The following is a 63799-nucleotide window of genomic DNA, read 5'->3' on the forward strand; positions in this document are numbered from 1 at the left end:
TCTACTATATCACTCAAGGCCCTTCGCGTTAGTGGGATCATCAAACACTTCGTTTAAATGGAATTGCAAGAACCAGAGATGTCAGATACAGTCTGAAGTTGGAATGGTGCAAATTGATACCGCCAGTGTCCCCGATACACATATTTTAGAAAACCTGTTTACAATCACATTAACTCTTTTTCTAATGAAAATTCAGCAGTGGCTCTCCAAGCCCACATTGGTAAACTGTATCACCACTGTGTCCATTTGATCTCACAAGAGTTCTGTCCCATTTAAAGATTTAACGTTTTAAACTCTGTGCAACTTTGCTGAAAGAGAATAATATGAAAAAAATGAGTTTTATGTAGTCTGTCAGAGATAAGTGAATAAAGAGTTAGTGACCCTTGAATGAAACTCTTTAATTTGAAGGTAGAAAAGGTGCTGTAATCGTAAACAAGGAACTGTCATGTCACATGAGATTGAATAAACAACTATCTTTTGATTTTCTATTTAACCCCATTATAAATGTTATCTTCAATTCGTAAACCTCACATGATGGCCTATTAGATTACGTCCCTTTATTTAAACACTGTTGTCAGGACACTGTCAGCATAATATATTTTTTATCGAACTGAGTTACTCAGTAAGTAAGTGTACTTCATATTTCTACTTTCAATTTCGGTATGCTGTTACATTTTTATTTGATTTCCTTGGCACTACCAAATAGTTCAACAGTAATGTAAACTTCCATATTGTGTTTCATATTATGGATACGATTATCCTTACTGTGTGTTCTATAATAAGCTGCAAGTGTAGACTGCCAGTATAGATGCAACAAATCTGGTGCTTATGGTTTATGGTTATAACCAGATGTGTGATCACTGAAAAACTGGGTGGTGCTCGGGCTGTATTACTGGTACTGCTATTATGATTATATTGAATAAAATAATGAAATACTCAATATGTTTGTTCTGTACCTTATCTCTTTTTAACTTCTTTCTTTCTCTTCAATTTCAGAATCTGTTTGAGCAGTCAACCAATGTCTTCCCTAGGTTACCTCCCCATTGTTCTAGTGCTTCTGTCGTTTGCTACATTTATTGTTACATATATTGTAGCAGTTGTAAGAGATGATGTTTCTGCAGCATTTCCTTATATCAGGTACTTGTATAACATATAACTGTCTACTTGTGACCTATTCCAGTGCTTCTGTGGGAGAGGATCCCTATTACACCTTATACCTGAGGACAACGGGAGAAACATGTTGAAATATTGCATAAAACTTAAACTAGTTATTGTTGTTCAAAAATACTATGTCTACATTATAATCTATGGTTAGATTAGGATTAGATAATACCTTTTTTGGAGATCAGTTTTAAAACTTGGCATTGTTGGAGATAATTTTCAATTATTTAAACCAGGTCTTTTAAGCTTTTAGGTGAAAGTGATAGTAATTGGTTCTATGTCTTAGAGCCTATTCATGTTAAGATCCCTCAATATATGGAAATCAAATTAGATTGCACAATTAGTTAATACCTTTGTATTTTTTTTACAGTTGATGCTTTATTTTGTTTTCAGTGACACTGGAGCTGAGATTCCAGAAAGTTGTATATTCGGACAGTTTCTGAACTTAGCAGCTTGTTTAGGTAAGTAAACAATTCTAGTTTTCTGTACATTTCTAGAAAGATATCAAACTTATTGCACATTTACCAAACTGTAATCTGAGTTAAAATGAGGCAAAGGAGGATCTGGGTGGACACTTCACAAGTTTGGTTGCAGTTTCATAAGTGAGGCATTTTCCACTATTACGCTATGGACTTGTGGACGCTGGCAATCAGCAACAACAATTTTCAAAAATCTGCATATCTGTTAAATCTGTAAAAAAGTGTTCGCTTTTGTACCCTTTAGTTTTACAAAGGTATATCATCTTAACTATCAATTTCAGCATTCTGCACTATGTATGTAAGATATAAGTCTATACAAGCTATAGCTGGTAATGAAGATATATGGCTAGGTAGAATGAATAAAGTATCTTTTATACTTGGAATTATTTCTGCTATTGGAACTTCCATGGTGGCCAACTTTCAGGTAAGGCTTTGAATGTTGGTCTCGCTGGAGGTGCTAAGTGCAAGGCCTATCATACTGCAATTTCCTTTTAATTTCCATTGTGAATAATCCACATGCAACTGCTCAACAATTTCAACAAAAAAAAATGTTCACAGAAGAACATCTTTTAGCATTGGTCCCCACCTGTCTTATATATTAATACCCCTGGAATCCCCATTGCTTACAACAAATTAGAAGGGATCAATAATTGAAATGATGTAAAAAATTATCCAATAGACTGCTCAGATACCTTATTTGGTGACTTCCAGTACCCCCCAGTACTTGGTTCTCCAGGTTGGAAGTAGTACATACATGCATTATTCAAACATGACTGGAAAATTATGAGAATTTGAGAGGGACAATTACTTTGTTGAAAGCAGATATCAAAAGAATTTGATTAACTTAAGTGTCAATATATCTTCTTAACCAACATTTTAGCCGCTGCATCTGCAGCCTTTGCTCATTATTCCTGGGCGAATCATCATCATACAGAATCTAAGTTTAAATGGAGGTCTGATGATCCAGTAAGTAGAGGTCTATTGGTCGTCCTTATTTGGTTGTCACATGATAAAGTCATTCTTTTTTCTCTATTTAGATAAGATTTACATTCATTAACTTACTTAGCACAGAATGTTTGAATACAAGTTACGATTGTATTACTTTCTACTTTTCTGATACTGATTTTGACTATGTAGCTTTTGCAATGAACGATCAGAGCATCATCTAAGAAATGATAAAAATACAAAATGTAAAGTAGGATTGTAAAAACAGGGTTTTGAAGATTTGAATTGTTATTGAAATTATATCATATAGGTCTTTTAATATTGCAGAATTCAGTACGCTTCCATTGTTAATTAAGATATAAATATCTTTCAGCTGTGCTCATATCTTTATATCTATTACAGGGTTATACAGCTCATGTGATATCAACTGCTGGTGAATGGATAACAGCAGCCACCTTTCTTTGTTTCTTTTTTACCTATGTTAGAGAGTTCTTTAAATTTGAACTAAATATAGCCATGAGGCCTTTAGTACGACATTTGGATGAGGAGCCATATTATCATGACCGTGAAACTAATGATGAAAGAACAAGACTTTTAGGATGAGTAGAAATCTAACTCAAGGTTTTTGGTTCTTGTCAGCATGTCATGCGCATTCTCATTTTTAGGCCTATTGCCTGCAGTGAAAATTTTAGTCATTTTGTCTGATTCGTTAAAAATTAAAGTTGTCATTGAATAAGAGCTTAAACTTTACTGCTCAAAAAAAAAGCTCATGTAGAATGGAATATCTCAAAATACATGTTCATTATTTAAGGCAGTCTAATAAGCTCATTTAGCTCAACAAGTGTTATTACATAATTATACCCAAAGAGGCAGAAAAGGAGCTCAAAGTAAAATTAGTTTTGTGCTTATTATTATATAGATTTTTATAGACAAATGTATCATGAAAGTTTATTATATTTTATCATGAAGGTTTCTTACATGTATCATGAAAGTTTATTACATGTATCATGAAAGTTTATTACATGTATCATGAAAGTTTATTACATGTATCATGAAAGTTTATTACATGTAAAGTGTACTATGAATGTGTATTACATGTATCATGGAAGTTTATTACATGTATCATGAAAGTTTATTACATGTATCATGAAAGTTTTATTACATGTATCATGAAAGTTTATTACATGTAAAATGTACTATGAATGTGTATTACATGTATCATGAAAGTTTATTACATGTATCATGAAAGTTTATTACATGTATCATGAAAGTTTATTACATGTAAAATGTACTATGAATGTGTATTACATGTATCATGGAAGTTTTTTACATGTATCATGAAAGTTTATTATATGAAAGTTTATTAGATATATCATGAAAGTTCATTACATGTAAGATTTACATGTATCATGAAAATTTCCTACATTTTTGTTCATTTATTGGTTTGGAATATTGATTTGGTGGAATTTGCTATAATATTATTCTGATAAAATTTTTGCCAAAGGCTATTACATTTTATTTTATTTAGTGTATTGTGCCTCTATATTTTGTTATTGAACTTCTTCATTAAGATTTATTAACTTTATATTAGATGATTCCTTTTCTTTTGTGTTTCAGAGCTTTTATTGAGCTTGAGAATATACACAATCTGGTTAAAATATAAGTAGTGATGTCTAGTTTTATTTGTTGTCTATGTTTTTTTGCACTCGCCATACATGATCTATATTGCCTTTAAACTTCACAATTGTAGTTGTACATAGCAAATTATTTTTGTGTTTTAAATGATATTTGATTGTGTAGTCAAGTGTAGAATGATAACCCTGGTGGGAAGGATTTTCAAATTAAGTCAAATTGAAGGCCAAATAATGTTTTCCCTGTATAAAGAAGGGCTTGTGCTTTATTGTTTATTATTATATATTTGCAATATTATTGAATAGACTAATTTGATTTTTGAGCTTCATAAAGTGCTTCATAATAGATTGTTTTTTTCATAAATTTATTATTTTTTTTTGTAAATTTGTGTATTGTTAATTGTTTTTTTCATAATAGATAATTTATTCCACCTTATTAACCCTGCCACTTGTATCTGTGATGATAATTTTACACTAAGATAATTTTTTTAACCCGTTCTACACTATTGGTTGCTCTACTGGATACATAACTATGAATATTTATTGTTAAAAAGGTTGAGTTGAACTGGATCAATATGAATGACTGGTCTGGAACATTCCATGAAATACTTTTCCTCATGTGGAAGTCAAAATTTCATATTTTAGTGTAATAAATTTTTTTTTTTATAAATATCCCCATTTTGTCAGTGTAAAGCATAATTTACGAAGGTTGATCCTCTGTTCTGATGAATAATATAAGTGATAGATTAATCAGTGCATTAAAAATAATTGTGCACATCTAGATTTGTGTCAAAACAAAAATTCAAGCAGTCCACTTTCTCTTTAGGTAGTTAAAGTAGTAATAAATACAATATATATCTGCCTTATATAGTTTTAATTACCATTTGTCTTGTATATAATATATAGTCTATTAACTCCAAGGAAGATTTGGTTATCAAATTGATTAAGTTATCATTATATATTTCACCTAAATTTTGATGTTTGCTTTGATTCAGATCAAGATGTGCACAAATATTTGCCCTCAACTATATATATTATATATGTTGTGATCATTTAGAGAAATTTATTCTGTACAGAAATAGTCCATGTTTTTTTTTTGAAAATAAATTTATATATGGATATTTTTTTCTTGAATTTGATGCCGCTGTCCTGGCAAAATTTCCCCACATGGTGCAGAAAAGTAGGACGTAAAAATCCATTCATTTCATTTAATTTCCAAAGAGATTGTAAAGAGGATTTCTGAACTTTTTATGCGTGTATCGGGGACATTGATAGCATCAATCGCAAAATCTGCTTCACAATTTCATTAACCACACCCAAAAATGCACTCAAATGAAAATTATGTTCCGTTTCTAAAAGATATCATACCAACTTTTCTACACATAATTGTAATATAAAGGACCTTTGAAGACACCCAAAAATTGAATAAAAACTCCAGATAGTTTAATGAATTGTATTTATGTGTATATAATAAATTATAATAAATTAAATAAACAATCAACAAAAATTAACATAAATATCAATTATATTGCAATAAATCAAAAAATCATGTTCATATAAAATAAGTGTGTTCCCTAACTTTGTTTATAAGTTTTAAGTTCTGAAATAGGTAGGCTAAGCCTTATTTCCAAGACAAGTGTAGGAATTATGAGATAAGCTCTTGTCAATCAGACATTATATTATTTAGTGAGTTGATAACACTATATAACATAACATGTTTTATAATTATATTATTATTTCCAAATAAAATGTAACATAAAAGTTTATTACATATAAATTATTAATATTTAAATCATTTCAATGAAATTCAGTTATTGTAGATACATGTTTATAAAATTTAAATCAAACATGACTGCATCTGTATTTGGTATATATCTTTAGAAGAAAGTCCTGAAAAAGAAAGACAATTTGTTTGTATAATATAGACAATATTTTCATCCTTACAATAAAGATATCTCAGCAGCAGAAATTTCAAATAATTCTTTCATTGTACAGAAAACCTGGTAAAAATTTGTGAAAAGGGATTGTAAAGCAGTTTTCTTAACTTTTTAAGTCCATACTTTTTATTTTTATCAGGACACTAATAGCATCGATTTACACCATTCCCATTTTCAATCAGATGTCAATGGTTCTTGTAATTCCACTGAAGCTTAGACCGAAATAACATGTACAAACATGGAACATCATAAAGAAAATAAACATGGAAGGGATATCATACAGATAAGAAAATAAACATGGAAGGGATATCATACAGATAAGAAAATAAACATGGAAGGGATATCATACAGATAAGAAAATAAACATGGAAGGGATATCATACAGATAAGAAAATACTTACACTGCATCTTCATCATTGATCATAAAACCTTTAGCTATAACTATCTTCACTGTTTCCTAGAAAAGTAATAAATAAAATGGAATAGACAGGAATTTTCATTTTAAGCTGTATCCTTCCTTCAGTTTTATACTGAAACATGGTGGCTCTCTCACTGTCTATACTATAATGCATCATTTAATATAGGACCTACAGAGGAGGAGCCAAGGAATATCTAGACTAACTAACATGCAAACAGATCATTGAAATCTTCCCCCTGCTCTAGGCCTTACCTGTGGTCTCCTATCAACATCAGATAAGATATTTCTGGCCTGATCAGCTGATAGATCTATTAAACTTTTACCATCCACCATTAATAACTGATCTCCTACTTGAATTTCACCTGCAAATAAGAAACATTTTTAACTATATCATATTTTAAAATTTTGATCAAAACACTGATCTTCCTTTTCAGTCTTCTGAATGTTTTAGTGAATATTTGTACTCCTTTATTTCAGTAAAAGTAACAAACAAAAGTCCAGCAGCTGGTCCTTGGTCAAAACTTCTAGCATTGATCTTTCTCAGAAATTTTCAGTTACCATTTACAGCTAGGTTGACTGAAATAATGAGGAAAGATGACTGAAAGGCAATGAAGCATCAAGATATAGACTACATACCATTATCAAATACACAGCCTTCAGCATAGATCTCTGCTACTTGTATTCTATCAGCTAATGGTGTACCTATTCCACCTTCTATTTCTACACCTAGAGGTTTGTTCTAGAAATAGATATAACATTGTTCAAAATATACACAAGAAACATGAATGTAGTCACTTCAAAATAGTTAATGCCAGTCATTATGAATAATACAGTAACATGTATCAGATTATCATGCTGTTCTAAGGATAAGATGCATGTCAGTCAACACAGGATGAACTTTAGTGAATTTGAACACAATCTTACCTTTAAAAGCTTAACTAATTCTAAATCTTTTCCCTTTATATCTGCTTCTCTAAACTAAAATAGAAATAATTATATTATATATTTTTAGTATTATAGTCAGTTAAAGGGATGTTGATTTGCAGGTTTTTACCAGTCACTTGGAGTTAATTCACTAAAATGACTTTCAATTGCCTTGTATATTACTTCAGATCAATTTTTACAATAGATCTATTTGAAAACATTCAAGGTAATATTTTAAGTATTTTCATCTGAATAACCAAAATCAGCATTGTGAACCTTAAAGTTGGAAAATCATTTTCTTTAAAAATCATAACGTGCTGTCTTGGGGTCTTGGTAAAAAGCTAATTTGGGGAAGTTGTGGATTCATTACACACAAAATGTCGGAGTAAGAATAAAATAATCAGATAGATATTTTGATATAAATATTTATGAATATTAAGGAAATATCAGAAGATGTTTTTTAAATAGTACAGAATATTTTTAACTCATAGTTTGTTAATACTTAATTTGTTAATCAGAAAAAGTGTATGAATATCAGAGAATATTAATAAATAAAAAATAATGTATATAAAAAAAATAAATAAATAGTACCAAAAAGACACACACTCAAAAAAAAGAAACAGTATATGTGAGAAACTTATTGTTAAGTTTAAGGTTGGATCGCCACACAATGGAAGATTATGAATTTATTTTGTCCATATTTTAGTGATAAAGATAGTGTTTTTTTCAGTCAGGAAACACACAGAATATAAGAAACAGAATACAGGAGAAATTGATTGTTTAGTTTAGGTTAGATCGCTACACAATGTCAGAGTATAAAGATATGTGTTGTCATTAGTTATATTGTGATTTACCATAGATTTGATCTGAGAGATATCATTTATATCAGTCCATACAGTATTCTGATTTGGGTGTGGTGCACCTAATAGAGTAGGTTTATTCTTTGATGAATGTCGTGCAGCTAGGATGGCTCCTTTTCCACCTAACACTTCTTTCTGAGGAGAAAATAAATTTCAGCTTAAAGAGATGCAGAAGAGACCTTTATTTTCTGTTCTACTTCAGTTTAAAGAATGTATATTTTAAGACGTAACATGCATTTTGTTTTTGTCATTCTAAGCAAAAATGAATCTCACCAGATTTCCCTTTCTCGGGGCATTATCAACATCATTCTTTACAGATATTACTTATCATGTCATAATATCAGAAATAACTGCAGTTTCAAGCTGAATAAAGCCCTGAACAGTAATGGCCCACTAAATTGGCATGATACCTTTATTTAAGTCATTACCTTTTGTTTCAATGACTCTAATTCTTCACGTAAAGAGTTATCCTGTCTTCGTTTATCACGGGGGATAACTGCTGTATATAAATCAGCTGACTGTTCACTCTGATTATCCAGTAAGAAATCTTCTCTATAGTTAGTAGAGTTACTGTCTGCATTTGACAAACTTTTCCTTGAATCTGCAAAAAACAAAAATATCTAAAAAAAAAATGTCTATTCTCTTGACCTTTGTCTTCCAATACTCTTGTCTGCTGGGCAATTAGGTGTCTTAGCCCTTCCATAAATTTCATGTGAAAACGACTCCCCATTTTGGACAGAAAATTCTCTTCTGTAAGTTCCATGTAAATTTATTTTTATCAGTTGACATAGTGATCAACCTAATAACAATATTGGAGTTGATATTTCAATTCGTGCAAAGATCAGCAAACCGTAAACATTGTGATCAGACAGTAGGCATGTTCTTCCAGAAAGGAGCACACTATGGCGTTAGAAATAAACCAACCTAAATGTTGCTGTATTAGATCCTCTTCATTAAAGGTAGGTGTAGAATCTTCTACTACATACTTTCTACTAGAAGTATTTCTACAATTTAAAATAATATAATCTAAATCTTTGATTTACAAGTTGAGCGACCTCAATTTCAAATATTTAAATTTCTTTTGATCTCTGTCTATGACACAGACCCATAGTTTGGTAATACCCTTTTAGGGTGAAACGCCTCAAATGTAACTTATCATTATTCAATTATGTATTATTTCAAAGATAATTTATTTATATAGCTAATATGATATTTGTTTTGATAGAGTTGTAAGGCAAAGAGAGAAAACATTATGAGACCTACCTAGCATGTACCTCTACTTCACTATGACTAGAGTTTGTTGACCTTCCACCACCACCTAAAATCTTTAATGGTTCTTGATTTCTATTCTCAAACAGTAATGTTCCCTGAAAACAGAAAAATATACTGGTTATTAAAAGGATTATAAATTGGTCTCTGCATGTACACTTACAGCTTCCCTTCTCACAGAATTTTGTTCAAAATTGGTTTTGATGTAACTTTATGTTCACAGCAGCAATTTGGATTCTTTGAATTAAGTTTGTTTCAATTTGCACCAAATTGAAGGCAAAATTAACTGTTACCTACCACTTTTTTTCTTATGACCATATCTAATTGTCTACTTCCCTTTAATGTTACAACAGCCTACAATAATAAACAACATTGTTATATTCAGTTGGAGTGTTACATCATACCGTCAGCTTGAATACAGGTAATGATGTACTTCCAAATGTGCTACGATGGTTTGTTGGTTGATGACAACTGTTAACTTCTGCTTTTATCTTTATTATGAAAAGCAACTCTAAATTTTAAATCATTAAGGATATCTATTGAAGAGTTATTATTGCTGTATGGTATTGGGTAAGCTTTTAGTAATGTATAAGTCAACTATGTTTATCACATGTACATTTTTTATATGTAGTTTCGCACAGTTCAAGTTTAATTGGTTTATAATATGTTTTATTTGTAGAATGTAAACTGGCTACTTAATAAATTATTAAAAAAAAAAAAAAAAAAAAAAAAAAAATAATGAAAACTTCTGCTTTTAATAAATTGATATAGCAAACTTAAAATTACAGACCATGCAATATTCTAATGCGAAGTCAGATCCATAGGCCATGCAGCTGTAAACATTGTATCTGGGAGTCATGCACAGTAGAAACAGAGAAACATTTACTTAACAATGGCATGAGTCTACCATATTGAAATGTATTAGATTTAGTATCATTTGATATTTACCTCTTTATGAGAAATGTGCTGAAATGTTGTACCATTGACCTCTACAATTTGATCTCCAACCTCTAACCCTGCTTCCTCAGCCAAACTTTCTGGCTTGACTTTTTCAATAAATATTCCAGGGAAATGATTTGGTCCACTTAATATTCTATAAGAAATTTTAAACATTTCAAGATTTCAGAACACCCTAAAAGTTCAACAGCAAATAAATTAAAATTGTTTTATTGCTTTTATGACAGGCAACAAAGAGGAAAATTTGTCAGGCAGTAGTATTAGTTTTCTCTTTCTCATTTTTTGCTTGAGGAAATCTGTGAAGTATACAGGGGAAGCACTACAAAAGACATAGCTAAGGAGAACAATCAAAAGAATATATTGATTATCATTATTTATAGGGGTGCAACCCTTTGCCAAAATAAAACATTTGACACATACTGAGGCTTTATGTAAAAAGAAGGGACTTTTTAATCATATTGAGCCAAAATAACCCTTTCACTTCCTAGCCAATTCATACATTACTTACATGAGTTCACAAATACAGTAACAATTCCTACTTACCCACAACCAATACTACTAGCTCCTGCAGTATTAATAAATATCTTTAATTCATTACCATGGAAACGGTTCCTGTTACCACCAGCCCCGTCTAATACTTCTTGCTGCAAAAGAATATAAAATTTTCATTAAAAGCATAGTAAATAATTGCATAATATACAATTTATCAGTCAAAAGAAAAATAAGGTATGTCCAACTTTATTTTACACAATGAGAAATTCTCCATGGGCAATGACAGCCAAATAATCTTGATCACTAGGCCTTTTTACAACAAAGAATGATTCCTGAACGATGGGTAAGGTGCTTTTTTTCTTAATGTGGCAACTTACCAGGGCCTTCGAAGAATCCATTTTCTCAACATATGACCAAGAAACATTATCATTAGGATCTTCTTTATTAGGTAACATTCCAATATGGGTGACTTTTAACATTATTATATCTCTTGATTTGATCAGGTTTAATACATCTTCATGTATAGCTTCTGATATAGTAAATCCATTCACTCTCACTATCTCATCTCCAACCTACAAGGAATATTGAATGAATGAATGAATGGTGAGTGAATGAATGAATTAATGAATGGATGGTGAGTGAATGACAATATATCATAAATACATAGACTTTTACCAGTAATGGTAATGAATGAATGTATGAATATATGAATATATGCATGAATGAATAATTGTTTCAAAATAGAGTTAATATTAAAGTTGGATTCCTACCTTCAAGCCTTTTTTATCAGCTTGTGAACCAGGTTTAACATCAGATACAAATACTCCAACACCATGTTCAAAACCTAAATTCAAATGAAAATAATTTTACATCCTACAAATATCTGCATTATGTAAAATCATATAAAAAGGCAACATCAATTGACCTTTTCAATTCCTGTTGAGGACCTGGTAAACATGAGACTTGCAGTGTTATAACAGATACAACCTAAATCAAGTGTTTGCTCTATGGGATTTACTAATTTGGGATTTTGATTTCGTCCAACAAATGTCAAGGTGTGATAGCTCTGATCTATTTCTATAGGGTAAAGCTTTGGTTAGAATGGCACACCAAAAAGACTTTGACTCTGAATTTCTAAGACCTTAAATCTCCATATGTGTTTATCATAAAAATCTAGCTTACCTCCCCTGACGGCAAATCCCAAGCTTTCACCATGTCCCCTGTGTAAGCGGATTATTCGTAGTTTAACACCAGGCATATTAGGTGTCTTACGACTATATTCTATCTGATGTTTTAATAGAATCAAAGGTCTGTAAACATATAAATAATTCTAGAAAACTTTCACAAAAAAGAGCTCAAGCTCATGCTCAAACAAATATCTTAGCATCTTCTCTTTAACACATCTAAAACTATAACATATTCCTAACATGTTTCACTTCCGTAAGAAATGAGATAATAAATATACATGATGTTTTTAAACCAGTCAATCAACATGCTTCTAACAACTTAGGTTCGATCCCATATAATGAGAACCCAAGACCATAATTAGATCAACGTAGCAAATGACATCAAGATTCCAACACACTAACCAAATCAACTACAGTATTGACTCGAAATTTATATATCAAAAATTAAAAGTTCACCTGATATGTTCATAAAGTTCTAGTTTGGTTGGATCATTGAACAATTTTCTTAAATCAGACAATAAACTCTCCAAATCCAATTGGCTGAAATATACAGGTTAGAATTAGAGTTGTCCTTTAGCAGAATTAAAATCTAAGCTTCAATCCCTCTAGTGTATAACAAAATCATATCATCGAAATAAAGATGGACCCAAAATTGCATTGGATATCAAATGAAATCTACCTGATTTCTTTTTTTGTTTCATACTGTCTGAAACTTGTTATTGTTCCATTCCAATATTTTGTACCGTTGCCTTTTTAACAATGATAATGAGGTCAGCAGTCCAACCCAGCATTCCGTCTCTTATATGTTTATTGTTTAGGGGTGAGCAGGGGCTCAAACCCTACAACCTCCAGCCCCCCTAGTTCAACATCTAATGCAATGAAGTCTAATAAAACTTACGATTGATATTTGCGAAGAGATTCAAATAGAGTCTCTCTTTCATCTTCTTCATTGATCAGTTCTTTTACCTATAAAATAAATGGATTTTCAGGCTTTAAAGATTGTGTTTATTCTGGCTCAAGCTCAAATGATCTGAATAAAAATCCTTGACCATTCAAGGTAAAGGGGTCTGAAGATGGGTTAGCATGTGACCTCAATCATTTTAGTGTAAATTTGTAACAAAAATTTGTGTCCAATCTGAAGGCAAAATGTAAGAGGTAGAAAGTTTTCTTTTATTATTCTTCACTGTGACCTCTTGTGACAACTTTTAAGTAAACTCACAGAGTGTATATGTATTTAACTAGTAACATTATAACAGGATAACCTCAGTTTACAAATCTTATATTTATAAAGTGTTCCTGTTTATATTATTTCTTATCTTTATAATACAATCTATTATACTATATAATACTCTTCAATCAATTGGTTTATTTCTCAAAATATTCAAGTCATAGATCTACTAACAGCCTAACTATTGGTTTAGTGGCATGATATATAATGAGATAACAGGCCTTAAGATACTAGGCATACTTGTTGTCATCCATCTTGATGTGTATCATATCCTAGCATAATTTGAAATACCTCATTTCTTACTAGTGCATTATTTATTGTCTTATCTATATTATACTATATACTTCACATCTTTATATGGTCAAACAGTAATAACACTGGACAAAAAATCAATGATTACAATAGAATAGCTAAACTGATTGATTCAGTCTTGTTCAGTGGACTGTATCCAACTTCCTAATGATTGATTAATTTCTCAGATTTGTTTTTGCTTGAATATTCTAATAAGATTCTAAGAAGAATATCCAACATCATTATGTCTTTTCCAACAAAACAATTTTACTTTTGTGATTGTGAAATCTAAGTTAATTTGATTATCTAATTAATTTTCATTATAAAACTTTTTATCAATTAAGAAATATATTTAACTCTCTAGGTCTCCTGTCAAGGCAAGAACCCATAGAATATTTCAAATTCCAATATAATTTCTAAAAGATTTCCCCATGTCCAATTACCCACATGAAATAAAGTTTTCATTAAACCTTAACGACCTTCTGTGCCAATTTTTGAACTGATATATCTTAAGATGACTTTACCATCTAGTTCTATTGTAATCATAAGGTGAAACATAACATTTTAAATTTCAAAAATAATTTCTCAAAGACTTGTTCCCATTCCCATTCTAAGATTTAATCAAACTTAAAATTTCATCTTTGATGTGTCAAATAAATAAGACCTAATAGAACATTTCTGAAGACTTGATCAAACCATAAATTGCAAATTCCAAACTTTAGACCAATAAATGTCATTATCAATTCTAAACTTTCATTTCTAAGATGAGAGAATTTGACCCACTTGGTTTACTGTTCTACTGTGTATAGAATACAAGATAACAACCTCTGATCAAACATTTTAAAACAAGCCACTGAAAAAATGTATGAAACAAACAAAAGTTTACCTTGATGTTAAAATTAGATCCGAAACCTGACACAGAACTCATCGCAATTTCAACATCAATATTCCCAGCGTGGAATCACTTCTCAACTTTATTAGAATGTCAAATTTGCAGTTTTTCAACGTATCTTATCAATACATGTCCGACTAACTTCGTGATTTTCTATTTAATCGTTCAACTTGAATCGTTTATCAGCCAATATTTACATTAAGATTATAGTCTGTTTCTAATTTCTTGATACATTGTTACATTTAGTGTCAACTTGTTGGTTGTATTCGCCACCATACAATCCAATCAAATCACTTCATTCATGGTACAAGAAGAAAAATGTTAGGAACATCACCATGATTGAACAAAGAATGGAAAGAAACAAACAACCATTTTTACAATGATAACCACTAAAGTTCGCTAGGATCCTGTCTACAAGCTGTTCTACAAAACTCTAGGCATTGATCTTTCCAGGATAATCCCCTCACAATCTGAATGAGAATCCACAAATGTACCACAAATGTACCACAAATGAACTCCTTAAAGACAACAATTTGATCAAAATACAGATCAAGACTATTTGTAAGAATTTCAAAATTATAGTGTGCAGTTTGTACAAGTTTTTTTCAATGTAGATCTGAGATCATGAGATGTATCTAAATGACGTCTGTATGCCTTGCCTCGTTAGTGTATGACAGACTAAATTAAATGTAATGAAATGATTGAGTGAATCAGTAAATATTGGTTGATCGGAATTCAATATCAATTATTGATCAGTTTAACCTTGATATCTATTGATATTGAAACTATCCATCATTTATAATTAGATATAAAATACACAGCTATTAATATAACTAATAGAAGCAATCAGTTTTAGGATGAGCAGGTTTCAGGATAATACTATAAACCTACAATAAGATCTCTTAATCTATTTGTGGATGTTAGAGGAGGATAGAGACTCTGTGAAAGATTTACATTGACATTCTTAAGAACATCCTGATATACAACCACACTGACAATCTGGAGTCACCAAGACATGGATACTTAAATATTGATCATGAAATGTCCCTGACTGATCTCAAATTAGACATGTTGCAGTCAATCTAACGTCCTGAGTTGACATGACTAAGAAACAATCAAGATAAACAATAGCTGTTTTAGATTGTTTAAAATAAAACAGACTATAGAGAGTGTCTGATAAGACAGAAGGTTAAAGTTTTGTGAAGGAAATGATTTACAAGGTAGACATTTTATTTGAATTGTTTCAAGAAATAAACAGAGACATTGGTTTGAAGAAACCAAATAACATTTTTTATTTAAATTTTAATGATGCAGACTGTTTCATTTTAACTTATAGCATGTATTAGGTGTTATATATAATAGTCTTCTATTGAAGCACTGGCAAATATCACAAGAAGAGAACATACAATTCTCTTTTATCATTGTGTGATACTTTGGAATTTCTTATATATTCCTACAATTTTATTCATCCACATTGTGTCTAGTTCAAAGGGATTGTAAAGAGGTTTTCTAAATTTTTTCTATCATTGGTTCCTGCAAATTAACTTTTATGATGTCACTATCGCAAAATCTGTTTATATCATATGACGTCATAAAACACTTGTTAAGTGGATTGCAGTGAAAATACTAGCTGAGTCTCTCTCCTGTATGTTAAGTCTATAGATTACTAAATGATTTACTACAAACATCATACTAGAAGAGTTTCTCTCCTGTATGTTTAATATAACTCTATAGATTACTAAATGATTTACTATAAACATCATGCTAGAAGAGTTTCTCTCCTGTATATTTAATACAATAGATTACTAAATGATTTACTATAAACATCATACTAGAAGAGTTTCTCTCCTGTATGTTAAGTCTATAGATTACTAAATGATTTACTACAAACATCATACTAGAAGAGTTTCTCTCCTGTATATTTAATATAACTCTATAGATTACTAAATGATTTACTATAAACATCATACTAGAAGAGTTTCTCTCCTGTATATTTTATACAATAGATTACTAAATGATTTACTATAAACATCATGCTAGAAGAGTTTCTCTCCTGTATGTTTTATATAACTCTATAGATTACTAAATGATTTACTATAAACATCATACTAGAAGAGTTTCTCTCCTGTACATTTTATACAATAGATTACTAAATGATTTACTATAAACATCATGCTAGAAGAGTTTCTCTCCTGTATGTTAAGTCTATAGATTACTAAATGATTTACTATAAACATCATACTAGAAGAGTTTCTCTCCTGTATGTTAAGTCTATAGATTACTAAATGATTTACTATAAACATCATACTAGAAGAGTTTCTCTCCTGTATATTTTATATAATAGATTATTAAATGATTTACTACAAACATCATAGTAGAAGAGTTTCTCTCCTGTATGTTTAATATAACTCTATAGATTACTAAATGATTTACTATAAACATCATGCTAGAAGAGTTTCTCTCCTGTATATTTAATATAACTCTATAGATTACTAAATGATTTACTACAAACATCATACTAGAAGAGTTTCTCTCCTGTATGTTTAATATAACTCTATAGATTACTAAATGATTTACTATAAACATCATGCTAGAAGAGTTTCTCTCCTGTATATTTTATATAATAGATTATTAAATGATTTACTACAAACATCATGCTAGAAGAGTTTCTCTCCTGTATATTTTATATAATAGATTACTAAATGATTTACTATAAACATCATACTAGTAATTCTAAATAACACCTTTTTAGTGCAGAAAGCAAAATCAAATTCATAAAGGCCTAAAAGAAATTTTGTCTGATAAAAAACTCAACACTATTGTGGTTTTTTTTTCAATCGTCCGAAAATCAGGCAAAGCCAAGTAGAGCTATTTCTACCCTAAAAAGGTCTTATATAATCTGATCTAAAGCAAATTGACTGTGAACCTACATTACAACACAGTGTGATAAGAATTGAATTTTCTCTGTCAATTCACAAATATCAAAATTGGCATTTAATATCTTGTCAAGCAATTGGGATTATAAAGTTTGAAAATTTTACATTTGAAATGAGAACACTGCACTTCTCTCACAGAAATGACCATGAAATTGGCCCACATTTTGGACTGAAAATGACCCACTTCCCCCAGTAAAATCATATCTCAAAATAATATATTTTTCATGGATTTTGAATTAGTATTTTCATCAACCCAAATTGAAATGCCTTTTTTAAGGCTTAACTCCCAAAAATATTTAGGCTAGAAGATATTTCAAAAATTATGTCAAAATCAGAGAGATGGTTCATATTGATTTATAGAGTAAACATATTGACAATAATGATATCCTCTGGCAGACCAGGTGTGAATTCCACTAAACAGGTATGAATATAAAGGGTAAGCCATCATCAAAGAAGCCGCAAAGACATTGAATCGAAAAGCAAACAAGACTGATAAAATTCAACTCACCTGAGAATGGAAGAACTTGGCAAATTTCCTCTCCATTGTTTGCAAAAAGATTGGAAAATCTTAGAAATAATTCGCCAGGTAGGTCAAGGAAATATGAATGAAGGGAGATAACTACATTGTTTACATTGGTTGCAAGTTGTCTCGATTGTCACACAATAAAATATATCTATTTGTCAAGACTGCATTAACGAATATAGTACTGAAAGTACCTGGTGCTTCCAATGGCAAACTGAAATGTTTCAGCTTAATGAATTACGTAAGTTTGTCAAGTAGCCTACAATCTGCTTGTCAGAACCGCGAATCAGCTACGACCTAATACAAGAGAGGGTCTGGGACCGACTATCCTGCCCCGAAGGCGAAAATTCTGTGATACAAATCCCTTGATTGTCAGTAAGTTGAACTTTGCAAGATCAGCTGCCTTGTCTGTCTGTAGGCCTAATTTACGTTCTTGTTTGTTGGACACGCTAATTTCAAGATCTATAGTTAAAACAAGCTTTTGGAAATCAATTTAAAAGTTTATTTAAGCAACATTAATTAAACAATATTAAAGTGTGTTAATATAAAAAAAAAGAAGAATTGAAGTCTATGAAATGGAGTTTTACGTCCTGTTTTTCTACATAAGATGATGAAATCTGAATGATGGACCTATATGACAGGGTTTATAAGCTGTGTCATAAAGGAAGAAAAAATTGTATAAATAAATACACGAAATAATGCAAATAAGAAACAAAACGTTATATTAAAAAAAGCAACAATAAAAATTTGTAATTGATTAAAACTATAAATATATATTATATTATAATTATTTTAATGAAAAGCGTCAAAGATCATAAAAAGCACAATAATATGCGCACAAAATGAAAAAGTTAAGAATTTATCATCAATATGATGAAACCAATTTACCAATATGATTTACAGGTTTTTTACTGGGACATTCCTTTCCATTGAAACTTCAATCTAGTACTGGAATAGGGACGAGATACCGGAATTCAAACTGTAGGACAGTTTATATCGTTCGCTTAAGAACGTTACAGGCGGATATCGTATTAAAAGAGTTTCTTTCAATTAAGAGGTCACGATTTTCAATATGAAATCTATAAGCCATCATCTTAAGATTCTGAATTTTGATTTCCAGCTATCATCTGAACAAAAATCTTGCGTTGCCTTTAAAAGAGACGAATATCACCCTTTTAATAGGACTGTGTAATGGTGTTGCATATGGTTGTAAGTATCTCAGAATGAAGTAAGTTATCTCATCCCTCAGTCCAGTTATTATCTTGAAGTTGTTGGTTCGGAATGTTTAATACGGCGTTCCCACTCCATCGCCGATGAAACCCAAAGGAAGTTGAGTAAAGCATCCGATTTTTACTTTCTCCCACATTGGTGTGTAGATATAAAAACCATCATTATCACAGCCAATACGTCGCTGAACCTTGGTGTATTTGTATAATGGGGCACATTCTAACAACAGAACCCCTCCTTCAATTTGAATTGGGGGTTTACCACAACTACATTCTGCTTCAACGAAACTTTTAGGAATTCGATTCTCGTCATGGTTCAGGATGTAGTATACTGGACAAATGTGTCCGTCATATCGGTTGACAATGTCTTCTATGGTTGGACACTGTTTTGGACCATGCATGTAACTGCGATGTGTAGCTATATAAGGAGATGCGGAGGTCGTGTTGACGATGTGGTCGTTCATGGATGGTAACTGGTAAAAACTATCATGAAGTTCGTCCACGTCCAGTTTGATCTTGGACATATCCGGGTCGACACACGTTTTATTATCAATGGGCATGCTCCTTCCTCCCGAACTTAACAATGATACCATTGCTACGAAAAATAACTGAAAAGAGAATTCATAAATGCATGTAAAATCTTGAAAAACATATTTTGTTTGTGTTATTAGAATCGAAAATTGGGGTGTTCTAGAGACAATTCCATTATTCTCATGGACTAACAGAAATGCCAACGCCGAAAAAAACGTAAATAAGCATAAAAGTTTTCTGTTCAGTCGTTTAGAAAATCATCAAGCCTGATCTGTAAATAAGCTTATCGTTTCTTGAAAGTTGTAATTTTGCATAGAGTTTCGAATTAAGTTCATTGATTTTTTTTTTGAAAACTCTTACCTTATAAGCCATGTTAGATTTTCAAGAAATGAGACCTATAGTAATATATGTCTAAGACTGAAATATGATATGTGAGCATTATTGAAGAGCAAGTATTTATACCAATTGGTGACAGGAATTAAACAGTTCCGTAAAGTAATAAAGTAGTAATATTTATAACGGTAATAGTACTATAGATATTGTTTTAATAGCCCTACCAGGTAATGAAGGTAATCTTCCCACCTTTTTAACCAATTATATTTACTTCCCATTTTGATCTTAACGCCCTGGGAAAAATAAAGACCTCGAATTCGTCACGAGTCGAATTAATAAAAACATTATCAGATTTAGAACTTCAAATTGATTATAAGATAATCAAACCTTACACCTTCTTGGGATCAAACTCCGCACCTTATGTTAGCGAGCATGTTTCTAAAGCTCAAAGCCAAATTGACAAATAAAGTTTGCATGAAACATCCGACAACTTAATGGTATGACCACTGCATATTCTAGAAGCCATAGCGGCGCCAGTGGGGATACAGGGGATCATGTTTTCACGTTTAGATGATCCAATTCAATTTTATTTTTCAATTCTCAGACGCTCCATTGGAGGCTTACGTCTGCGGAGGTCCAAAGAGCTGCAGCATTTTGAATTAAATCTACCCCAAAACTCACTCCAACCCTCCCACTCTCCCTCCCCCTCCCCCTCCCCATTTACCTTCTGCCTTCTATTTGTACGCCGCCACTTTCTATGAGAATTTCACACCACTTAGAAGTACAATATAAGTGACATCACCGCTAGCAACTATTTCAAATGCCAATAACTCAATAACAATAACATGCTGCTAAAACATGTTTCGGGTGCAAAATCTGCATCAAGAGAACTAGGACGACAGTGGGCGTGAAGGCGAGGGTGGGCGTGAGGGTGCGGGTGAGTGTCTGGACGTAGATGTGAGGGTTAGAGCGAGTGCGAGAGACTTAATATGAATGTAAAGATTATGATCTTATTCTACAGCCCCTTTAAAAAAGGCATTGCCTTTATATTTTAAACCATTACGACGGCATTGTTATCTTTTTCATTATTTCTTGTGGCTTTTGTTTCCCTTTTAAATCTAATTTTATTATTAATAAAACACTGAGAAGGGACCATAAAATCATCACTACATATATATACAATCAGAAATTTTCCATTGATGACTAATATTTCAATAGATAAGGACATCCTACTTTTGCAAAGTCATAAAAATTTACACAAATATTATAAACCTAATCTGTGTATATTTAGATGTCAGAACTTCCCAACTCTGTAAGTAAAATTGAGAGCCTTTGTCATAATGACAACGTAGTTTCGTTGTTTAAATATTTGCTTCATCAACTGACAACGTATATCGTCTCTTGAAATTTAAATACCACACAAGGGCGAGGCTTTTATGCAATTCAATGCAATCCTACAGTGGACCTTTGGACAGGCGTTTCCAGATCATTATTTGCAAGTATATTGTAATTGGGGGGGGGGGGGGGGGGATTTGTCTAGGAAGTCTTCGGAGTGGAATGTGTCGCAATGATTACGAAATTTATATTTATAGGCCCATGTGACCAGTTGTATTTTAAATTTTCCTATTGAATGTGTATTGTTTCTAAATTAAGAGTATCAAGTAGTCAAGGAGGAAGTGAAACTCAATCGTTAGATATCGATCTTTACCTTGATTGATTGATTAATTGATTAATTGATTGGTTAATATTTCTACAGGAAACACAGATTTACCTTATCCGTCATTGTATTTTTATTATTCACGAAATTTCTTCAATGTTAGTTTGTCATTCAAAACATTGGCTTCCTTTTTTAAATCAAACCTGGATTTTCTACTTCTTTATGCTTCGACATTTTAATGATGTGAATATACGAGGTGTGGTATGCATGAAGTTAAATTTGATAAGCATTTCTTAAAAATTCTGTAGTAATTCAAAATTTTCTAGTAGTAAACCTTCAATAGATCCAGTCAATGACGTTTGTTCCTTAAGGTTGAAGAGTTACCGTATATTACTCGATTTCGCAAAAAAGTTCACATGAAAAATATACAATTAAATTTGATACGTAGATCGTCGTTATAAATTTATAATTTGGCTAATCATAGGAAATATTGGATCGCAAAAATGCGTCATTTTAAGTCGCAAACTGCGATGCTATACCTCTAAAATTGAGCCCTGCATCTGCTAGGTGATAAGGTGCGGTGGATTCGAGTCATCCACAGGAAAAGAAAACATATTTTTCCACGGCCAGAGCTTCCGAAAGCCAGCTATACAATTCAACAGATATGAGTATTTAAATTTTAAATCTCGGCAGGATTCTTTTTTTTTTGGAAAATAACTAGATGTACAATTCGTCGTATACAATATAAGTTAAGTCAAAATGTTCTCATGGGGTTCATATGAAATGTGTCGAAACCTGCATTCGAAATAATATGCTATATATACAGTGTCATTATGTGATCGTGATAGTGATATAAATATAGCTTAGAAAGAGCCAGGGTATTTTATGAGTTGTTGAATGTTTCGGAATCAAAAGTTTTGGAATAAAGAAAATTCAATAGTCAATTGAAAAAAAGCCATGCGTTCTACTCCTGTGTAGGTCTTACTTTTAGGGGTGAGAAAATGTCTATTCATCTAATAAATAGGCTAGAAAATTCCACCATTAGAATACCATACCAAGTCGTGATAAGGATTACAAATTGGACTCAATATAGACCATCGACTTGATAAACAAATATTTCAGCATTCTTCTTTCTTGTCATTCATAAGTTTATAAAACTATTTATAATGGTTAGGAAATACACATGTTCTTTGGTGAAAGAAAACCTTTAAAGGGATTATAATCGGGTTGCACTGAATGTGTATCTATTTGCATTATTTCAATTTTCTGTCACACGTCCATTTATGTGACTAGATACCGTATAATTTCGAATATTACACGCACCCGTCCTTACCCTCCAGTAAAAAAAAGTTACCATAACGCAGACACCATAATATTGGAAGATCAAGCAATTACGAGTCAATTCTTTACCTAAGAACACTGCTGACTCAAACTTCAGCAAGATTTAGGTCAGAACATGGTCAGTTGGGGTTCTTATTCTTCATATAAGAGACATATAATTTCTGAGAAAACAAAACATATCGAGATCATAGAATTTATATAGTTTAATAATTCTGTACATCATAATTATATAACTTCTCCATATTGGAATGAATATAAATAATAATAATAATAATAATAATATATGACAATAACAATGGATGTATTTTCCAGTCACATCCTATGATGAAGATAAAATGCTGGGCTCTTTGCAATTGACATAAAAAATTGATCGAATATGCTCGGAGTATGTAAACTGGTGAACATTTCAAATTTGAATGCCATGGTTCACAATTTTAAGAGGTTGAATTGGGTTAGCTTGGAATATATGTTAATAGTCTTCAGAAGTAAAATGGTGAACTACGAACATTAAGAGCAAGTTGTCCACCAATGAAATATTTAAATGTACAGCACTGTTTCAAAGGTCGATTTAAACCTTAAATATATGCAAGTTATCTTCGGAAGTAAGATAGTGAACTATGGCCTTCAAGAGCTATTTGTCCAAAGATGTAATTTTTAAATCTGAAGCTCTGTTTTATTGGACTCTAATATTGAAGAGTTTATTCCCATTCCTGCTCTGCTGTTATCCATTCATCATCTTCTATAAAGGATTTATCTATACACCTATATCATAAAACATAATACAATATGATTATAGAGTCTATATTATAAACATACAGTTTTATTGAATCAGAGATTATTAACAAATATTGAGAAGCACAAAACAGAATATATGTGTCAATGAACTGAAAATTTGTTTAACTGCACAATCATATCAGGAAATTTAAAGAAAAGGGAAAATAAAACTCATACCTGATCATGAAGTCTCCACAGAAAATACATTCTGATGCTACCAGATTATCTAACTGGTTCTGAAAAATATCAAACACAATATCAAAATTATAAACATGATACAGGTTCTTTACTCTTTGAGCCTACCTTTGGTCATTAGGTCTATGACAAACTTATATACATTCTAGGGTATAGACACCACAATAGGAGTACCCAATATTCCATAATCAGCAGGTAATCCAGAATGGGATTATCTTCACAATATAGCTTCCCTTTAACATTTTATAAATGGGTTCCAGAAGGTGGTGAAAACATTTAACAGATCTATAAGGCTGGGAACCAAAAAGTCATAGATTAAAGATTTTATAAACTATTTATTTTCATTCGAAAATGCCGCGAATTGATGTTGAGGATCCGCCATTTTGTCTTCCTTCATTGCCATATTGTTATGTTTATAAGATCGTTTAGGAAGTTATAATAACTCATTAGACTTTAATGTATTTATAATTACCTTGGTTTCTAAATCTGATTGTTTTGTATTGGTGCTTGGTTTGCGTAATCTAGAATCATCTCTTTCAGCTAATTTACGTTGTAAAGCATCAACTTGACCTTTCTTAGAACTCGGTAAACTTGGCAGCACCTTTAATAGAGGTCATTCAATCCAAGGTTTAGCAATACACATTTCTTTGTTAGTAAAAAAACTTGAAAAAAACCCAACCATTTGTTTAACATTATAAATTTAGGTTCATGAAGATCCTTTCATCAGCTGGTCCTTGGCAAAGCAACTTGGCATTGATCTTTCCTGGATTATCCATATGCATAAAGTTGACTGGAATAATGAAGAAAGATGACCAGTTCATGGCACCAGACTTTCACACAGCAACTGAGAGTAAAACTAATGACCACTTTTGTTTGATTAAACCAATTAAATGACCTTATTCCAACTGTGCCTATCCTCAAAGAATTGTAAGAATAATTTGGCAATGGAATAAGATGTACCTGTACCCAATATCCTAAACCAGAGCCCAAATAAGAATACATACTCTCTGAATAACAATAACCTTACCTCAGCTATTAAACAATCCATATGGAATTTATGTTGGCATGGAAACAAATAAAAGGCTCGCACCATCAGAGGATAATTACAAGCTGAACATTTATCTTCTGCTTTTACAAATGCATATCTGAAATACAATGAAACAAGTTCCTTTACTTTTAACTTTTCTGCACCTTAATATGTAATTTATGCTGACTGAGCAGCTCCAGGACATCTGTTCATTATGTTTCTTTGGGATACTTCCCAACACTACCTCTCAGTTATGTAGTTTCCTCACCCTTCCTTTAATACTGAATTTACTTATCTGATTTAGTCTATTATATATTTTAAAAATTCGAGGATCTAAAAAAACATAACTTTTTTGTAATCAGAGTCGTAAGGCCTCTGACCCACCAGTCTGCCCGGTCACTAATTACTGTAGCAGTATAAACCAATCAGATTCCTTGAATTTATTTAGATGATTGACAGGGAAGAAAAAGGGAAATCTTACTTATTCCTAAAACTCTGTATTTCTTTTCTGATTTCTTCAGCACTTTGAGTGGCTTCTTCCATCTCCTCTTTTAGAGAGTCTATATGTTGATTATATTCTTGTAGTGAGGTGATAATGGCTTCCTAAAACATATAATTAAACTGTTGACATGACTGTTCTTCAAATATAAGTAAGTTCCACCTTTCAGCATCTACTTGGGCTAGTGATGGAAAAGTCATGCAATGTGCCTTTTAGGCAGCACTATGGCATTATTATACTCTGATTTCTAACATTAGAGAAATCTTTATAATGTTCATCGCTGACCCTTCCTAGACCTATCTTATCCGGGTGACTGTTATAAGATGCATCTTCATAGGCTCTCTTTATCTTCATTGCAGAGAGGCATTATGTCAACTTTAACTGAGGATTGAAATTAGTAAATGGAAGTATAATAATATCACATTACCTTAAAATGATCAATAGTAACAAAATCAGGGAAGAAAGGTAAAATATCTTCTATCTTTAGTAAATCACAATCATGCAGAAACTCCATAGCTCTTTTTACATCTTTTTCTTCTTCTACTACATGTCTTGCTATAAATGACAATGTACATCATGATAGTTGTACATTGTGATAGTTGTACATCATAATAGTTGTACATTATATAGTAGTTGTACATTATGATAGTTGTACATTTTGATAGTTGTACATGATAGTTGTACATGATAGTTGTACATGATGATAGTTGTACATGATGATAGTTGTACATGATGATAGTTGTACATGATGATATTTGTACATGATAGTTGTACATGATGATAGTTGTACATGATAGTTGTACATGATGACAGTTGTACATGATGATAGTTGTACATGATAGTTGTACATGATGACAGTTGTACATGATGATAGTTGTACATGATGACAGTTGTACATGATGATAGTTATCATTTGTAAAGCATTGTTAATGAAAATATCAAATTCAGACAAATTTTGTCAAGTTTTCTTTCATGTGATGATGTAAGTTTATGAAACACAAGTTACCTATTCTGAGCCATAGTTTTTTTCTGATTTCATAATCATCTTCATCAGGCTTGTCTGCCATTGATTTAGCTAATTCTACATCTACCTGTAATATAGAGGGTTTCTGATATTGACTGAATTTGCCGATCATGTCTGATATGATAGGTATTTTTTTTTATTCCATGCTCACAACCACAGACAAGAAAGAGGAAGATTGTTAACCAAGATTTACTCGGTTTTTATGTTTATTCTTTGCTATGATTTTATTAGTCCCTCATGTTCATATTGTTCGATCAAGGGCTATAACTCTTGTCCTACTTACTGAAAGAGCCATATCTACAGCTTCTTCATATAATCCCATTATAGAGTAGACATAAACACAGGCTTTAGTATGTTTAGATTCAGTACATAATCTTAGAGCATATTTTACATCATAACAAATCATGTCCGGATTCTAGAATATAGATTAAAAAAAAATAAACATGGAGGTTTGCAGAAAATGTAAGATGAAACAAGACCAATTTCATATAACACTGCATAGACAATGTGAACTATGTGATCTCTCAGGTATTTCAGAAAATTAGCTTTGACCTCACAACTGTCTTTTTCTGATGATTTCAGCTAATTCCCTCTTTTTCAAAACAACAACCAAACTTTTGTGCCCTTTTTTTAAATTATGTATCTAATATCCACCCAGATCACCTTAGCCTTATTCTAACTTGGATTGCGCTTCAGACTAGTTTATCTGTTCTAATAAGTCCTTTAATTATTAGACTCAATTCTAAATTACTTGTATTAAACTAATTCATTACTACATTTCCAAAAAATGTTGACATTATCATCATTATTATTATTATTATTATTCTCACCTCTCCCTGTAGTTGAAGATATAACATTAAATTATCAGGTTGTATTTTAGCGTACAGGGACACGAGATAATTATGTATAGCTGTATCTTTATTATCTAACTGTTGTACACAATATTCAAGATATCTTATAGCTTCATTGCCCTGCAATATATGTGGTTTTTTCTGTTATTTCCATGAATATAATTGTTTAAAATGAAATCAGGTGATAGAAAAGATGAAATGCCATTTTAGACTCGTAATCTAGTGAGAATAAACAATACCTGTTCTTTATATTTCTCCTGATCATACTGTACGAGAGCTGGTATTAATTGTTTAGGATCTAGTTGTCTCCCCTGTTTAATCCAAGCGTTGACCGTCTCTCCAGGTGTATACTGCATTAGTATTGGTGAAAACTTATAATATAGATCTACATCATTCTAGAAAATAGAATAGAAGGATAGATATATTATCTGCCGCCTATGAGAGTCGTTGTCTACCAGTGTTTAAATTGAATACGAGGACAGACTGTAGCTCAATTAAGTCAAGTCAATTAAAGTGTAGGAATCTTGACATAGGGAAACTGGGTTAAAAAATCCGAAGGTACTATCTCGACCTATGCCGGGATTGAACCCTGGACCTTCAGGCTCCCTTCGTAAAAAGTAATCAAGAGAGTTGTTATCAATGTAAAAAATGGTTGGTTGTTTCTTTCTTTTGAACTGTGAGTGTTTCATACTGTTTCATATTGTTTACATATCACCTAGGCCATGAAGATTTCAACATTTTAAATACTGACCTGTTTTTCAACCAGCACTTCTAAAGCTCGTTTGTAATTTTCATGTTGTAAATGATGGGAAATAACTCTCTCATAATCTACAATAAAATATCAGAAATTATGATAGTTTCAATGGCCCTGTAACAAACAAAACTTGACCTGAGCATTTGATTGGTTCATTTTTAAACAATCAAGAACAGGAGATGCATAAATATTTGTGAGATCATGAATGACTAGTGTAATAGCCAGATAAAAAACACCAAGCAAAACATTCAGATTTGCACTTTAATCAGATTGTCTGAAAGTAAAATAGATACCTTCTCTCTGATAGAAGAAATTGAACTTAATAAGCAGGTACATCTTTAAGACATGTTTATGTAACAGCAAAAACTCAAGCCAAATGAACCATCCATGTACCAAAATGAATACACTGCTTACCTTTCATAAGAACAGCAAAGAAGACCATATCCTCTACATCACCATGACTTGCTATAAGATCATACACAACACCTCGATTATCACTTAAACACTCCTAGAAATCAAAATAAATTACAATTTTTTAATTCTTTCATTCACATAATATGAGTTTTACAGTTCTCCATTGCTATTCTCACTTTCGGGAGGTAAATATAGAACCTAGATTATACTCACCTTGACCTTCAATTGACCTAGAAAAGATCTGAAATCATCCTGGATTTCATTAAATTCTTCTGACTCATCCTGATTCTGTTCTTTCAGTTCTCCCAGTTGATTTAAATATAATTCTATTAACCAGGTTACTAACATTGTCATCTGAGTTTTATCCTAGAATATTATCAACACAACATGTTATATTAAAGCTCAATTTTAAGGAAATGATTGTAAAATGAATTAGTATTGGGGGCAGGGAATTGTTGTCAGAATAAGTTACTGGATACAAAAATGGTTGTTTAAACACATACCTGGTTTCTCAAAGATGTCAATTTTTTCATTACAAATGTTTTTAAAGCCTCTTTCTGGGGAAGACGAATAAATTTTAAAGCAATTTCTTCAAAGGAATTCTGGGTAATGGCATACAAGGCAGCACTCTCTTCATATCTAAAAGGAAAACCATATTTTTAAATATAACCATTTTTAGATAGTGTAGAATGTAACAAAAATAATCCACTTCATTAAACTGAGCAGAAATGAAAGTTTCTTAGTGTTCTAATTCCCTCCTGGAATTTCTGAATTTGACTGTATGTGCCAGTCATGGCTGGCTGGAGCTATAAAATGTCTATGCAATCTTATAAACAAAGATATACCTAAGCTGAATTGCATTAAATAGTTATCTCACATACTTGCTCTGATATCAAGACAACATAGGCACATTTGGTCTATCTTTCCAACCAAAACATATGGCCCGGACGCGGCAGATAGCACACTTCATAGATGGACAAGGCAACAAATCTTCTGATTCAATAGCACAAACTAACTATCATCCCTTTCCACCATATTAAAACAACCTACCTGTTTTTATTGAAGAGAAACTGGGCTTGTTTGGTTAATACTTGATTTAACTGAGATGGGTTGTCCTAGAAAAATTACAGAATAAAAAAAATTACCATGTAAACAATATTAGCTATGTGTACTCTAAGAAAGTATGCTGAGATGATAAACTCAGTTGGAGCAAATTTACTAAAATACAATGATTATTGTGGAATAAACTAAATGAGTTTTTGATATTTGAAAAAAACAATGTTAAACTATACTATTTCGATGACAGAATAAATAGCCCTTACCTGACAATATTCTTTAGCAGATTCAAAATCTTCTTTTTCTAGATACATCTGCCACACATCTCTATAATAATAATATAGTATAGTTATATTTTAACACTGGACTTCAGTTTCATCATTCATTTCATCATTCAATTATCTTTTGAGTACAGTGGATCTTTGTGGTCAAGAAGTCGTTGTGCTTACAAACAGACCGAAGAACAGGTATAAAATGTGTACAGCCTGTACCAGGATGACTCTGAGAAGCACTGGCAATAGCATCAGACTCTTACCTTGATGAGGAATTGAACCCATGGCACCTAATCGACTAGCAGATGATCCAACTCTCTACCAATTCATCTATTCCACTGCCACAATATTGATCTCTCTGATTTGTATCCTTGTTGAGGATTATGACAGAAACAAATGACACAAGACAAAAAGAAAGATAACTAACCTATCTTCATGTGTGATTCTATATTTAAATACAGAATTAGTGGTATAGGTCCATATTGTACCTCGTATAGGATCTTTACATATACCTAATACTTTACCAAATCTCTATAATATACACCAATACAGAAATACATGATATTAAAATATACTTTCTGTGTGATATATTGCATTTGCTATATTGTGAATGAACAAATTACTAGATTTAGACACTGATTTTTCTGTCTGTCAAAGATGTCAGTTTTTTTTAACTAACCAGAGCTCATATCAAATTTCAAATTTGATTTAGAAACACACTGGAAGACTGTAGCAAAAAGTAATAAATGATGATATTTTTTTCATAGCTAATGTACAAGAGCTTATTTAAGACTTGTTATAGTAAAAGTGTTCGAACCAAAGTGTTCAGACTATGTATTTAACTTCCTTCACTAGAACAATCAATGAAACATGGCAGAGAGATGACAACAATACCTAAAGACCTATTAATGAGAGTTATAATGGAAAGAAATAGTTACCTCATTCACAAATAAATCATCATAAATTGTTTGTTCATTTAATGTACACACAGCTTTTAATCTGGAATAAATAAATGAAATAATGAATGTATGTATACATGAAATGATGAAAGAATCATTGTTTATAAGGTTGTTATTTAGCTAGTTTTAGTGCAGAATAAATGACGGAATTAATGCATCATCAAATAAGTACTGTGTGGAAATATAGAAATGCCCATACATATGTTGCTCGTTAGGCTGTTGTTTCGTAATTTTTAGTCTATTCCATCCCCAAAATACCATATATCCTGAGCATTCTTACCTGTCGGCAAATAATATTAAGACATGGAATTCTGTCATCACCATGGAAACAGGTTTTCCTATATCTACTTTGTCTTTAGGATATCTAAATTGTAGTTAAGGTGATAAGCTTAGACAATTGATCTATATTGAGCTTTATATCATTCTTAATGTTTATAAATAATTTAGGAATTGATATTTTCTCATGAAATCCAAAGACCAATTGTGTGGTATAAACAATGTCAGGTTTCACAATGCCAACAGTGTTTTGGAGAGACTGATCACAAGAATTCAAGTTGAATTTCAATACAATTTAAAATATCTTGACTCTACCAGACTAATAGTCTCATTTCAATTCAAATGAAGTCACAGACAAACAAGACTAAAATCAAATTTGTAAAGTTTAAAGGGTACGGTATAAGTTTAGTATTTGATAAAACTGAGTTAGCTCCAGCACTACCAGTAGTGTCTATACTACCATAATAAACTCCAGGACCTAGACAAATAGAAACATTTGATATAACTAGTCACAATTGCCTAGACATAAAGGCTTATAATTGTTCTTGAATGGGCTGAGGTGATCAGGAAAAGCCATGCAGTGTGCAATAGTCACAAATTGTCCAACTCTTTTGTGCCTTTTAACTGTTGAAGAAAGTATTGCCCCATCTGAAAGAAACTGGTGGTGCTTTCCAATCCATGCCAGAATAAAATAGAAACTCAAAGGTAGGAAGCAAATGCATAACATGACTCCCTTATATGTCCCTTAGAGACTGTCGAAAAAACAGGTTGGGGAGCTCCCACCAGGCATGGCTGGCAGATGCAGGTAAATCCACAGCCCTGATTACAATATGTCTTACCTGTCATCCAGGCGAATGTTTGTGCAGGTTGTCTGAATTTAGGGAAATATAAATGTAGTTCACTATAACCAAAATCACCAGGTAATTCTATAAACTGTACATGTTCTGTCAGAAATAAATAAGAAATAAGTTGGTATATTCTAGGCAATAGCAATGACACACCACCATGCAGTGTGCAATGAAGGAGATATGAAATGTGCAACAAATATGTTACTATCATGGTTTTCATTTGATAGTCTAGTAGATGTTTAAATTCTTTAGAGGAAAAGTTAAAGGGTTATTTCCCTTGTTAATAATATTACAAAAGGAAAATTTATGAAATTTAGCCATAACTTACCTGATCCTGTTTCATATTGGTGAAAAAGAGAATAAAACATGGGAGGTTCAGCAGACGTAGCTACATTTCCTATAAACTGATAGAGTCGACTGAAAATTGAACAAAAAGATCAAAACCCATTGATACTTTGATTGTATGTATACTAGACATCTTCGAGTTGACCAAATGTTAGATTCTAATCTCTTCCACCTAATAATATTAAAGGATTGTCAAGAGCTTTACTTTAGCTAAGGTAAGATATGACATCATAATCTTTAAAATTTGTTTGAAGAACTCACCCTGGAGTTGTGGCCAGTATATAATATTTATAATCATTCATAGTAGGTCCTGGTATTCTATCAAACTGTAGACTAGTTATACATACAGCATTATCTTTACCAATATTAAATAACTACAAATAATAAACATTACAATTTTCATTAAGTAATCAAGAGAGGCTATATATAGTCACTGATCATACACTGATATATACAAACCAAATGGGAATGGTACGACTCCAATTTCTCTCTCATGGTTTTATTGTCAAGAACTAGTCTTATAAAGCATGTTTTGATCTGGGAAATGAAGTAGTGTGAAATCAACCACATTAGTAATTCTGTGATTTTCTATCGTAAAGTCATATAGAACATGCACAGACAACAATAGAACTATAAATATCTGTTTTGAATATAATGGAATAATTTAAAAGACAAAAGCGATCATCAAATGAGAGGCACATAGTACAAAAAAAATATGATAAAAATAATATGACACATAAATGTATAACATTCAAGATACAAATGACAACAGCTGTTCTGGAAGACAAAGCCGTCAATGTAGAAGAAAGACAACATTGAGATAGCTATGATGTTATTGGCAATTTATGTTGATGTTATTATCTGCTTCAAGCTCTGGGTTTTATTTACCAACTCTCCTCTCTGAGACTGAAGAAAGTAATATCTGTTAATCAATACATTGTGATACAACATGTCACGATACATGTATTGTATCACATTATCTTACATCTATACTTGACGATACCAAGCCTTCTAGATAAACATGTATACACATATAACTAAACGCTGTCCATATATATGAGATATTCCATTCAAGACGTAAATGAAGCTACAGTAGCGTGATATGTATCATATTCTCACATGATTGACAACATCCAGCACTAAATGACAGAATGATGACAATGTACGACTGTATGTGTTTGTATGAAAACAACAAATTTTCATGCTATTCATGCTACCACTCACCTCATGTGGTCTACAGGCTAGCTTTAACTAACAAATTATACTTATATATATATATTGACAGTTAAAGGGATATAGCCATCTTATTCTATTATACAGCTGATAGAGATCAATTTCAGATATTCCTAGCATTTAGAATGTGAATTAAAGGCCCAGTTTTCATGTAATCAAAACCTCACTGCTCTGCTAGGGCGTTAATTACAATGAAGACATATCCTTAATATCTTGCAATAAGACTGCATATGGCACCTTATCGAATTTCTGGTTTGAATTTCCTTCACCTCTATCAGCTTTATTAAGAAACATTTAGAAGGCTATATCCCTTTAAAGAATCCCTGTACAAAATATAATTCAATATCATCCTTCTCTATTTTCAATAATGCTAATTTTTTTTTTAAGTACAAGATTCCACATTCTTCAAAGTATATAATCTTAAAAATCTAAAATGTCTATATGACCTACCTGTTTTAAATACTGATCCAATGAGCCTTGGAAAAATTTACTGTCCTCATGTGATGTTAACTCAGTTTCAAATATTATACCTACAATATAAAATACATGTATATCACATGACATATTAAACCTTCTACTTTCACTTCCAAAATCAAGTTAGATGCATTCTCTGTCTTCCTAGATAAGAAAATTCTCAAGTGGAAGCCCCCCTGACACCTCACCATGACTAATGTCCTCAAAAATCTGTAAAGGGATGCCAGACGCTCAGATCATCCCCCTGTCAATGAAACCGTCATTACACCAATAGTTGTGTATTAATACTTTTCACTTTACAATATAACTGTAATGATTCATAAAGTATTACTAATGAAATAAACTTACTAATATGTACTAACCTTTACTGGTACCTATTAATATTGCACTAGTTGTATTATCATTAGCATTCTGCCAGTTCCATCCTACACTCTCTATATGATGACCCTAGAAGTGACCCATTAATTGAACTAATTAGTGTCATTTTTAATTCTTTTTTAAAAAAAGTTAAAATTATGGTCTTAGAAAAGGTAAAGAGAAAGAACAATATCACTAAAGAGTAAAATTAACCTTCAACTTAGATTACACCTACCTTTAATTTATGTATAGATTTAGGTTTCTTACTGTTTCTAGATAAATAATAACATTCTGTAGACACCATACTTATTATCATATGACGTCCAGTTGGGTCCAGAAAAATCTTATGGACTTTATCTTCTACTGCTTTAGGTAATTCAACCTCTAAAATAGACAATGACAAAGGTTTTTGTAAACAATCTTGTCTATCAGTAGAGTGACTGGCTTTACAGTTTACATTAAACATTAGTAGCTATGTGTAATCCAAATAAATTGTTAAGTTAACTTGCCAACTCAAGGCACAATTTAAATGAAGGCCTATCATGGCCCTAATTCTATGAATGGGCTCTACCAATTAAACATTTCATACTGACTGTGTGGCTGCATTTTTGGATTACTTCAATAATTGGGGGTGTCAAATAGACAACTGGCATAGAATATCCAGCTTTGCATGTCAAACGAAGTCGGCTGAATTAAAGACTTACTTACCGTCAGGTTGTTCAGGATGTTCTAAATCTAATCGTAATAATATATTACTGTTCATAGCCATTACTAGAAAATTATTACTCACTACCAGATGGGTTAGCTGATCTGGTGGTCTGAAATTACAGATGTAAATAACTTTTCTTTTCTATTACAACAGAATCAGGCTAGTCACTAGCAATTTAGCCTACAAGTGGACATATGTATAGCTTCAAATACCACTCTTTTTGCTTTTGGCACTGGTAAAACTCAGTACTCTTAATTTAGTTAAAGTTCTGTTACTTTGTTTCTGTTTTCAAGGGACAGTGCAAAAGTTTTCTACACTTTTTGTGTGTTTTAGGGACATTGTCTTTGATAGAATTGATTTGCATCATTGAATTTTTTTAATTCAGTCAGATGTCTGTTCAAATCTACTAAGGATTTTATGACGTCACCAATACAATCTCTGTTTTAATATATCATTATTGACATTATATAAACTTTTGCGACAATAAAGTCATAGATGGTTTCTTTAATTACAAAAACCCCAATGAAGGAAAATTGGAATGATGCAAATGGAAGCCATAGAAATCTCTGAGTTTATTGTCTGTTAGAAATTATGCACCACAAGCTTTCACTTACTTAAAATTAACTTTCTTCTTGGTAAATATAGGTTGTTCTTCTGTGAACCGGGCATCAATAAATCCAGAACCAATCTAGAGGAAAATAATATATACTGGTACTAACATATTATAATGAACATGATTTCAATGAATGTTGAATGTTCTGATCACAAACTCAAACTTGAAGGAAAAAATATTTTCTACATTTGAGAGAATTGCGACTAGTACCATAACTGAAGAAAATTTACTGACTGTTATTGTTACAAAATATATTGATGTAACGTTTAGCAAAATTTACAAAATTATAAAACTGATCATATCTTTATATATAAATCTAAATGATGAGATATTTCTTACCGGTTCTTGATAGGAGGGTAAACTAGAAAAACTACCCCCACTGGCATTTCTAGCTGATTCTGCTTCATACTGATCTAATATTGATGTCATCTTGACTTCTTAATCTACTATACAAAAAGATTAAGAATATATAACAAATGTCTTTAACTACATACTGATAGGTTATTAGTAGGCCTATAACATTTTGATTGAAATGAATTAAATGAAATGGAGCTTTAATATAACCTACTTGACTTTTATGCTCTACTCTAGTTAGACTGAAATTACATGGCACCATAGGCCTACTTAGATTAAAATACTTGTACGGTACTAAATAAACATTTGACACTGCTCTGTGGTTGGATAAAAGTGGTAGGCCAAAGATGCCAATGGGACATTTAATTTCAATTGCATGCCCTATAAATTGATATAGATTGATTTGTTTATAAAAACTTTAACTGGATATGAGGGCTGATTCAAAAAGTGACATCTGGAAGAAGGCTGTGGAAATTCTAGTTCTTGTCAAGTTTGACATTTCAGAGACACCACTTTATATTTCGTAGTCCTATTATGATACATTTTCTAAGAGCAATTTGATTGAAATGTCATGATCATACCGTTTTCCTCTAGAAAAACTACTAAATTCCACCACTGCACAGAAAGTTGGATTCAGATTTTATCTTATTTTTCCATTTTAGTCATTTTTACATTTCCTCCCACTAAATATGTCAGAGTTTCGTCCCTTTGATTGATAATGTAAAAGTGATCCGTTGCTGAACAATTAGACCCGTTGATGATTGCTTGCTGAATGTATAGTGTATTAGCATAAGTCAATTTATAATTTTTGGGGATGTGCATATTATAATTGTTAGAAGAGCTGTTAAGGGTATCATTCAGAAACAGATACATTTCACATTATTATTTTCTTCATAGGCTTGTTGGCTTGCCACACCTTAGCATACTTAGATAAAATCTGATGTATCATATTTAATGTACATTATTATGCTATTATAGAGGAATTGCAACACAATGAACAACTGAGTTAATTTGGCAAGAAACAAGAGACATTTGGTTTACTTAGATAGTAGAGATATCCCATCTTTTAAGATCCCTCATACATTCTCCACAATGTGAGGGGTGGGGTGGGGGAGGGGAGTCAAAATAGGACTTCCTTTGAAATAAAGAGCGCTGAACTCCAAGTCTATATAACTTAAAGCATATAACATCAACCTAACTTCATTTGGTAATAGCTGCTTCATAGGCCTTTCGGGTATACATCATATATTGCCAGTCATGATCTTTTAACAACAGTGTACCATATTTATCACATCATGTTAGATAATGTCGTACAATGTTTCTAGTAAAAGAATATGATGGCTGGTAGCTAGGGTTGCTAGTTTGTAAAAGATTAAATAAAAGACAATCATCTGTTCATTGTTTTATTAAGATCGCTGTATCTTCCAGTGTGATGCGAGTTGATGTTTTAAGCAACACCTCCCATAAATGATACACTAATTCCTTCTTCATTTGGTAACAGTTTAACATCCCATGAATTCGCAAACATCACTGAAACATAATAATATTCAAATTATGTTTGGTTAAATCATTGAGACATTTCATTTTAAATAATGATACAAAACTTTTTTTCGACATCTGAATTTATCAGGCAGCACTTTTACTAGGGATCTGTTGCAAGAAGTATAACTACAGTAGAAAACCGTAAAGATTGAGACCAAAACATTACTGACTCAATAAAATTTTGTGAGCATAAAAAATCATAAATATATTACAGTCTTCATTCTATAAACAGGACAAAGGTAAGAAACAGTATTAGTTTACATAGATGACTTTTACTTTCTCAAAGATGCCATTTTTATATTACATTCTTGTTGGCCAACCTTTATGAAAATATTTGACAATGATTTCAGATATTGACAGTTTATTTGAGATACTTACAGACATCGCCTGGCTCTGTTTTCACACTGAATGAGTCACAGACATCTTCACAAGTCTTTCTGGGAGTAAATACTACAGTTCGTGTTCCCCATCCTTGTATATAGAATAAATCAGCAGCTTGATTTTCAGTCTGTAAGTAGAATTTAACATAATGGTAAACAGACTGAAGCAAGCTTTTTTTGTATATTGGGTACAACTTGCATCAATTGGTTTGCTTCCAATTTTCAGTCTGACATCTGTGATTCTAAGCATCTAATGATGCCACTATCACCAAAGTAGCTAATAATACCTTAGGGCCTTTGCCTTCACATTTGTGTTATGAGTATGTGATGTAATGTTATGAATATTAAGTATGTCATGAATATTAAGTATGTCATGAATGTGCATTCCACAGTTATCTGTAAGAAAAAATCGGTAAAACAAGATAATGAATTGGTCTGGCCTATTGGTATATCTATATTTTCATGATCTATATACCAACCAGGAGAATGCCATCAGCATGTGGCCCTGCTACATATAGACTTCTTGTTATGACGACCTCAATTTTCTTGGGATAGATGACAGGGCGTGGGAACAAGGTACGTAGAGTCTGACTTGTTGACATCCTTCTACTATTCCTAAAATACAGATAAGTCAAGATTTAAAGGTAGTTGTGTACAGTTGTAATATTAAGCAGACCATGCTCACTCTATGAAACACCTGATGGTACTTCTCGTTTGGGGAGTCTATTAATAAACAATTATTGCTCCTGATTTTATCACGTTTTGGACAGGATTTTTGGTAACTGGAACTGTTTTGCTTGTACAAATTTTATCAACAAATCTGATTGTAATGTGTCAGTCATCTATTTCACTCCCCTCAAACTTCTATTGTACTCTTCCATACAGGCCTGTAGCTCCCACAAATGCATACAAACTATAAATGCCAATCAAAAGTTGAGGGTATTTTTTATTTGCCAGTCAAAGTAAATCCAGTGTTGAACATTTAAACACTTTCAACAAGTTTGAAAGGTAGAATGTTTTTTTTTCTCAGAAATGGTGTGATATAGCTTATTTACTCATTCTCATTTTCAAAATAAAATTTCTTAGATATTGAAACTCTTATACACTAATATGGGAAAGTAAATCATACCATTCAACGTGAAAATTCTCTTCTTTATTCATCTTACTTTTTAACTCTATGTCATTAAGATCACCTATGTTTTTGATCCAATCTACACTGGAGTCCACTAATAATGATGGATCTTTTAAAATTTCATACTCATCTTGAACCAGTTTAATAACTTTTTCGAATGGAACTAATTCTTTCTGTAATCCCTGTTAAATTATCAAATACAACATAAATTTGATAAGGACAATCTGAGAAAGATATATGACAAGAAGTTTGGCACAAAGTTTGGCTATGGACAAAGTCATCACTTATTTGCATACTTTTCTTTGTTTATAAGTCAAAGTACAACATTTCTAAGACATCAAATCATATGTTTTCTTGAAGTAACACAAATATTCCTAATTTCTTCGAGAAATTTTAACATTTTGACAGTGGCGGCGCCAGTAGGGGTACAGGAGTACATTTGCCTCCCTAGAAAAGAAGTTTGCACCCCCAATTGTGCCCCCACTTTAATTTCAACAAATATACAATTTTTCTTCAAAATATGTGTCAGAATGCCCAAAATCAATAAAATTCATTTTTTCTAAAATTTCCTCAAAGACACTCTATGAGAGGCTTACGACTATGACACCAGCACAGCGAGTAGCCAAAATTTGAATTCAGTCTCAGCAGTTGTCCCCCAATTGAGTCAGTCTGCCCCCTATTTGTACCCCCAGTCTCGGTAGGCTGGTGCTGCTACTGCATTTTAAGCCCCTGTTTCTCAAAAATTCTTTCAATAAGAAATTGTCATAACAGTGGATTTTTAAATTGAGAAACACCTGACATGTAACTGATTTACTTTCAAGGAAAAGTTCTACTAACCTTAAAGAGGATAGGTATCTCAAAAAACTCCTTTCCTAATTCCTTTTCTTTCCTGAGTTTAGTGACACGAACTTTCGTTATTCCTTGACATAAACATTCATCTTCTTGATCATAGAAATATGGATTCGGCACGACACATTCTCTATTGTGATAGCCTGAAATTATTCAGAAAATAACAAATAGGGAGCCTATATAAATCAAATGTTAATATCTTAGAATTATGATGATAATTGATTATCAGTCCTCATATAGCCTATATAGGCCTAACACTCACTCATTGTAGAGGCAAAACTAGAATAGTGGGGGGCTGTGGACTTCAGTGGGTTAGGGCCTCTCTCTCAAGAAGTTTGCTTTCATTATGCTTTCCTTCATTTTTTTCTAGTGTGGGGACATGTGGACTCCGACACCCCCCCCCCCCACCCGCTCTTTTAATTTTCAAATAACTTACTGCTGATGTTGTAGTGATGTAGAGGTAGGGAGAGTAACCTCACAACCCTAAAGATAGGATAGCCGTAGGGTTGTAACATTTTATCTACAGCTTTGCCAAAGTATTCCGTATGGTTCGTCAATGTTACCAATCCAAAAACGGTAATAATGAAGACCAACCAAATACGAAAAACCAGACGTATCTTTATCCATTTGGTTCCTTCTTGGATATTCTTAGCAATTTTTTCAGTAATCTTACTGCCACTGGTCAATTTCTGACAAAACGCTTCATTAATGCATTGATTGATCTGCCCAGAAGACATTCCCCAATCTTCTCCCAATTTTCGCAATTCGGTGACTTCATATCGAACCTGTCGAAGAATTTGTTCGTCGTCTTTGACTTTAGGCTTAGACATTTTAGTCAGCTTCATTGATTTTGTTTTGGTGTCGTGGCACTGTTAAAGATTTGCTTCCCTTGATACGAGTACAGAATCGATCAATCGATAATGCAAAATGCGATAAAAAATAAAATATATTGCTTGAGCTTTAAAGGGGTTTTAAGAATTTGAAATACATGTAGATGAAGTCTCTATCTATTTAATAGTTCTATGGCATTATTATCATTTCGATACTTTGAAAGCATTGGAATTGCATCATCAGAATTCAGATCAAGAGCAAAAAATGTTTGTTGCAGATCACCGAGAATTTAACTGTAGTTTCGTTTTTTTCTCCAGAGAGGAGGATTAATTCCCTTGTTACGATCTTTTGCTTTAGAGGAAATTAAGGTAACCGGATGTGACAACCGTAGCGAAGGACGCCATTAAAATTTGTTTACATTGTTAGATATTTTAGTGGAGATTTTTCTAGAATTCGAGAAAATTTTCTTAAAAAGTGGGTAATCTGTGACATTTTCAAGTAATCATTTATTTCAGAATCGACAGCCAAAGAGACAAGAAAGGTAAATTTGATGTTATTAGGGAGATCGCTTACAGTGTTTTTTAGTAGGTTGCAGCTGCACTTTTTCAAATCAATGATTGAGTGTAAGAGTTGCATGCATAACTTGTTAACCTTCTGTCCCAGTGTCTTTTGTCTCTGTTTAGTTCAGTAGATCTGCTGGTAGTCTACTAAGTGTAAAGATAAGACTGCTAACTGATAAAGACAAAGACAGAACTAAATTGTATAGGCACAAATAATACCATGTCTACCTGTTTTGCCTGTAAATAGTTTCTTCATATGATAATCTAGCAAAAAAGATATTTTTTTGGTTAAAATGAAGGAGAGAATGAATTTATTTCAGATCACAATGCCGTTAATAACAGAAATCACAGAAGAGGAGACCCCTACAACTTCTACTGTTCAAACTAATACATTAGTTATAGAAAGTGTTATTGAAACGATTCCTGTCCCAAGTAAAAAAGAAGAGATATTAAAAGAATTAGAAAAAGAATCTATAGGTTTGTATAGGATTTGATCTACATGTAATAAAACAAAACCTTAGTTCATATTGAAAATAATATGTAGACTCACTAAAAGGTAAGGTGCCTTTATAAATTCAGAGGTAAAATGTTATCAGCAATTATTATAAGGAGAGCATGTTGCTAGTGATGGCTATCATGAGTATTATTGTAGTCTAAGGCTTAAATCCTTATATGATTCAAATTCTGATTAAAGAATCTACTTTGTGTGACATGAAAATCAAATATAAAAGAATTGTATAAAATGTTTAATCAACAGCCATCTGGCATATGATTACAATAAAAAATGTTCATTCTATTGTACTTAAGTACTAGTACTTTAAGTGTAAATTTTTTTGTCGGTCATAAGAAAATAAACAGCCTTATTTAATTCTATATCGTCATTTATTTCTATTATCTTGTCAAAGCCCAAAATAGGGGATAAAATGACCTTACTGTGAAAACATGTTATAATTTCGTATCAACAGAGAAAGTAGATGATTGTAAGAAGGAAGACAATGAAGAAAAAAAAGGAGGATCTGGTGACAATAAACAAACAGATAACTCACAGACTGAAAACAACAAACTTGAACTGAAAAAGTAAGTCAAGATGAAATTCTAAGTTGTTTATATGTATTTGTACTGCTCAAAAAAGGATCTTTTCAACCTATTTGATTTGAAATATCAGATCTTCAACTAAGGATTCAACTTTGATGTCACGTCTAAGCAAAATCTTCTTAAAGACTATTCAAAGCACATGCTTTTTGTATGGTAAGCTTATTTGTTTAATCTTATATTGCTGACAGTAATCAAAGTTTGCTCAGTAGTAGAATAGAATATTAGTAGTAGTAGTAGTATAACTGTAGACATAAAAGAAGAAAATTGATCATTAGATTTTATTTTATATTATGATTTTCAGTATCCTAACCAAACAGTTTTTAAAACAACATTGTAAGAAATTAAAGTTGTACTCTACACCATATTTAAATGATGTTCTTTATCTACATTTTAAAGGTAAGATACAAATATCGACAACAAAAATAAAGAGACAACCAATTTTTGCAAGTATTACAACTTGTGGGTTCACAAGGGTCCAGTCTACAAAACAGTCCTTGGCCTAACCTCGTAATATAAGGAAAAATGACTTCATTCAAAGTCACCAGACTTCCTTGAAAATCAGTCATGAGAGTTGGTACTTTGGGTTTCTTTAATTCTTCTCTGGTTGCTCTACTTGATTTATACTTATTTGTTATGGTGGAGTGGGATTCCATCTTAAATCTTTTCTGGCTTTTTCATTCCATTTGTAGATAATCATTATTTTATTCTATTTTAATTGCAGGAATTATGAAAATAGAGAATTTAGAAGAGTATACAGGTTTAAGATGTTTATGGCTAGAAACAAATGGAATTCAAGTTATAGAGAATTTAGATAATCAAAAAGAGTTGCGATGTCTATATTTACAGCAAAACCTGATTGAAAAAATAGAAAACTTAGAACCCTTACAGCAATTAGATACACTTAATGTTTGTAATAACAGACTTTCTAAAATAGAAAATTTAGGTAAGTAGCCTACTACTACAGTAGATATTTTTTACTTTATATGTCTATAGACATTCTCATAATTTACAACTTAAACAGTTTTTTTTTCCTTTTTTGTCAAGAATTTTGTTTGCTTAACGACTCTAGATCAAGATTGTAGATGGACAATTTGGAGATCTAATTAGACATAAGTGACACATTCTAGGACTATTGATTTGATTGTATTTGCCAGTCATATCTGACGTGAGCTCCTAAAATTTAACTTTGATCTAAAGGACATTTTATATCAAAATTAACAAAAAAATTTCAAATGGTAACAAGCCATCTTAATTTTTCAAAATGTTTCATGGTTCCTTTAATCATGTCTAAATTATTGCCTTCCAGCCTGTTGTCCTGTATTACATACTCTACAGATATCACATAATTATCTTAAAACAAGAGATGATATAGAGGAACTGGCCCAGTGTGATAATCTCGGAGTTCTAGATTTATCTCATAATAAAATAGATGATCCTGAAATCTTAGAAACTTTAAAACAGATGAAAAATCTGGTGAGTGAAAACTATGTATATAAATGTGTTGTCCTCTTCAATAAATTGTATAATTGTGAATAAAGTGAGCACTCTTTGTAACCCTTGAGTAAATTTGGAAAAATATCTGTCAACATAATAATAATATGCACCCTTCCCAGATGAAGAACTCAGCAACTTGGTATAACACAGACACCATCAGATTTGCCCTTTAGTGCAGCAGTAATACATTGCAAGTTTAGGAAATTAGGGAAGCCAAATTATTATTAGTAAACAAACTATACAGTAGACTCATCTGAAAGACGTTCATATTACTATCAAAATCAATTTCAAAATTATTGTTTATATTTATCATTGCAGAGAGTGCTGACACTTATGGGAAATCCCTTCATAAAGAAAGTTAAAAACTACAGAAAAACTTTCATAGCAAATCTTGTAAGTACATTTTAAATTTTACTTTTTCCTTTATATAAGCTTAGATAACAAATGTCCTAAAAATTTTATAATTGATTTTATACAAGTTTACATTATTTTATCAACAAAATGAATTTATAAGATTATTTATTTATTTTTTCAGAAAGAGTTGACGTATTTAGATGATAGACCAGTATTTCCTAAAGATAGAGCTTGTATTGATGCTTGGTAAGTAGACAGTTTATATATAGATACAAATATTTTGTAATACTCATTTGAAATAATATTACATGTATATCTAAATTTGGCAGAAAATTCTCCTGAAAATATGCCATTTGATTTTATTTGTAGATCGTAGTGATAAAGTTTAATTTTGGCTAATCATAGGAAATATTGGATTGATTATGATAAGTATCATAAATATATATAAATCAATGTAATGTGATATCAATCAATATAAATATTTCTATTTTATTCCTGTAGGTTTGTTGGAGGACCAGAAGCAGAGAAAGCTGAAAGAGAAAGATGGGTCAGTAGAGAAAGACAGAAATTACAGGAAAGTGTTGATGGTGAGTAAAGTGTTTTATCAAAATTGATGAAACTGAATCGAGTTGTAGATAACAATCTTGCAGAGTTATGAGAACAAAGTTAATCTTTAAAACATTGGTGTAGGAAATAATGACACAGGTATTTAACCTGTACTAGTCTAAACCAACTGTGAGTTTATCTGAAACACTTGTCAATGGTATGATAGGTGACACTAGATTTCTCTCAACCAAAGTCCCCAACGGACATTCTCTCTAACTTTCTTGTCAAAAAAACCACAAGTTGCTATTGTTATTTGATTCAGCTCTTCTTGAAATAAGACAAAGAAATGAAGCTACAACATTAGAGAATGAATTAAATGAAAAGAATAAGAAAGAAGGAATAAACGAAAGAGTAACAGTAGACCCAGGATCAGTAGACTGGTTATATGGTACTTATGAATATAAAACTGAGGGTGAAACAACTGAGACTGAACAGGTATCTCCATTTATTTCTTACATTGTGAAAGAAAGAAAGAAAAACTACAAGGATAACAACTTGGGTTAAGGAGGAATCTTTTAGATCTTTCCTGAATTATCAATAACCATTTATTAGCTAAATCAACTGGAATAATGAGGAAATATGACATATTCAAGGCCATGGTGCTTACATGCCCACAGATTTGCTTGAGGTAACCAAGGAAGCAACACCATGCAAAGATTCCAACACTCAGTTACCCAGACCATAGTAATACTAATTGCTTTGTATTGTTTAGAATGAAACTGAAAACACTGTGAAAGAAGAAAAAGAGGTTCCTACAGAGAGTATTGAAGAAATCCCATTTATAACTAAACAATCACATCAAGAGACAGAGGGCATATTTTCTAAACCAAGTATGTAACAGCTTGTTTTTTTTTTAAAGTTAAAGAAATGCATCGAATAATATGACAAAGATATGTTCTTTGAAAAGTAATCTGAGTTAACAATCTCATTTGAAGAATGGTAACAAGTGCTCCAGAAGAGTGGGATTAACCCGTTTCATTTACCTTTATTACAACAGAAGCTATTGCCATGCAGAGGAAAGATGAAAAATATGAGAGCTTACATTGAGCGACACTCAAATTGAAACCTTTTGTGAGCTCAGAGAAAATATATATGTTTAATTTCTATTACAGAAAGTAAAGGAACAAAAGTCTTAATAACAGAAGTAGAAGGTAAGATAGATAATTCCACTGTTCAAATCTGGTATCTGACATTGACTCATTGAATGCATTGATTTCATAATACGCAACTATTGACATGTTAATACTTTTATTACCTTTGGAACACTGAGTGGGAATGAAATATACCACGAACTCCTGGAAGTAGGCCATTGTAACGGCTGCTTCACCTTGCTCTTTAGTGGACTTTAGTGTTAAAATGGTTCATTTCCAAAATGAGAATAAACTTTTGACCTTTTTGCTGCCATTAAAAAAGATATATTGGTTTGAAATATTCTAAATATTGTTTGATTGTAGATGATGATGAAACTGAAGGAGATTATAAAACACCTAGTGGCTATCTTCAGGTAAGATAATTTATTCATTGAGGTATATAATGTGACTATTGTAAATAAATAAACAATAAAGTTCAATAAAACAATAAATAAAAGTTTGGTTCCGAATGCCTTCCATGTGCATCACACCTAAAAAAAAATGGGTAAAGACAAAATGGCCTAAAAAGGAATAAAAGGGTATAATTTGACATATATGGTTCTGTAGGGTCGATTGAGAATGGAAACAAATAGAACATGTCTATTAAAATTGGTATCTAATCTATGTTCATCAATTTCAGGATTTACCAGATTTAGAAGATGTTGATGTAAATGATGAAATTATTCTTCAAACCTCCAGAACACAGGTAAGTTATATAGGCTTACTCATTTCTAATCTCTACTTACTGTTTCATTTGAAACCAAAGCCTTTGTCTCATCATTCCGTGATATGAATTGCAATATGACTTTGTGCCATTTACTTTTTTCTGTTTTCATTGCTTAAATCGATCTTATGATTTGATTTTCTGAAAATTAATATTTTTTCCTTAAAATTTCAGAAAACAACTAAACCTAAAATAGAGATTCTAGAACAGACGGACAATACACAAACATGGGCATCTTCTGTCAAACCTTTAATACAGGAGTGTACTCCAGAGAGCACATCACAGACTGAATCCAATATGGCTGCATCTAGTACTGAAGCAGACGACACTTCCAGATGTAACCCACAACAAACCAAAGATTCTGAAGAAATTTTACATCAAATAGGAAATATGATGAATTTATCTAAAACTGGACTGAATGTTGGTGTTGTGAATGACTCAGAGGAACAATCCCAGAATAAAAGTTCTCAGTCAGGATCAAGTGTAGATCCATCCAGTCTTCTCGATGATGATGGTATTTTCGGAGAGTTAGATTAAAGATTAATCATTCATTGTCTTCATATTGTAACATTCAACATTATTTATCTATTCTTTTATCATTTTATTTTTCACTGGATTCACTCATTTTTTAATCATAACATCAAAAAATTATTCTTAATGGAGGCAATATTTGATATATTTAAGAAAACGCATCAGAAGTGATTCTTAAGAACTCTTGTATCTTCCAAGAAGTCACTGCCAACTTAATTTTCTTTAAAAATCATCCTTTGAGTTAGATTGACACACAACCTGCATGCATGTAAATAGTAAAAGAAATTTTCACACATTCAGTTTCAAAAGGGAAGAAATAGCCCTCAGTCTGAGTGTTCCACATACATTGATTTAAGTCCATCTCATGCTGCCAACCTTAAGTTAGGATTCACAATCTTAATCAGAAATGCTGATGTTTTGTTGAAGTTTTGCCTGAGTATTTTAAGTTAGCAAAACTATTTAATGTCCATGTATTATAGGTGCTGATATCATTTTCTAGCATTTACAATCAATAATTTATCAGACACACGTGTATCATATTTTATACTATTTATTATCTTGTTTCATTAGTGATATATATTTAATAAAACAGAATCAGAAATTCTATTTTTTTTTTTAAATAATTGCAATATCAGTTGCTTGTTAAGATATTTGTAACTAAAGTGCTCCACAGCAATATGGCTACATCGTACAAGATGTCCTAAATTTATTTTTCAACATCAGTTATCAGTCATGAATGGATTGTAGAGAGGTTTTCTAAAACTTTTGTGTTTTAGAGACACTGAAAGCATCCCTATTCTCCATTCCAATTTTCAATCAGGCCTTTGTGATTCATGCCATTCCACTTAAACTAGGCCTTTTATGATGTAGCTGTCCCAAGGGCCAATAGATATTATTAGCAGCTTTTCTGATGTCATATGATAATTACAGGAACCACAGACATCTGATCCCTTAACATTTCTTGTAATAACCATCAGTGGTGAGTATATAAGAAAGAAACAGTGGTAGTTATTTGATAGATGTTTATTTAATAGCCAAGATTTATAAATAACATCTCACAGCCTTACACAGTTAATAACTGATGATATACAAACATTACATAAATAAAGGCTCTTTATGATGTAAATTTCTTATTAGCACTCATAGTCTAACTTCATCTTATTCAAATTTGAAATCATACATTTGATCAGTTTTATTTTCTTAAAAAACTTCATCAATGTTTTGGTAACCAAACACTGCCCATCACACCTTAAAAGGACAGTTCTATTTCAATCAATGGTAAGAAGTCTCCCAATTTGTCTGGGACCATTTTAAAACAGCTAAAACCCTTTTTTGAGGGTTTTAGTTGCAGTAGTTCTTACTGATTGGTCTCTGGATTTCCAGAACTTTAATTTGTTGCCATTAATAGTAAATAAAGCCTGTTGAGCTTCAAGATGCTCACAAATAATGGCACCTGTCTTGTAATAAATTCAGAATTCTAGATCTCTTTTATTAAGTTTTTGTCATTACTCAGTGTAAGTTAAATACAGGATTTTATACACCAATTCCATATTTCAGCCCACAATTAATATACCTATAGTCTACCACTACCAATGTTAGGATAATAATATATTATTATAGAGGACAATATAAAAACATTGGAATGTAATATAATATAACATAAATTCCATATAAAATGCAGCATATATTATGATGAGGCATTATCTCACCAAATGCCTCTATTAATCCTGTACTGTCATAAGGTTAACAAATGCATTTAAATTTCATAGTTATATATTTTTATTAACATCCTCAGACTATCAATTATATTTTGAAGTTGATATTCTAATTCACATAAAAATTATCAAAACAATTGAATAACCAATAAATGTGTGAAGACAGCGCCTTTCTGCATCTGATTTAATAAATTTAGAAGAGTATTACTGAGTAACTGTGCATTGAGGAAATATCTTGGTTTTATGAAAATAATTGCAAAAACAGCAGAGCAAATTTGTCTACTTTATCAGGGCATAGGAAAACTCAGCAGGTTATTTGAGGCATATAATGAGATAATGACTAAAATGAATGATGAATTATTTGCTATTAATTTAGACTAGATTTCATAACATTTAAAACATATTTTCTACAATTCAGTGATTTGCTAAAAATTCTTGTTCTTATTTTAGCATAACGATCTTGCGAATTTCGCTGCAAATCACTGATTTATAAAAAAAAATGCAGGGACTATTCATATTTATAATTAAAGAATTCATATAATACTACTATTCATACTAATAATAGCCTAATATATTACAAGCACTATTCTTCATTTACATAACTTATCATATCCAATATAATCTAATAGCAAGTGTATCAGCCTCCAGAAAATTGTCATTTGTATTTCACCAATACTGATATGCCAAGTTAGATAACATTATATATAAGTTCTGGGCCTCAAGGTCTCGTTTTAGTTACCCTTTGACCAATTGCGAGGTGGAGAGTCACAACTTTAGTACTGGTCAAGGTTACTTTTTAACCAATCAAATGCCTTGGAAATCAAACCAGTAAAAGATTGACATCTGTCAAAAAGATTCAATATAATTTATGTTGACAGTATGGTCCCTGGTATATATGAAATAATAAATATTGTAATAATAAGGGTTGATACAGGTATTTATATTTGATTTGTCCTTATACTATATATAATATCATCAGGAGCAGGTTTAACGTTGTTCAACTAAATCTAATGTCATTTTATATGATACGTAGGGATAGTATTCACTTCCACCTAGACCTATTCCAGGTATATCCACTTCCTACAAAATAAAAATATTTGGTTGTTAAAAGGCAAATTCTGCAAGGTCTTGAGATATTCAAAATTTTAAAAGGTAACATTCCATCTTAGACACAATTTATATAATTTTATTGAAAAAATCAAAATAGTTTTACCTCATTCTTTTTAGCAGCTTCATATTCGAAGGAAAAGTCGGTGTCCAAAGTTGAACTCAATTCAATAAATGAGATAACAATACTTACATCTGTTCCCTGTTGTAAAGCTGAATTATCTAAATGACTATATAACTGTTTTAAAACATCACGTAAACGTTTGGTAGATCTTTTACTAGGTTGTACAACCATAGCTTGAAAATTGACTGGTAGTCCATATCTGAAAAAGGTCATAAATAACTTGATTATAGTTAGGTTAAACAGATATTGAGATAGCATTGTCTTCTTGAACTATTGATGAATGAATGGGAATTCTGGTGGAATAAATGAGTTAAATAGGTTTTCTGAATGTTTTATGCTAACTCCAGTTAAAAAGACGTCTGACTGAAAATTGGAATGGTGTAAATTGATACTGATACTGTATCAGTTAACCTGTATGAAATCTAAACCAGAATATCTTCCAGGTGACAAGCAATTAGATACTTACCTTAATACTGACTCTACAAACACTCTTAATGCTTTAACATGTAACCATGCAGCAAAACATTCACCAAAATTTACTTTCAACCATTTTACTAATGGTCCCTGAAATCAATATAATAATTATAAAGATATGGCATAACAACTTTCTTCCTAAACTCAAGCTAAAGCTCTACAAAAGTTAAAAAAAAAGATCATAACCAAATTACATGACAGGTCTACTTACAAATTGTTTCTTTTTATCAGCTTCTAGTTTGGTTAGCTCTGTTTTACCAGACTGGATTTCCTCTTCACTATAGGTAAAATCACGTACACTAAATCTACAATAGAAATTATTCAGTTTAAATCTTGTCATTTTCAGCAAAGACAAGTCACTTGAGTTAAATTTTCGAAAATGTGGGTTTCAAAGGCTATACTGTTGAAGTTTACCTTGTTATGTCATTTGCATAGCATATCTGATGGCTCTAATCTATTCTATTTTCAAGTTTTCCTTATAAAATTTTGAAGTTTTTCTTGTACTTACTTGTTTTCTCGACAATGATGTTTAAATTCATCAACTACTCTCTTAAATAATGTTACAGTTACTAAAACATTTTCATTATCATCAAATATCTTCCTGTAATTAATAAGAATAAAAATTTAGTTCCAAAATTCTTCAAATCCCAGTACTGATCAAATCACATGTCTGATTCCAATGATCAAATCACATGTCTGACTTCAATGATCAAATCACATGTCTGATTTCAAGATCAAATCACATGTCTGATTTCAAGATCAAATCACATGTCTGATTTCAATGATCAAATCACATGTCTGATTTCAAGATCAAATCACATGTCTGATTTCAATGATCAAATCACATGTCTGATTTCAATGATCAAATCACATGTCCGATTCCAATGATCAAATCACATGCCTGATTTCAATGATCAAATCACATGCCTGATTTCAATGATCAAATCACATGCCTGACTTCAATGATCAAATCACATGCCTGACTTCAATGATCAAATCACATGCCTGATTTCAATGATCAAATCACATGCCTGACTTCAATGATCAAATCACATGTAGACTTCAAAGATGATAATAAAACATCTAACTTCATTGATCATAATAACATGTCTAAATTTAAGCTTAATAACTTTACGTGAAACTAGATATATGTTAAATTTGTGTTCTCTTCTGGAGACCTGTGCCAGTGCTTCTATAGAAGAACTTTTTCTGTTATGTTATTAAAATAAATATTCTTACTTTGATGATCTTGGGACTACCATATCAGTCAGTTTCTCATACTTTAAATTCCAGTCATTATAAATATTCCTGAAAAGTTAGAAATTCAAATACAATATTAAAGGTAGATTGTGTACTGGCTTCAAAAGGCAGAAATCATGGCTAAATAATAAATATATTCATTTTCAAAAATATTGCTTGGCAAATTTCGTTTTAAAATATGTGAATATACAGAACAATTTATTAACTTCAAATTATTTTAACATTACATTAGTTTTAACTCTGCTTTTAGATTATAATCAGTTAGATTTTTTACTGCCACTTTAAACAAATGTTTCACTATTATAAGATAAATACATATAAATATACTAAAAAGAAATATATATATAAAATTTCATGCTTTAAGGGGATTAATATCAATACTTACTTGGGAACAACAACAACTAAAGTTGTTAGATATTCAGAATCTAAGACAAAATCTTCTCTCTTTACCATATCACCTAGGTTACGTGTCAACAAACTTCCTCTGGAAAAAAAAAGAATTGGTAAGCATTACACATGTTTGTTCCATTGCAAAAATCATGTAAAAGTTAGACCAATGATATTGTTGAGGTGCTTTGGCTTTGGAATGACTTTTGTTTTGTCTATCAGCAAAGTATGATTATGATCTGCAAGTTAGAGATCCACTACAACAAATATTCTTGAAATTTTTGCCAGCAGTGCAGGTATTGCTCACACTTCTAGTGTAAGATCATTCAAAATGGTCAATGTCAAGGCCAAACATATAAGGTCAAGGTAAGGATAATGTCAAGGTTAGAAAAATACTTACGTTGCTTTTCTTTCCAAACTCTGCAAATTACCCTTTAAATTATTATAAGCTGTAGCTTTTGATTTAAGATCAGATTCAATTTGGTTAACTTGCTGCAATTCAAACAAATAATCAATTAATATAATGTAGCATAAGAGCAACCATCATCTCTCCTCAACATGTCAGTATTGTATTTATTTTCCTTCGGCAGATAAACCTTATATAAGAAACCAAAAAAATCATGATGTCACATAATTTTCAGACAAGCCAAATAAAATCAAGAGGTTACAAGGTATATAATCATTGTGAAAACATAGATTTTTACCTTGGCAATGATTTCTGAAATACTCTTCAATGATTGTTTAATAGGATATTTAGCCAAGTCCCATTGGAACCTTTGTAGATAATTAGCAGGTGGCACTGAAATTATAACATGGTTCAACTTCTAAGTTAAATAATTAAATAAAAGCCTCTCCAATGAGTTCTGGACCTGGATTTGAGAAACTTATAATTAAGATACAACAATGATTTTTGGTCTCAGGAACCTCCATATAAATACAACCAAAATAGAGCAACAAAGTAAATGACAAAAGTTTCAAACTAGGGTATTATTTGGCAACTGGCACTTCAAAGTGTCAACAAGTCATATGGTTGGTTCTAGGATGTCCTTGGTCTAGTGTGAAGATCTGTATCTATTTCAGAGAGTCCCATAGCTTATAATGATGTTTCACTGAAATGATATAAGACAAAGCCTATTCCTCAATTCCAATTCATGAAATAAAATATTGTTTACAAAAACAATAATGATGTTTAATGATCTCTATTACCTTCATTAACTTTTAAATTAGCCTGAAGTTTATCTCTGGTATCTTCTAAAACTTCTCCAATATACTGAGCTATCTTTCTTGTTACACTAAATACAAACAATCAAATAATTACAACCAGTATACAGCTTATTCTCTTTTTTATCCTGCTGTATAATCACCATCAACAACATTTTCAGTCTATCTAAACTTAACAAATTGTATAGCCAATATAAATAAGACACAATGCATTTGAGTGAGAGTCTATTTCTGTGATTTATATTCTTTAATATCATAATACAGCCACATTACAATCTTTATCTACAAACCACACCAATAAAAATTAAACAGAGTCTTATTGTTAAAGACACAATTTTTAATGTATGCATACAAATTTATATCTTTTCTACATTTTCATACAGCTAAACCATTCTCACCTTTCACAATATACATCTAATTTACCTAATTCATCAGATAAACCAACTAACACATCTAATGTTCCCACCTGAAAAAGAAAAATAGCAATACCATTACTATACCTTAAAAGTTACATGGAATTGATAACTCCCAGAGATACTTGTATATAAAACATGATAGATCTTATATCTGAATCATGTGTTAAGAACATTGGATGAGCTTTAGTGAATCAGATTTAAGGACTTGTAAAGACGTCTGTGGTTTTTGCAGACTTTTGACTAAATATTTGAATGGTTCAAATAAGAAGCTATCTGTGTCCTTGACACACAAAAGTATACAAAAACTCATTACAAGTCCACTACCTATTGAGCATTGCTATATCAAAATGAAATCCTTTATCCCAAAATTATTGTAGATACAAAATCAGTGTAAGCTTATTACAAACCTTCAAATCAGGAATTTGAAACTTGCTGTTAGTTGATAATTTCTCAGGGCCCTGGGTAACACTATTTAATTTCTCAAATGTTTGCTGACCCGTTTTATCACCAGGGGCAGAGATTATCCAGAACTCAGATGACATGTTGAACAAGGAATGATCTTCACTGCCTCTTTATTATCAACTATTTTGAACTTGCAGTTGCAGTATTCTAATAATTTTCAAATCTACAAGAAAAATAACATTCTTGAAAACCTTTCAGATGGTATGTCAAACAGAAAATCATTTGGGAACAGTATGAAATACTTCTTTAGTTCATAGCAACACAAGTATTTATCACAAGTGACAAATATAGATTAACTAGATAGGTACTCAAAAATTGGCTACACAGAAAGAAAAGAAAACCTACTAAACTTTTATGCTCTCTAATATTATAATTGCCAAGTGACAAGAATAATACAAATGAAGTAATAAGAAAAACCTTTCATCCCAAAGTTGTATTAACAATTAACTATATGAGGATCCAGACCCTGGCCCTGGGTATAATTAGAAAGCCAAGGCCATTCTCCATGCATAGATAAACTAAAGCCAAAGGAAGTAGTGTCATTGTCACTTGACAGTTTTCATGGACTTCATCATCAATCATTATGAAAAAATCAGATTCATAATTCATAATACGTTTATCTTTTAAGAAAAGTCTCACCTACATTTATCAATATAGTTAAGAGACGAAAGGCAAAGTAAATACGAACCTTACAAACTCAAAAGTAATCTTTTTCGACATTCGCCATATTTTGTTCACGTGATAGCTTACAAATTTGATTAAGACGAACCGACCTTCAGTCAAATCGCACCAAAAAGTTGACCCTGATAACTATGCCAAAAGAAAAATTAAAAGAACGTCGTAGTAAAAGATGATGACAAATGTAAACGTCTAAACAAAATGCATTTTATTTACCATCTATTTCATTCCAAAATGAAGAAAATTTGATTAATGGACGTTTTGACGCAACAGATGACATCACATGACCTAAAATGACCTACCTTATGCCCACATGTCAGTACCGTTAGGAATAGAGTAAACAAATTTGACAACAACAATCATAGAAGGTAAGGACAGATATCTCTCCATAAAACTGTCATATTTCATTTATTTAAGGACATTATATTTGCAAATGATGTAGTCTAATTTGTTACTGATTATCATATCACTTTTCAAAGCCTCCAGCGAGTGATTACAGCCAAAGTGTAAGTGCAATCAGTGCCAGGCGAGGCAGAGTTGCAGGATTGAATTTTTGTCAACTTCAAAATTGACAGGAATCCTGGAATGGTAGGAGTATATTTTATTTCGTTTTAAAATTGATGTTATGTATTTATATCAAGTAGGCCTTTGGAGAACATATTGTTTTGGCTTACAGAATTATTACTGGAATATAATAACACTTTGCTAACTAGGCTTAATTATTAGGTACCGGTACCAGTACTTAAGCTTAGGCCCTATTTGATTATTTATTATAGATACAGTCAAGTAACCTAATTTCGTGGAAACCTATTATTTGGATTTCCGGAATGGATTAATAATTTACATGAGCGACCTTGCGCGACCTCCGCATTAGTTTGTTTTGATAAACATGGGTTTTCTCTACAATGTCAGCTAGTAGAATGAATTCAGTAGTTTCAAGCAAGGTAAAATGTAATAATGTATACTTTGACAAATACAAAATGGCGGATTTCACTTATTACCAAACGTCAACATTTTTTATCCGCCGAATTTCCTTATAATCCCAAGCGGTAATCGGAATTCCAAGTGTCGTCTGCTAGAATATTTTCCAACGAATGAAGTCTCGTGATCAACTCGCGGATTCTGTGTCAGCAGAAAATTTCTATGGAACACAAAGTGGACCATATTCTTATGTTATTTCAGTGACTTTTAGCAATAAATCACGCTACGTATCTTATTTTGTCAGTCACTATTTTTTTTTTTAAATCGTGGTTCTTTCAAGGACTTGTCACTAGTTATAATGAATTGATATTAAAGATAAATTATACTAAGATAAGTTAATTATACCACCCGGTATCTATACAACGTGTTTTTCTAGACTTATTTATAGATCAAACATTGTACACGAAAATAGGTGACGCATTCTGCCGCCGTTGGTTGCTCATGAAATATGGGTCAAAGTGAAGGATTAATAAATAAAATCGAAACAAACCAATTTTTATTATTTTGTAGAATATCTGAGGAAACATTTAAGTCATAAAAATTTTTTTTCGTTTTTTTAACTTTGACGAAATTCGGTGTTGAATCCTTATATCCACGAAAATAGGTTACACCACTGTATTAAATTAAATTAGACTTAGCCTAGCCTACCATCCTTCTTGCAAAGATATTGCAAAGACAGACTTAGAATTAGATCTAGCCTACTTGCATTGCAGAATTTACGCATTCCTGCAGCACCAGTAGGCCTATGCATAGCATGTTCATTCATTGAATTCCTGAAGTTAAAGAAAGACAAAGAGCTTCTTAAGTTCTTATATAAAAAGGTTTATAGTTTATTTTCAAAAATGAAATTTATCAATAAATTACATAGACAATATGGATTTGTTATGTACTTATGTTTTTTCCATTTTTTTTTCAAATTGAGAATTATCTGGAATATGGTTGAATTATATTTCCAACCCCATTTGAATCAATAACCATTTATCAGAGGTTGGTTAGACTAATTTCAAGCAATTAAAAAAGAAAAATAAGCATTAGTCTATAGAAAACCTTTGTTTGTACATTGAACAATAGCAACAAAGGATAGTAAAAACTCAATGATTTTTCTGATAATTATCTCCTACTTTTCCTAATTAGGTAATTTGACAGGTAAAATCTTTTTTTTTCTCTCTTATAGAAAAATCATTAATTAGCAGAAAAAACATTATCCAAGAATGCTAATAACATGGAATTATCAACTTATTATTTTCCTTGAAGAGATTCTTATTAGAAATGTAATGTTTTATTCTTGTTAATTTATTTTAAGATTTATAGTAATGATAATCTAATGTGATGTTTAATATGTTTAGCAAACTAATCAATATTTTATAAAATTTTAATGAACATCAGACAGTATCAAGTCTGAAATACCATTCTGAAAAAAATGCCATTTAAATGAATTCTAGCTTCATATCATGGAAACTATAAATACTATTTTGGATTGATAGTGAAGCTGGAATATATAGGCTACATATTTGTGTTAATGTTGAGTTTTATTTTTAAATCTAGAATCAAATGGTGCACTTCTGCTTTTACTTTTGTTGGTAATTTGACTTGATATTCATCTAATTAGGAATATGTTTTGGAATTTTCTCTAAAAACAACCTCATGAATATAGTAGTGCCCATGTATGCATTTTTTCATCATAAGTCATATGAAGACTCAATTCTATCAGTACCGATACTTGGTTTGTTGATTTCCATCCTTATTTGTAACAAATTTAATCTAGAAAACTCGCTGTAAATTCAGAGAGAAGACAGTTTATATTTATTGAAATAAATAATAATGATCAATAAATACTTCTACAAAAAACTCTTCACAAAACTCCTGTGTGAAATGTCAAATGTGTAAGAATATTGATTAGAATTCTGAACTTGTCAGCAGTCTTATGTAATTCATATATTCTCTCAGTTTAAACCATCTTTTCTCAGTTATTTTATCAAATCAGATGCTATTTTAGAGCTTGGTTCTAATTAGATGATTCGGTAATGGTAATGTAATTTGTCTGGCGATCTTTCCTTATCCAATGTCTATCTTGAAATTAACTTTCCTCCAGATTTCAATGATACAGTTGATATAGTTTAATTATACGCTTTAATCTTATGACTAATCAAGTAGAATTTGATTACAGATACATTGAGCTCTTCTCAAGAAACATTAAATCCTATTTAGTTATACAGTAGTTGATAAAGTCTAATACTTGCTTTAATCTTAATACTTAGCTGATAGAATTGGATTTTAGTTACATTACTGCTTCTCAAGAAACAAGTTTATTCCATTTCAAGTGCTTATTCAATTCTAATTATTGTGCACTTGCATAAATTGCATACTGCTGTGAATATATCTAATTTGTGAATAGATCTGGTACCTATTTGATAAGAACTTGTAGAACTATTTGAGATACAAAAACAATTTTTGGCACCAGGATAGCTGACTTTAAAACATGTTATGTTATTATTGCATACAGATAAAAACATTTCATTTTACCTGATAAGGACAATGTATCTTATTGAAACTTTGTGTACAATATAACTCAGGAGTACCGTACTAGGCTTATACCATAAAATTGTGTTCCGTTATTTAAGCATTAGATACAAACAGTGTATTTTTCTTTTATAGTTTTAAAACATGGGTTGTAATACCAGTACTGTCTCATCTGATGGTAGTGCTGAGGTCAAAGTTTATCATCACCAAAAAGTCAGTGTTCGTATTGGACATAATGTTAAACTGCTGAAAAAAGAACCAATCATCATCTTTGTTTTTGGTAAGTTTTGTTTGATCATAAGTGATTATACCATATTAAGAAATATTTGAATGTGGTGTAGCTTTAAAGGGATAAAGAGGTTTATTTATGTGTTTCAGGGACACTGATAGCATGTTTTTTGGACCATTCCAATTATCAGTCAGACTTCTGTGGTTCTTACAATTCCACTTAAACTAGCCATTTTTATTTCAAAAGCTGCTAATATACGTAATATGTAAAGGCATTAGCATAAGATATGTCATAAAACGTCTTTACAATCCCTTTAATACAGGAGGTCTTATAGGTCTATCCTATTGGCCTTTTAAAGTGAACAAGCGTATAAGCATTTGGCTTATTTAGATAATTTCCTAGACTTCACTCAGAATTTCTGTTTTACAATTGATTAATCACTGAAATTTAACAAATTTAGAAGTATGATCTAGTTAGAGTCTTCAACAAGATTCAGTCAGTTGAGATTTAAAATGGCAGGAACATTTTCTGGATTTTCAATGAATAGGCTGAGTTAGATTTTAGTTTTTGATTGTTTTTCTTCTATATACAGGTGGTCCTGGATCTAAAAAGGGGAGATTAGCCAGTGATATTGCTCAAACATTCGGATTAAAACTTATTAATGTCAGTGAATTGATAATGGATGAAGTGGCTAAAAAAGTAGAAGATCCTGATCCATTCAATCTACGTGCTAAAATACAGACCACAATAAAGGTAGGAGGTGAATTGCTTGAGACCTTGTTTGTTACAAAATGTTACTATCAAAATGAAATGTATGGTGGTGATTGATGAATATTACATGTACACTGCTAATAGAAACAGTGGGTGATACATATCGGGGCATGTTCACTGTTTCAAAACACTCAAAAATGCATTTGTGCATTTCAAGATGGACTGGAGTACAGTTGATTAGACTGATCAGAAATTTTTACATGACATCATTAAGCTTATAGATGATAATTGATATTGTGAATTCTAGGATGATCCAACCATGGTGAAACTGATCTGGGTGACTAGAGAAATCTCCCGTATTATAGATGAGAATCCTAAACAGAATTATCTGATAGATTTGATGCCTAATTTAAAATCATTGGTTAATAATAATAGTTTTGTTAAAGAATGTACCAATGAAATGAAACTATTTGAAGGAAAGGTTAGTATGGGATAGTTTTTGAGAAAATCATTGTTAGTTATTATGGGTTGAAAGCTGCCGCCAGGCCAACTCTTAGAAGCACTCACTGTGGTATCAGAAATTTTTTTTTACCCATTTTAGTGATCATTGCATTGACTTCTTATAAAAAAGTTCACCAGTCTTTCCAAATAACAAGCATAATTCGGTGTCATAGTGAATAGCATTAGAAGGAACTGGACATCCATCACCAGAAAATTATTGTAATTACTCTTTGCTTTCACCATCTTTTTACCAAATATATTGTATTCAAATGATCAGGCATGAAACTTAACTTAATTTAATTCTTAAATCTTGTACACAAACCTGAAATTTATTTTCCTGGCAATAAAATCACATGTCATTTTGCAAACAAATTCAACCTTCATGATTTCTATGTCCAAGTTTTTGTCATTTTAGTATCCAATATCCTTCGCAATCAACTTCTCAGTTCCATTAGAGAAATTAGTTAAAAAGAAACCAGAACCAGAATGTGCTAAACCCGAAACTAAGGCTTCTAAGAATGATGCCAAGAAAAAAGAAGGTGCCAATGTAAAAAGTGATGAAGCTGATTCCTCCAGAACTAAGGTAAGAAAAACCTCTCAGTAATATTTGATTTTTCAGAGACTATTGCCTTGAATTTAGGATATATGGAGATTGGCAGTACAGACATAGAACTATTTCATATATAAGCCTTTCTCTCTTTACATACTGCATAACTTTATCATTACAATGACAAACTCTGTCTAATATTAGATGGAGTTGGTAAAAACCTGACATTGTGACACTTGCCGTCATACATGTAAGCTAAAAAGTTCCATTTTGTATTTAAATTGTATTTTTATTTCAGAAAAGAGCAATGTTATTTGATCAGAATGTGAAGCCATTCCTAGATTATTTCCAGAAATCAGAAAGATTATTAACAGTAGATACCTCAACTGGAATGTTGGAATTTATCTGGAGTAAAGTTTGTGAAGTTTTCTCAGATTTAGAATTAAATACTTTACAAAATGTAGAAACTGTCATCATCTTCTGCTACAGTAAGTATATTGTATGACATGGTCTTTCTTAAACATATTAGATTTACGTTTAAAGGGGGGAGAGGGGGGGGGGGGGGTATTTCGAAGACGTTAAACCTATAAATATAACGTTGTAATTTGGTGAAAAGATGTTATTTAATATCTATGAGGTCAAAATATAATGGTATAGCATAGATACTTTATAAATAATTCTGAGATGAAAAGTGTTTTTTGGGGTACTCCATATATAAACTTGGCAGAAACATGACATTTTATTCATCCATGATATTATTTAGAACTATATTGTCTCTCCTGTCTGTCCATCCATATGATCTTAAATGTAGCAGATTTTGACAAACTTGTTCTGAGAACAAGAGTATTACAAATTTCATCTGCAGAAGCTTACAAATATATACATATAAATTTCTATGTCTATATTTCTCTGCAATGAGTGCTTTATTGCAGTAGAAAACCTTGTTAGTATAGTAAGCTGAGAGATATGTAAGTTTGTAACTATATGACATAAGGATTTGGCTGTGAATATAAAGCATGATGAACAAGGAATATGTGGCCTTACAGGCCATGTATCTTAACAAATACAAAAGAGTTCCTGTCTTCAAAGAGGCTTCAAAGTTTCAAGACTTGATCACAATTAATTTGAAGTGGACTCAACAGTCAGAGTGAAGAACAAAAGCCTATTTAAATTGATTAACCCTCGCCATTGTTTTTGGATTTAAATCTTGAATTAAGGATGAATTTTGTTCATGGGCTTGAGGGTTAGAAATTGAACAAAGGGGACATCCAAAGTTTTGAGGTGAGCTGAAATCAGTAAAGGCTGAGCTTGAAACTTCTCTACACCTGTGAGCTGAAATCAGTGTTAGCTAGAAACTCCCTACACCTGACTCATGTTTTCATTGTGACTGCAGATATCCCAGTGTTCACTTCTTGTTGTTGTCATGTTAGCAAAGTAACATAAAAATTCTTTGGATGCAGAAACTCATGTTTATTCAGGTAAATTTTATTTTAATTGGAAGATTTTGTTTGTATTTATTAAACTGATTGCTTAAGATAATTTCTCAATGTTTTAAATGTTCTCAAATCATTTCAAAAAAGAAATTTTATGAATGAATGATGTAAATAAACAATGTTCAAGCCATGTGTGACTTTAAATAGGTCTACTTTTTCTTGGACATAAATCAATTTGAATCTTTAATCAGTCTCTTGCATTGATTTCTCTTTTGATATATAATACATTGTCTTTATTTCTTTCAGTTCGTTATGATCTAAAGATATAGAAAAAGTAATGCCAAGTATATGGTGAAGCATACCAATCAGTTCAAACCAAAAATGATAAGGCTTGAAATCATGTAGTAAGCATATATACATATTTTTGCCCTTGTGTATTGAACTTTAATTGTTTAACAGCTTACATCTACATTTAAAAATTTACAAATCATTTTCTGCCTTGGTCTAGTCTGTGTCACAATGAACTAAATGTATAAAAGCTTTCTGATCTAATGTACTTGTGGTTTAATTGATCAGATAATTGATAATGTTATAATATATGATAGTAATAAAACTGAAGTAATGATAATGTTATAATATATGATAGGAATAAAACTGAAGTAATGATAATGTTATAATATATGATATGATAATGTTATAATATATGAGAGGATTAAGCTGAAGGAATGATTTTAGTAATGTATGTTAACACCATATCAAACCCCAAAATGTAGTATATGTTAGTAATTCAGTTTAATTTGTATTTTTCAGAAATTATGGTGGAAAGTTAAAAAGCTGTGTATGGACAAGATATATGACAAAGAATGATGAACAGCTCCCCCCAAAGAATACTGAAAAATTAACAAAATAAAATGATCTAGAATGTTTTATTTACATGTATATATTTTAGAATTAAATAGTTTTGAAATGTGTTGTTTTAATTGAATGATAAGTTGAAATTTTGCTGTCGATAATCAATTTCAACTTTCCCCTTTATAAAAGTTCATGGATAACATGAAATATTTAAACTCTTGTTGTTCAAAAAGCTTGAGAAGACAATGTTCTTTTTGAACTGCTTAGTCAAAATATTGGCTTTTAACAATTAGTGTTCTCTCCTCTGGATCAAAAACCAGGAGGTGATGAAATATGTTGTGCAAAGGCTAAGCACTCCCCTCTCCACACTAAAACATGGTGCTACTGTACTGCATAAGTTCAGTCAATGAAAACAATTCATAATCTGATTTTTGTATCATTTTCATTGAAACTTGTCAATACGTATAAAAGATTTCTTAAAATATATTGTCAATGAAACTTCAGATGCCCTATTGATACTGAGTTAACCTCTACATCTGAGCACCATGCGTAGTCAGAATAATCTTGATAATTTTGGTGTGAGATGTATGTATGTATATTGGAAGGGGTTGGTTACGATTAGTTCAGTTTTTCCAGTTATTGCCCTTGATTGATGGGTTTATCTATTCAAATGAAATTTGGCATTATCTGAAATTAAAGGG

General features: G+C 31.4%; 8 protein-coding genes across 8 annotated transcripts; 3 read left to right on the forward strand and 5 right to left on the reverse strand.

Moving 5' to 3' along the window:
• Positions 1-463: 463 nt before the first annotated feature.
• Positions 464-3188, forward strand: LOTGIDRAFT_214106 (hypothetical protein; the record flags this gene model as incomplete). Its single annotated transcript, XM_009053638.1, has 5 exons — positions 464-626; positions 997-1137; positions 1555-1622; positions 1922-2064; positions 2988-3188. The coding sequence occupies exons 2-5, from the start codon at positions 1019-1021 to the stop codon at positions 3186-3188; spliced, it is 531 nt and encodes a 176-aa protein (XP_009051886.1). The 5' UTR covers positions 464-626; positions 997-1018.
• A 2905-nt stretch (positions 3189-6093) lies between these two features.
• On the reverse strand, positions 6094-18151 carry LOTGIDRAFT_159301 (hypothetical protein; the record flags this gene model as incomplete). Its single annotated transcript, XM_009053639.1, has 18 exons — positions 6094-6106; positions 6555-6610; positions 6824-6933; positions 7208-7310; positions 7496-7549; positions 8350-8490; positions 8784-8956; positions 9280-9359; positions 9619-9722; positions 9922-9978; positions 10573-10717; positions 11125-11225; positions 11451-11645; positions 11844-11917; positions 12256-12383; positions 12717-12800; positions 13159-13226; positions 18116-18151. The coding sequence occupies 18 exons, from the start codon at positions 18149-18151 to the stop codon at positions 6094-6096; spliced, it is 1722 nt and encodes a 573-aa protein (XP_009051887.1).
• Positions 18152-19415: 1264 nt separating this feature from the next.
• On the reverse strand, positions 19416-20259 carry LOTGIDRAFT_159302 (hypothetical protein; the record flags this gene model as incomplete). The annotated part of the gene is made up of 2 exons (XM_009053640.1): positions 19416-19964; positions 20248-20259. 2 exons carry the CDS (start codon positions 20257-20259, stop codon positions 19416-19418), a joined length of 561 nt encoding a protein of 186 aa, XP_009051888.1.
• A 3147-nt stretch (positions 20260-23406) lies between these two features.
• Positions 23407-36955, reverse strand: LOTGIDRAFT_214111 (hypothetical protein). Its single transcript, XM_009053641.1, has 30 exons — positions 36834-36955; positions 36238-36341; positions 35900-35973; positions 35285-35394; positions 34812-34960; positions 34582-34666; positions 34196-34275; positions 32774-32886; positions 32496-32584; positions 32159-32263; positions 31716-31797; positions 31324-31407; positions 31023-31083; positions 30512-30615; positions 30079-30139; positions 29807-29871; positions 29260-29395; positions 28970-29122; positions 28757-28850; positions 28340-28416; positions 27828-27983; positions 27568-27708; positions 27021-27152; positions 26720-26804; positions 26141-26268; positions 25696-25817; positions 25215-25332; positions 24660-24788; positions 24170-24228; positions 23407-23980 (listed from the first exon to the last, which is right to left on the reverse strand). The coding sequence occupies exons 2-30, from the start codon at positions 36325-36327 to the stop codon at positions 23917-23919; spliced, it is 2946 nt and encodes a 981-aa protein (XP_009051889.1). The 5' UTR covers positions 36328-36341; positions 36834-36955; the 3' UTR covers positions 23407-23916.
• A 684-nt stretch (positions 36956-37639) lies between these two features.
• LOTGIDRAFT_231492 (hypothetical protein) lies at positions 37640-40985 on the reverse strand (the record flags this gene model as incomplete). The annotated part of the gene is made up of 6 exons (XM_009053642.1): positions 37640-37782; positions 38173-38302; positions 38654-38789; positions 39304-39488; positions 40144-40298; positions 40592-40985. 6 exons carry the CDS (start codon positions 40983-40985, stop codon positions 37700-37702), a joined length of 1083 nt encoding a protein of 360 aa, XP_009051890.1. The 3' UTR covers positions 37640-37699.
• Positions 40986-42931: 1946 nt separating this feature from the next.
• On the forward strand, positions 42932-45084 carry LOTGIDRAFT_115136 (hypothetical protein; the record flags this gene model as incomplete). The annotated part of the gene is made up of 6 exons (XM_009053643.1): positions 42932-43037; positions 43363-43584; positions 43948-44114; positions 44454-44528; positions 44671-44735; positions 44991-45084. The coding sequence occupies 6 exons, from the start codon at positions 42932-42934 to the stop codon at positions 45082-45084; spliced, it is 729 nt and encodes a 242-aa protein (XP_009051891.1).
• Positions 45085-50011: 4927 nt separating this feature from the next.
• Positions 50012-55393, reverse strand: LOTGIDRAFT_206255 (hypothetical protein). Its single transcript, XM_009053644.1, has 13 exons — positions 55335-55393; positions 54592-54809; positions 54167-54234; positions 53754-53839; positions 53252-53346; positions 52948-53039; positions 52546-52644; positions 52140-52208; positions 51409-51501; positions 51112-51205; positions 50893-50990; positions 50496-50625; positions 50012-50275 (listed from the first exon to the last, which is right to left on the reverse strand). The coding sequence occupies exons 2-13, from the start codon at positions 54724-54726 to the stop codon at positions 50183-50185; spliced, it is 1152 nt and encodes a 383-aa protein (XP_009051892.1). The 5' UTR covers positions 54727-54809; positions 55335-55393; the 3' UTR covers positions 50012-50182.
• Positions 55394-58969: 3576 nt separating this feature from the next.
• Positions 58970-63076, forward strand: LOTGIDRAFT_159309 (hypothetical protein; the record flags this gene model as incomplete). Its single annotated transcript, XM_009053645.1, has 6 exons — positions 58970-59105; positions 59647-59807; positions 60073-60246; positions 60682-60849; positions 61112-61301; positions 63057-63076. The coding sequence occupies 6 exons, from the start codon at positions 58970-58972 to the stop codon at positions 63074-63076; spliced, it is 849 nt and encodes a 282-aa protein (XP_009051893.1).
• Positions 63077-63799: the final 723 nt, after the last annotated feature.

Source organism: Lottia gigantea (assembly GCF_000327385.1).
Source record: "Lottia gigantea unplaced genomic scaffold LOTGIsca_20, whole genome shotgun sequence".
Lineage (NCBI taxonomy): Eukaryota > Metazoa > Mollusca > Gastropoda > Lottiidae > Lottia > Lottia gigantea.

Excerpts from the sequence above, each read along its gene's own strand:
- LOTGIDRAFT_214111 (XM_009053641.1), bottom strand. The coding sequence starts at position 36,327 with ATGACATCAATATTAGATCAGTATGAAGCAGAATCAGCTAGAAATGCC. Across the intron at positions 30,616-31,022 it reads ATGATTTATTTGTGAATGAG|AGATTTGGTAAAGTATTAGG; the intron begins GTAACTATTTCT and ends TGTATATTATAG. Across the intron at positions 27,709-27,827 it reads AGGAGAAATATAAAGAACAG|GGCAATGAAGCTATAAGATA; the intron begins GTATTGTTTATT and ends CATATATTGCAG.
- LOTGIDRAFT_206255 (XM_009053644.1), bottom strand. The coding sequence starts at position 54,726 with ATGTCATCTGAGTTCTGGATAATCTCTGCCCCTGGTGATAAAACGGGT. Across the intron at positions 54,235-54,591 it reads TTCAAATTCCTGATTTGAAG|GTGGGAACATTAGATGTGTT; the intron begins GTTTGTAATAAG and ends TTTCTTTTTCAG. Across the intron at positions 53,040-53,251 it reads TTTCAGAAATCATTGCCAAG|CAAGTTAACCAAATTGAATC; the intron begins GTAAAAATCTAT and ends TTTGAATTGCAG.